Source organism: Sander lucioperca, chromosome 8 (assembly GCF_008315115.2).
Source record: "Sander lucioperca isolate FBNREF2018 chromosome 8, SLUC_FBN_1.2, whole genome shotgun sequence".
Taxonomy (NCBI): domain Eukaryota; kingdom Metazoa; phylum Chordata; class Actinopteri; order Perciformes; family Percidae; genus Sander; species Sander lucioperca.
This window is the reverse complement of record NC_050180.1, coordinates 3192262-3256167: the sequence shown is the minus strand read 5'-3', so window position 1 is coordinate 3256167 and position 63906 is coordinate 3192262. Positions and strand designations below refer to the sequence as shown.

Below are 63906 nucleotides of genomic sequence, written 5' to 3'. Positions count from 1 at the left end.
TACACAGCTGCCATACAACGTGTGTAAAGTAGATATCCATTTACCAAATGGAAAGGCAGCGATTGGCAGAACAGGGAGCAAAGTGACATTACTCTGATCCAATGGAAATCAAATTTGTCAGATTGACAATACTCTACTCCAATAGATTGGGGGGGGCAATCATACAGTGGGGAGAACAAGTATTTGATACACTGCCGATTTTGCAGGTTTTCCTGTCTGTAATTTTTATCATAGGTACTCTTCAACTGTGAGTGACGGAATCTAAACAAAAATCCGGAAAATCACATTGTATGATTTTTAAGTAATTAATTTGCATTTTATTGCATGACATAAGTATTTGATAGGCTACATCAGAAAAGCAGAACTTCATATTTGGTACAGAAACCTTTGTTTGCAATTACAGAGATCATACGTTTCCTGTAGATCTTGACCAGATTTGCTCACACTGCAGCAGGGATTTTGGTCCACTCCTCCATACAGACCTTCTCCAGATCCTTCAGGTTATGGGGCTGTCGCTGGGCAATACGGACTTTAGCTCCCTCCAAAGATTTTCTATTGGGTTCAGGTCTGGAGACTGGCTAGGCCACTCCAGGACCTTGAGATGCTTCTTACGGAGCCACTCCTTAGTTGCCCTGGCTGTGTGTTTCGGGTCGTTGTCATGCTGGAAGACCCAACCACGACCCATCTTCAATGCTCTTACTGAGGGAAGGAGGTTGTTGGCCAAGATCTCGCGATACATGGCCCCATCCATCCTCCCCTCAATACGGTGCAGTCGTCCTGTCCCCTTTGCAGAAAAGCATCCCCAAAGAATGATGTTTCCACCTCCATGCTTCACGGTTGGGATGGTGTTCTTGGGGTTGTACTCATCCTTCTTCTTCCTCCAAACACGGTGAGTGGAGTTTAGACCAAAAAGCTCTATTTTTGTCTCATCAGACCACATGACCTTCTCCCATTCCTCCTCTGGATCATCCAGATGGTCATTGGCAAACTTCAGACGGGCCTGGACATGCGCTGGCTTGAGCAGGGGGACCTTGCGTGCGCTGCAGGATTTTAATCCATGACGGCGTAGTGTGTTACTAATGGTTTTCTTTGAGACTGTGGTCCCAGCTCTCTTCAGGTCATTGCTGCCGTATAGTTCTGGGCTGATCCCTCACCTTCCTCATGATCATTGATGCCCCACGAGGTGAGATCTTGCATGGAGCCCCAGACTGAGGGAGATTGACCGTCATCTCGAACTTCTTCCATTTTCTAATAATTGCGCCAAAAGTTGTTGCCTTCTCACCAAGCTGCTTGCCTATTGTCCTGTAGCCCATCCCAGCCTTGTGCAGGTCTACAATTTTATGCCTGATGTACACAGTTTTAGTTTTAGTGTTTGCGCCATTCTCTGTAAATTCTAGACTGTTGTGGTGAAGCACCCTGGAGATCAGCAGTGTTTGAGATACTCAAACCACCCTGTCTGGCATTCCACGGTCATTGTCCCACATTTCTGGTCTGAACAAAACTCAACATCTTAATAATAATGTAGTTTATTCATATAACACACTAACAATCAAAGACACTTTACAGAGTATTTAAAAATAATTATGTGAGATCTCCACTTTTGAGCAAAATTGAAATTTTGTTGGTCAAACACTTTTTTTTTCTGTAACAATTTGTGCCTTGTCGCATCAATCTAGGGTGCAAATGTCTTTATTTATGTAAAGAAAGTTATAATTTATATATTATATATTTATAACATTTTTGTTATAAATAGACATCCCCCTGTAAATTACGCTTATGGTTGTGGGAAAGGGAGGTTCTGGAGGACAGGGGTGATGTGGTCACGGGAGCGTGAATGGGTGAGCAGACAAGCAGCAGAGTTCTGGATGTACTGGAGTTTATTTCGGTCTTATGATGATGTACCATAAAGAATGATATCGCAGTAGACAAGTCTGGATGTATTGAAGGCATGGATTGAGGTTTCGGCAGCAGAGAAGGTGAGTGATGGGTGGAGACGGGCAATGTTTTTGAGGTGGTACATGGGCAGGAACCCAGACAAAACAAACTGTCACGTCCTTATTGTACAGTCTGTATAATAAATTATGCATTTCCAAAAATTAGATCTTGTCTACGTGATTTCACTGTTTTGATGCTTGTAAATGCTGCCAAACTTTCCGAAGCAATTAGTGCGTTACTTTTGTTGTTTTCTTCCAACCATTTCAATGCTACTATAATAGTTAGAAGCTCAACTGTATGAACTGATAAATGATATGTGGCTCTCTTCTTAATAAATATCTTATATTGTGGAATGAAAACTGCAGCTCCAGTACGTCCAATCTGAGGCTCTTTTGAACCATCTGTAAATTTCAACAACTTATCTGCTAAGTGCTACTTAATATAATGCTGCACTATATTCCCAGCAGATCTCTGCTCTGACTTCTTTCTTAATTTCAGTTGGATATTTAAATCTACTAATGGTATCACAATCTGGGAGGAATAGGACTGTACAGGACATACAGGACTGTTGGACTGTATTTTATATTACCTAAACCTAGATTTTCGGCTTTTACATTTCCCATCCACACAAAACTATGAAAATTGGACTTGTTATACTCCCAACAATCCTGCAAAATGGCCTTTGTAGGGTGATCTCTACCATGACCTTGTAAATTGACCCAATACGCCAGTCACTTATGTGATAGCTCCTCGACTCTTCGGTCCTCGGCTGAACTGGAAGTTGTTCTGTCCCTCCTTGGTAAAGCTCTTATTTTGGCCCCGAGGACCAAGGAGCGAGCATCGAGGAGGGATCATCGAGGAGATATAGGCAAGGATACATGAGAGCAGCCTTCCCGGAAGCCTAGCAGCTGAAGGAGTTGCCAACTCCGCTCAAACAGCCCAACACATATTCACGTGACGCTTCAGAGGAAAGGACGTCTCATCCCTCTAAAACACATTTGCTCATTGCCTCTCTCGTGTCTCTCCCGTGCCTCCTTGGTGGGAGGGACTAAGACGTGAAGATGGGAGGCAAGTGGAGCAGTCAAGGAGGCAATTTAAGCGACATGAGAAGCACCTCTTGTTATTTGTTGTGTTTTTCCTGTACTCATCTTGTATATTTTGCTTGGTTTACTTCCTGTATTATTTTGTCATATGTACCGGTTTAGCTTTGTTTCCTGTTTGAGTCTGATTTGTCCCTGTGGTGTTATTTGAGTGTTTTTGTTATTGACATTGTGGAGGTGTGTTTCTCACCTGTGCCTCCTGTTTTCAGGTCACTAATTAGAACAACTCAGCTCACCTGTGCCCGGTGTGCTGAGGTTTGCAGTATCCTCTGTCTGTCTCTCTCTGCTCTGGCTGTCTTCACTGGCACGCCAAGGTTTGGTTATGTTGTCCTAGGTTTGCATTTTGCTAAGTTTTCACTTTATAAGTGATAATTTGGTCTAATTTGGTTCAATTTGATTTAATAAAGTATTGTTTATACATTTAACATGGTGTTGTCTCCCTCCTTGTCATGGCCTGGCTCAGGTGAGAATTTAACACCATGTTAAATGTTTAAACAATACTTTATTAAATCAAATTGAACCACATTAACTATATACAAAATGTGATGTTGACATCAGTGGAGTCAGTGACATAGGGTGTGCATGGGTGGCAGAGGTGAGAGTGTGCTGGAGTTGTAAAGTGTGAACTTAGCAAAAGGCAAACCTATGACAACATAATCAAATCAAACCTTGGTGTGCCAGTGGAGACAGCCAGAGCAGAGAGAGGGAGAGACATAAGGCTAACCCTCAGCACACCGGCTGACCTGAGTTGTTCTAATTAGTGACCTAAAAACAGGAGGCACAGGTTAGAAAAACAACTCCACAATGTCAATAACATAAACACTCAAATAACACCACAGGGACATCACATCCCTATTATGTTTGACCTGTTCACTCCCTCCCTGCTCATTCAATTCAATTCAATTTTATTTATAGTATCAATTCATAACAAGATTTATCTCAAGACACTTTACAGACAGAGCAGGTCTAGACCACACTCTATAATTTACAAAGACCCAACAATTCCAGTAATTCCCCCAAGAGCAAGCATTCAGTGCGACAGTGGCGAGAAAAAACTCCCTCTCATGAAGAAACCTGGGACAGACCCAGGCCCTTGGTAGGTGGTGTCTGAAGGTGCCAGTTGGGGGTGTGATGAACAATGGCAATAATAGTCACAAAGATAATGGAACAGTGACTAGAAATAGTAGTTGTAGTAGTTTATGGCATAGCAGGGCACTGCAGGGTGTCACAGGACATAGCAGGGTATAGCAGGGCGTCACAGGACGAAGCAGAGCACTGCAGGGCGTAGTAGGACACAGCAGGAGGCAGCAGGAGGTAGCAGGGCACTGCAGAGTGTAGCAGGTGTAACAGGGCATAGCAGGGTATAGCAGGGCGTTACAGGACGTAGCAGGGTATAGCAGGGTATAGCAGGGCGTCACAGGACGTAGCAGAGCACTGCAGGGCATAGCAGGACGTAGCAGGACGTAGTAGGATGCAGCAGGAGGTAGCAGGGCACAGCAGAGCGTAGCAGGTGTAACAGGGCATAGCAAGGCGCGCAGCTGGACCACGGCGACAAGCTGCAACCATGATTTAGGGGCCACCCTAATTGAAGGAAACATGCTGAAAAGAAAACATATGGACTCCGGGGAATAAGCTCCCCAGAGCTAAGTTAGTAACAAGCATTTCTGGAACATGGAAGCACACAGATGGAAAGAGAGAGGAGAGAGAAGCTCAGTGTGTCAAAGGAAGTCCCCCAGCAGTCTAAAACTATAACAGCAGAATTAAGAGAGACAGGTTAAGGAGAGGAGCCTGGTCGGGCTAGTCTCCCCAACCGGATTGGGCTGTACTGGCCTGTCTCCCTCTACTTTGATTATATCATTGATTATATGGTAGATTAGTCTAATGACTATGAAGAGAAGCAGAGAAGAGAAGGGGTGCCATGTCTGAAGCTATACACCCTCCCCCGCCGGTCTGGGCGAACGCTGCAAATCCTCACTCCCTAACTATAAGCTTTAACGAAGAGGAGAGTTTCGTTGGCCCCTGTATTTAATGTCATCTGTTCTGTTCGGTCCTTAGATATGATAGCTCCTCGGTCCTCGGCTGAACCAGAAGTTGTTCTGTCCCTCCTCAGTGAAGGCCGTCTCAAAGCTCTTATTTCTGCATCGAGGAGGGATCATCGAGGAGATATAGGCGAGGATACATGAGAGCAGCCTTCCTGGAAGCCGTGCAGCTGAAGGAGTTGCTAACTCTGCCCATACAGCTGATGTATTCATGTGACGCTTCAGAGGAAAGGACGTCTCATCCCTCTAAAACACATTTGCTCGTTGCCTCTCTCCTCCTATGATTTCCTCGCATCTCTCCCGGGCCTCCTCGGTGGGAGGGACTAAGACGCGAGGAAGGGAGGCAAGTGGAGGAGTCGAGGAGGCAATTTAAGCGACATGATCTACTGTTCGTCTCCAGCCCGGTCCGCCAAACTGCCCCAGGTTCTCACCCTGTGGTCCAAATCAAACTGCACGTAAACCTTCAACATGAAACTACCTCGCGCCAAATTCTTAAGATTATACGCAGTCGAGGGAGATCCTTGTCCTCCAGCCTTCCTTAAGTACAGGGGGCGGGGCCACCCACTAATGATCAAATCAGAAGCCCCTAAGAAGAGCAGAGAGGGAGAAGAAAAACAAGAGGGGAGCCCGTAACACTGTGTCTGTGATTAAAATTACAGACTTCTCTGGGTTTGAACATAGTTAGAAACATTTGGGATAATGTGAGTACACAACTTAATAAAATGTATAACATAGGTATAGTCATTTTTAGACATTTAAATGCTGAAATTTTACATATTATACCTTTAAGGTCACTGAATTCGAGTCACAATTTGCTCCACATTTTTTTGTGAGACTTATGGCATTTGTGACATTCCGAAAAAACGAAAATTAGCTCCTGCTGTGCTGGATGACATTCCTCAGTTGAAGTTGAATTTAAAGTTGAAGGGTCAGGAGCTGAATGGGTTAAAACCCTGGAAGCCCTGGGATCCTCCATGTTAGTGCTGATGACGATGACGACCCTGCTGGATTTTTCGGATTCATGGGGTCCTACCCTGGTCGTATCTGGTTCTCATTTCTAGAAAAAACACGTCAGAACACAACTTAAAATATACTCATACGTAGCTTTTGAATTAGAAATCAATTTCCTCCAGGAATTAGTGTGTTGTGTGTGTATATAGATTGTTACACATTACCATTATGTTATAAGAGTAAAAATAATCTTCCGACATTTTAGATCAGCTGATGATCAATACTTCTATACAATAAATCAAAAGTTTAGTTTACGCTATGACGTTGCAGTTGGTTCAATGCCGGTAGAGTTTATAAAAGGTTTGCTGAGATTTAAATCGTTGGAGCTTGTTTGCTGCTGATGCAGCTTGAGAATCAGCGATACTTAATAAGACAACTTTTGTGAAAGTCTCCAAGGACATTGTCTATTTGGCTCATAAGGTTTGACCTTATTTCATCTGGGCTCCTAAACAGACAACTGAATCTGATCCACCACTTGGATCTGCGTTTGCAAATTCCCAGAGGAACTAACATGTCAACCGTAATGTTTAGGTGCAAGATGTGAATAGAACCCACAAAAAATGTTCAAGTTTTTACTGGCTAATCAAACACTAACATAGTGGGTGACCTAGTGGTAGAGCGTGTGCCCATATATAGAGACTCAGTCCATGACACAGAGTTTGCGGGTTCAATTCTGACCTGCAGCACTTTCCTGCATGTCATTCCCCCTCTCTCCCCTTTCATGTACAAGCTGTTACAATAAAGGCCTGAATGCCAAAAAAAAATCTTTAAAAAACCCCACTAATTTTGTATAGTCAAATTAGGAAACTAGTTGTTTATTAGATATGTGTCAATAGCTAGTTACAGGCTGTTGGGACAACAAAACTGATGCCCTGTAAAATAATAAAGGTCTCAGGCTGCTCGAAACAGCACGTAGTGAGCTGTTCCCAGCAGCCCCTCTGAGCCCTGGTATTTACTGGATGACTGGCAACCACTACAACTTCCCACTGACTCTCCAGACCACAAAACCTTTTACCTGGGTCAGTGAGAACCTCTTTGGCCAGAGCGATCTCAATGAACTTCTTCTCAGCCTTCTTCTTTTTATATGGATCCTGGAACATGTCAGGATGCAACTGTTGTGCCAGTCTCCTGTAGGCTTTCATAATGTCATTTTTCTGGGCAGTTCTGTGACAATGGGGAGCACATTATCAGCACATTTATTAAAAGATAAAAAAAAATTGCACTTATAATGTTGCACTTACACATGGCACCTTGTACTTTGGCTTATTTGAAGTCAATGTACTTCTTCTATGTAATTCTGGATGTTCTGAGTTCTGAGAGTTCTGTATTTATTTCAGAATGTCCCCATTTTTTATCCCCAAATCATACTTCAAGTTAATTGATTTTATCATTATGCCATTCATTTGTGGATATAAAGCACACAGGATATATCCAACCTTCAGAAAATGAGGGAACATGGTGCTTTTTACATTATTACTGGGCCACCAATGTTAAGAGTCATGGTATACTAACAATATGCACGTGATGAATCTGTAAAGGAATAGTTACAATAAAAGATCCTAACATAAAGAGACACTTTGCTTCATTTGGTCAGCTACAATCAAAGTTTTCATAACTCAATACTTCAGTTCAATACTACAGCTGAGAAGTATGTTCACTGAGCGTACACTTGCTCCCCACTTTTAGACCTGTCAAAAACATTAAAACTTTTTTGGACGCCTGGTTAGCTCTCCAGGTAGAGTGTGCGCCCATATTAAGAGGCTTAGTCCTCGATGCAGCGGCCGCAGGTTCAACTCCGACCTGCAGCCCTTTGCTGCATGTCATTCCCCCTCTCTCTCCCCTTTTATGTCTAAGCTGTCCTGCTGGAAATAAAGGCCTAAAAAAACACTTTTGGTGTCTTCTATTTCAATGGTATTCAAGTGTTTTAAACGTCACTTTAACTCTGGACCCTGAAACTGCTCTACTTGGGCATTCCACAACAATGCCCCCAATCTTGGTTTATGACATGGTTATTGCCAGAGAGAACTATTCTAAAATTATGGAAATCAGGTTAAGAGAATTCGTGGTCATCTTACAAGAGACTGAGATATGAATTGTCCGGCAACCCTGAGAGGTTCTTCAGCAGATAGAAACATGCAATGGTACAGAACAGAAGCAGTAGAACTAACCCGAGTGCCACACACCCGTTACCTTCTTTCCAGTAGTGAAGGGTCCTGAAATACTTGACTGTGAATATTGCCCTGACTCAGGTTTTTTGTCTTTCTTGTCACATTGTTACTATATGTGCCACTGATTTAAATGTTCTGTCTGTTTCACTTTTGTTATTTATTTTCATTTTATGTATTTAGTTACCCCTTTTGGTTTTTGTAGAGAGGGGGAGCATGACCATGTCCACCAAAATAAAATGTCTTTTCTATATAAGCTGGACCTAATAATACTTGTCCCAGTGTAAAGGGTTACCACATCAACTCCCAATGAAAAAAAAAACATTACTTTTTATTACCAAGTGTGTTTTTATTGCCTTAAAATGAAATCTTAAATGAAAATCTATCTTGTCAATAGGGCTTTTAAACACACACATCTTTAAAAGGGGATCAAAGCTGTGGATCCAATGCAGTAAAAAAATTCTTCCCAACTTCCCTGTAAATATCCCTGTCTGGAAAAAACCTATATGAATGGAAAGAAATATCCCAAATTCCAGTGATCTGTGCCCACCTTTTCACTCCCAGGATCTCATAATAATCCCTCTTCTGAGACTCTTTGAGAAGTCGTTGAGCTCTTTTCAGACCTTCTTTAATCCGAGGGTCATTCTCGCTGTGTTTTGCAGCAGTCTCATAGTCCTTAATAGCTGGAAGAAAAACAAGGGGGACAGAATCAGTGTAGAGGCCAAAGTACAATTCATAGTAATGTGAATAAGACTTAATGTTAAAAGGGTAAGTAATTTCATTTGGAAGTTCATGTAATGGTTAAACTGTTAACTTGAGAGCTGTGGAAGCGAACGGTTGTCTTACCTGTTAACTGCTAACTTCTAGCTATTTCTATTAAGAATTTCTTTTGATCTCATTAGCAACTATAATAAGTGTATTAGTCAGCTCACATTCGCTCTTGTAAATCGGAAACCAAGGAATAAAAACCGGAGATTTTCATCTTTTATTTCAACAACGTTGCGGAAGTGGATTTATTGGACTGTGTTGCTGGGTTTTCAATGGACATTGCAAATGGGATTAGCTGCTTGCAATAATGTTAGATAGTTACAGCGTAAGCCATTGCATATCTCAAGATTTCAAACCTCTACAATCAGTATTGCTTACTAATCCAAAGCAGCTAGTATGAAGTGAAGTAAAGTATTTATTTTGTCCTTCAGAGGACAGTTCATGCTTTCGCGGCGAAATTTTTGCAGCGAAAAAAGTTTATTTCCCCCTCAAAAATAGGTAATTGAGCACTATAGTGGTTATGATCATATCAGTGACTATGTAACTACATGGAAACGGGCCAAATGATGCCTGTTTCTTGTAAAGTAACAGCGTTACAGAAGGCTAGCTGTAGTCTGGCGCTGAAGTCCCGTGGGATTTCAGTTGTAGCAGGAAAAGGTCAACAGCAGTGTGCAGATGGAAGCGTGGTGTGAGAAGAGTGAAGAGCGGAGGTGTTCACAAGGGAAGAAGCTTGGAGTAACCTATGGAGCTAGAGCTAGCCTTCAGTAACGCTATTACTGTACAAGAAACAGGCATCATTTGTCCCGTTTCCATGTAGTTACATAGTCACTGATGTGATCATAACCACTACAGTGCTCAATTACATATTTTTGAGGGGGAAATAAACTTTTTTCGCCGCAAAAATTTATAGAAGGAAATAGAAGGATGCCGGTCGGCCCTGCTAGCCTGGCTAAGGCAACTAACACACAGTTCGCCACTGCAGAGACTACTATTCACCAACGCCAGATGGATCGCACACAAAATGGATATATATGCTACAAATACATCTTGTTGTCGTGTAAGGGCCCTGTTCATGTTGCACAGACATTTTAATTGCATTTTGTGTCTGTTAAGAGGCACAAAGGCACTCTTTATGATATGCCCCCAAAACTGCCGTTTTAGCTAAGTGGGAGCTCTCGGCATTAGCTGCAGCAGCTCCAGTTAGCTAGCACCGATTCGGCTCGTTGTTTTTTGCTATCGACAGTACTCACATACTTATAGCGATCAAGAGTAACGTAAAAAATTGCCCGGAGTTCTCCTTTAACACAGGAGAACTGTGGTTGTGTGAGCATCCCATAAAAAAGAAAACCATCCACAACTACAACAATGAGTGTAAATATATTGTTCTTAAAATCTTTCTAACTTAAGTGGATGGTGGAGTAACAACAATGACAGTGGAGACCGATATCGTTGGGATCACTTTCAGAGCGATTTGATGAACGATAGAAGCACTGACAGCCAATCAAAATCCAGTTTACAACATGGCATGGCAGATGACACTGCAAAAAGATTACACAGGACTTGATAAAGTACTTGATTTTCACGACGGTAGTAGAACATCAGGTGACATGTAGTCTATATCGACGACGTTTCACTTCCGGGATTTTTCAGGTGCCGTTGGATGTCCCTGATTTCGGCCAGATGTCCGTTACCTTCCGCCTTCCTTCCCGAGGCTATTTAGCAGAGGCACCATGGCTCCGTCCGACGCTTAGCGCCGCCCAAGAAGATTGAGATTGGTTTAAAGAAATGCCAATTAACCAGAGCACGTTTTTCTCCCATCCCAGAATGCTATGTTGACTAGCCAGACCTTCTTAGGAGAGCTGCCAGACTAGGTGACATGTAAAATGGCCGGGACACAAAGAATTCTGGACGATTTCACCATCAGCAATCACTGGACTTTCCACAGCTTACAGACTATACTTACTCCTAAAACACTGGGCTCCACACCTAATTGTAATTACACTGTATGGGATAAATGCACAGATGACTTGGACATAGTAGTTATATGCTTTAATTAAGATATGGACATCCTGCTGTATTTATCTATATTCAGTCTTTATTGAGCTTTTGTAAATTTAAAGTGGATTTAGTGATGAGCAGAAAGATTGTTAAATGAGGCACAATTTAACTGGATGTGAGCATGAATCCCTTTTCTGACTGTATGCTGCTTGACAGCATTTTATTTGGATTTTTACATTAAAATCACTTCTGGGGCGACCTCTAGCTTACCTAGTAGAGTGTGCGCCCCATGTAGGCTGAGTCCTTTGCAGCGGCCCAGGATAGAATCTGACCTGCGGCCCTTTGCTGCGTGTCATCCCCTCTCTCTCTCCCTCTCCCCCTTTCCTGTATATCCACTGTTACTATCTAATAAAGGGAAAAGCCCCCAAAAAATAATTAAAAAAAATAAATCACTTCTGAAGGCACCCAAATTACAAGAAATAAAATGATCAGAAGGTAAGAGTCTTAATGATGTGTCATTGACATTTTAACTTCGTCTCCCTGTGTACTTCTTGTGGTGTTACAAGGCCCCCTTGTGTTAGACTCCTGCTATGACACCAGTGTACAATGTACTGTAGTACAGTAGGAGTATTACAACATACACTCAGCTGCCAGTTCATTCAGGTACACCTAGCTAAAACCTTCATGAAGGTAGGATTTCTTACAGGACTGTTGTATTTCTACTGAATTCATTTCAGTTAGGTGTACCTAATAAACTGAAAACTAAGTGACCATTTCAGTAACTTAATTTAAACAGCTGTGTTTTTTATAACCAAAATGTCACTAATACATACAGGTAAATTTGTGTGAGAAGAGTAGAGCTATTTAGAAATAGAGAATCATTATTGGTGTTAATAAATCTATATACTTTGTTTCCAAACAACTGCCATTTCCACAACACCTGTGTCGAAATTCTTCACCAAACACATGCCCATAGATTTTCTCTATAAACTGAAATGAATACGTTCCCAGTAAAGATTGGTAGACTGTACAGCATTCAGTGTGATGGCGGTTCTGTGTGTAAATCTAACGGACTGACTCTATTAAAGAGCCCCTATTATACTCCTTTTCAGTGTCAAATTTGTACTCTTGGGGTCTCCTAGATTAGGTTTACATGCTTTGATGTTCAAATCATACTGCTCAATGCTGCAGCTCCTCCACCTGAAACAGTAGAGGGCGTTTGAGATGAGCTGCGCCTTGCCTGTAAAGTGGAAGAGAGCAGGCGGTGGCAGCAGTGGGCAATAACAAAAATCTGTGGTCTAGTCAGACAGTTTCCAGCCGTTTCCAGCTGAACAGTTTCCCGTCATGCCCTGGATCCACCTGGGTCTTGCCACCATTGGGAAACTGCGGCACCTGCCTCTCAAAACTGCGGCCGCCAGAGCAAGTTGGGATCAAGTTGGACAAAAATCTAACCAGCATGCATTGGGCGGCGATCGCCGGTGATCGATTCTGTGCAGGCCTGGCTCATCTCAAACGAGCCTTTTCTGTCTGAGCTCAAGGCCCACCTTCCTGAAAAGCCCAGTCTGCTCTGATTGGTCAGCTGGCACACTCTGTTGTGATTGGTCAACCAAATTCAAACAAGCCAGTGGGCAGGCTGTGCTTGCTCAGACAGCACCTATAGGCAGCACATATGAAAGACTGGGCTGGCTTTCTCAATCAATGACATCACTAATTGAGGAATTTCAAACAGGAATGTGGGCGAGGCATTTCAGGCAGTGCCTTCTGTGGAAGAACTAAATGGAAAACTAACTGGAAAAAACTAAATAACACACTACACACTGCTCTTTGGATGCTTTTATATAGACCTTAGTGGTCCCCTGATACTGTATCTGAAGTCTCTTTTATATAGACCTTAGTGGTCCCCTGATACTGTATCTGAAGTCTCTTTTATATAGACCTTAGTGGTCCCCTGATACTGTATCTGAAGTCTCTTTTATATAGACCTTAGTGGTCCCCTAATACTGTATCTGAAGTCTCTTTTATATAGACCTTAGTGGTCCCCTAATACTGTATCTGAAGTCTCTTTTATATAGACCTTAGTGGTCCCCTAATACTGTATCTGAAGTCTCTTTTATATAGACCTTAGTGGTCCCCTAATACTGTATCTGAAGTCTCTTTTATATAGACCTTAGTGGTCCCCTAATACTGTATCTGAAGTCTTTTTATATAGACCTTAGTGGTCCCCTAATACTGTATCTGAAGTCTCTTTTATATAGACCTTAGTGGTCCCCTAATACTGTATCTGAAGTCTTTTTATATAGACCTTAGTGGTCCCCTAATACTGTATCTGAAGTCTCTTTTATATAGGCCTTAGTGGTCCCCTAATACTGTATCTGAAGTCTCTTTTATATAGGCCTTAGTGGTCCCCTAATACTGTATCTGAAGTCTCTTTTATATAGACCTTAGTGGTCCCCTAATACTGTATCTGAAGTCTCTTTTAGGCCTTAGTGGTCCCCTAATACTGTATCTGAAGTCTCTTTTATATAGACCTTAGTGGTCCCCTAATACTGTATCTGAAGTCTCTTTTATATAGGCCTTAGTGGTCCCCTAATACTGTATCTGAAGTCTCTTATATAGGCCTTAGTGGTCCCCTAATACTGTATCTGAAGTCTCTTTTATATAGGCCTTAGTGGTCCCCTGATACTATATATGAAGTCTCTTTTATATAGACCTTTGTGGTCCCCTGATACTGTATCTGAAGTCTCTTTTATATAGGCCTTAGTGGTCCCCTAATACTATATATGAAGTCTCTTTTATATAGACCTTTGTGGTCCCCTGATACTGTATCTGAAGTCTCTTTTATATAGGCCTTAGTGGTCCCCTAATACTGTATCTGAAGTCTCTTTTATATAGACCTTAGTGGTTCCCTAATACTGTATCTGAAGTCTCTTTCCTGAAATTCAGCCTTGGTGCAGAATTACAGCCACTAGAGCCAGTCCCACAATCAGCTTTCCTTAGTATGTGCCATTTCTGTGTCTGTAGCTTTAAATGCTATTGAGGAGGAAAGATGGGGGGGGGGAGGTAACCTTTCCCCTTATGACGTCATAAAGGGAAGATTCCAGATCGGCCCATCTGAGCTTTCATTTTCTCAAAGGCAGAGCAGGATACCCAGGGCTCGGTTTACATCTATCACCATTTCTAGCCACTGGGGGTCCATAGGCAGGCTGGGGGAACTCATATTAATGTTAAAAAACCTCATAAAATGAAATTTTCATGCCATGGGACCTTTAAATTAATAGATCCGAACTACATACAACTACATCTGACAGTCTTACCTTCCTCATACTCTTCCTCTTGGACATATGCCTCAGCTCTGTCCTTCAGCACGCTAACGTTCTCCGGGTCTGCTTGGAGGACTTCGCCACACACTGAGACAGCTCTGCCGGCCTGCTGGCCCTGCTCGTGACACAAGGAAATCATGTTGGATAGATGTATTGTTGAAGACACAGAGTGAGTTAATGCGTCTTGTGGGAGCAGTAAAGGGTCTTACCTGTACCAATGCATGGCACATGCGCTCCTTGGCGAGGAGAGAGAAATGGCGCACGTTGGGCTCGATCTTCATCACTGCCTCGTATTTTCTCACTGCGTCTGTATACCTAAAAGAGCAGGAGGCAGGTGGGGGTTTGAACAACGCTGTGACACTGGCAGACTGCAACATGGATCACTGCACCCACAAACATCGAGCGCTCTGTGATTCGCTGTTTACTCTTGGGAATATGATATCTAATGCATGTCAAATATAATGTCACATCCATTCACTTTAAGATGGGATTTGCATGCCTCTTTGTGAGATCAGAAAGTTGGGAGTGCTTGAGGTCATTCTGCAGCTGATGCAATCCCTGGTATTCAGAGGATGTTATTTTATATTGTCAAGGATTTACATTATCACTCACACACACACACACACACACACACACACACACACACACCTCTGCTCTCGGATGAGTTCCTCTGCAGACTGGATGTGATTTTTGAGCTTCTTGGCCTGCTGGTAATGGCTGTAACAGTGTTTGTGATCAGGATCAAGCTTCAGGCACTCGCGCACCTCACTGCAGATCAGACAAAAGGAGGAACAGGCTAATATTTTCCCTGATGGACGTGCTAAATTTCCATACTTTAAAATAACACAACTGATTTACAGTAAACTATGTGGTCATATTTGAAGCTATAGTTTGCATTGTTGTTAGACAAATATCCCATAATGTATCGTTTCTGTGGGTTTCATTGCTCCCTGGTGCCAATGTAGTGTTTCTGTGTTTAACATGTGTCCTTTAGATTAGTTTGGCCTTTATTGCTTGCCACATTACGTTGAGTATTTATTACAGTGTTAATTACTGACTTTGTTAGCTACATATGCAAGCAATAATGAGCTGAATACCAAGTAACGGTATGTGCCAGCTATTAAAAATCTTAAAATTATCATTTTTATGTGACTTTAAAGGGCAATATGAGACAACTTACAGAGGTACAAAATGGCAAGCTAGGGACTGTTTGTGCATGCAGTCCACTGCAAATATTTATAATATTGAAGTGGAAATGTCCAAGTCATGACTGAAATATATATTGGCACTTTGAGGTGTCATCACCACAAAATGAACATTAAGTTTTGAGAAAATCTCATATTGCATTGTATTGTGAGATAGCTTATGTTAATTTGTCCACCTCCTCATGACATAAAAACAAATGCAAGAAATATACAGTATCTATCCATCTATCTATCTACGTATCTACTGTATCTATCTATCTAATTTTGATGTAATCTACTGGAGATATGATTATGCCAATATGTTGAATCCCCTTAGTCAGTGTGCAATTTGCCAGGGGGGATGCGTGGGATTTCCCCCTTTCTGGTCTACATATCCCAGCCTCTGCTGAATTATTTGTATCCCCGGTGGGGACAAAATGTATCCCCTCCCTCAAAGTGATCAATGCTACTTAACCAATAGACCATATATTATGTACTTAAAATAGAAGTAGTTTAAACTGAGTAAAGCGCTGTAACGTGAACAGTCTATAGTGCCATAGAAAGATAAAATCCGAGCAGCAGTTGCTGGTTGTATTTAGCTGCTACAGAGCTCCGGGACACCGGCTACCAGCGGAAATTGTTTAGCCGCCAATAGGTGACTGCGAGTCACCCAACTTTTTTATTCATGAAAAGAGCAAAATTTCAAAGTGGCTTGTTTGGTGCATATTTATCCATGTAGCTCTCAGTCTCGGCCCCCTAGCAGATGGTCTGACCGCATATGCGGAGTTTGCTGGGGGGGCAGGAGGAGCACTGCCCCCCTGGTGGCTCAAACAGGTAATTGCATTGTTTAAAAAATGAGTGGAATAATTACATCTGGCATGACCATGACATGATAAATGATAAATAACACAAAACAACTAAATGGTGATAGGTAATACATCTGATTTCATATACTGCTTTAGTAAAAAAAATATTACCTGGCTGACGATGGGAGCAGCAGGACGCAAAAAAACTAAAGTTACTGTTGCACTAGTCTGGACATCTTACCGTGCCAACGTTGCAATAAAGGTTTCCTAAATGCCATGTATATACATGTGATGTCAGCTTACTAATTGATTGCGGGTTTTATGTAGATTTGGACTTTTATACGTTTATTCCACTTTGTTTAAACGGCGAAGTGGAGAGGCCTCGTTCACCTGTGTGTCATTGGATCACGGCAAAATACAGATCTTTTTTCTCAACGTGTCTTAACGTTTTATGGTGAGTTTGGAGAGGCATCTCAACAGACTGTAGGTCCAACACTGATTGTTCACCGTTACATTTTAGTTGAATTTAAGTGTCGGGGCATTCCGCCACCGTCTGTGTTCCAAAACAGCCGTGCCGCGATTGGATTTCATAAGGGCGAATAACAATGTAACTTAAAAACTTTAAAAATAAACATATGTGTTTTGGAATATAATGGTCAGCTTCGGCAGCTATGTGCTAAAATATACAATGACGATAGTGACAAGTCCATAGCAACCAGTGTTGAATTGGTTATATCCCAGCGTCCTTTGCTGAATGGTCTCAATGTTTTATTGTTTTATTTCATATGAATACTAGTTTACTAGAGGAGTAACTTAGTATATGAAGTAATGCAGTAATGCAGGAAGTGTGCATTTAGTTTCCATGCTTATTGTGTTTCCACAACAATATTAGTGAGTAAATCTACTGAAATGGCCACCACACCATAACAGAGGAGTGGGATGTGTTGTGCTGTAAAAATCAAATGGTATCTGTACTTCTTTGCTAAGTGCAAACTTGCACGCAAGGGGAGGGTCATGTCTCTTTTTCAAATCATTTTGGAGGGTCATAGGAAAATTATTATTGAGGAGGGGAGGGTCAAGTCTTTTTAGGTTAGAGGCCACAAAACTCCTCCAGTGGCCCCTTAATTAAATAAAGAACAGTGCCTTAGACACCAAAAGTTAAGTTTAGGAAAAAGAAGGTGCTTGGATTAAAAAATTCCAGAGGAACTAATGAGCGTTTCCTAGGTGAAGATTTTCACAGCGAAGTGAACTGCGCTTTTCTCCGGCGTGAAAGCGTTGTATTTTTCATTGAATATTGAAATGCATAGTTAAGTGTTAGTCTTCCTGGAGATTCATGGTATTTCAAGGGGGATTTAATTAATGTTTTGTTGCACATGATCAAAAAACATCCTCCTCTTTTTCTTCACAAATCGCACCCTGACCTTAGTAATTAGGAAGTTATCTTACAGTGACACTTTGTTACAGTAAATCCTGGTACTTGTCCCAGTGTCTGATACGTATACAGTGTGGTAGCAGTCTGCAAGTTGGTCTTACATGAGGGACATCTCATGGTCTCCAAGATTATAATAGATGGTGGCGAGTTGGTAGAAAGCCTGGGTATTGTCACTCTTTAACTTGGATGCAGCTTTGAGGTCCCCAATGGCCTTCCCCATCTCTTCCATTTGAATAAAACACTCTGCTCGAATCTCACGAGAGGTCGCATCCCAAACGCAAGTCTGTAACAGACGGACAATATGTCTTACACAGCGATGGTATTCAGATCCTTTACTTAAGTAAAATTACTAATACCACACTGAAAAATACTCTGTTACAAGTAAAAGTCCTGCATGAAAAATGTTACTTTAGTAAAAATATGTTAATATCATCAAGAAAATGTCCTTAAAGTATTAAAAGAAAAAGTAAAAGTGTGTAATGGTCTAATCATTTCAGTTGGATTTGTAGGCCTATATATTGTTGGGTAGTTTATATATTATAATAAAACATCAGATTGTATGGTCTTACAAACTGCAGTACTAGTAAGTTTAGAAATGCTCTTCAGACTCAGCAGTAAAGTTAACATGGTCAATGTCGTGCTTGCAAGACAATCAGGCACCACCTGCAAGGTAGGTATCTTACCTCAATGACAGTGTTGAGCTGGGCAGCAGCTGTCTCATAATCCCTTCTCCAGAAGCTGACGCGTGCCTGAGCCACCAGCCGCACAATCTCATCCGACTTTGTCAGCAGACTCTGGGCTTCCCTCATCTCTTCGGCGCTAGGGTTGGACTTCAGCTGGAACATTGCAAGGCAACACAATACACTGCATGCTAATGGTCATGATTAAAGTGTCACTAGAAAAAAAGTTAGAGTGACTTAAATTGTTTTTAGTCCTTTACCAACACATATATATGAGCCCTTATACAATATTTTTGAAGAGGTACTTGTGTTGCCTTCAAGCATTGCCTTACAGAGCATTTGCAGTGCTCACCATTCCCTAAACCCATTAAATTATAATCATCCGCATCATAGATGTCATCATATTCACAAGAGCAATCTCAGCTAATAACACATGCTTTATAAATAGACCTAGGTGTACTGAAAGTGTTTCCTACTAGCTCAGCTTAGGAAAAAAGAATAATAATGAATACATGTGACGCATTAACCTTGGGCAACATTTACACAATTATTATATAATTTCTATTACATACAAACTCCCAAAAAGTGACGAACAGTACAAGACAATACAAGACTGACCACTGAGCTTCAAACTACATATAATAAAGCTAATCAAAAGGTGACTGGTTTCTTTGTGTTCAATACAAATAAATGTAAAGGCAAGGAATTAATGATCAAAACAGGCTTATGAGGCTGCAGGCCCACCACATGTCCTTGGCACAATATGACAGTTAAGTCCATTCAGCTCATCAATAACACAACCTCTCATGTTGTCGACCTCATAATATAACTGGACAGTATGATGAAATAAATTATACAAATAAAGTGTGCACATTGCATAGAAAAATTCATATCAATAAAGCTGTTCGTAAGTTAAACTATTGCCCTTCTTTCAAATGATATTGAAAAAACACTAAGCCTAGTTTTCTTTGCTTCAGAGATTTCCTCTCTGGAGGCGAGCCTGTATGGAGAGAACAGTGCAGACTTATCAACATAGCTGACATAGTCTTCGTATTGCCAGACCTATCTCCACAGCGCTGCAGCTGACTTCACTGACTGGTTTCCCAGCATAGTTGTGCCTTGGGTTCATATACAAGTTGCACATATATTGCATAGCCTATACAAATACACCAGTTTCTTCCAATGATTTGTGTCCAGTAGATGTGTTCCTCATACAGTTCTATATATAGTTATATAGTTCAATAAAGCTGTTCATAAGTTAAACTATTGCCCTTCTTTCAAATTATATTGAAAAAACACTAAGCCTAGTTTTCATGCTAGAGTTTACTTTCTCTACAACACCAGGCTACAGATCAACACTCACAGCTCCTGGTGATCTCTGCTTATTGGACAAAATAGGGTCTTGTTGATGTGAAGTTTAAACTGGATGTTACTTACTAGGGATAGACCGATTATCGGCCCTGGCCGATTCTCGGGGCGTTTTTTAGCAGTTTGCAGATTATCTGTATCAGCGTTTTATTTGCCTGATAACCAATAAAGTTAATGAATTAAAAAGTGGTCTACTTTGGCTCGGCTACAGCTCTGTGTCTGTCCCTCGGCTTCAGTTTCACTCACCACTGAGTCTGACTTAATGTCCCCCCCAACAACACTACCTGACTCTATTTTACTGGGTATTATGTTGAAAGATTCTAATTTTGAGATAGATCAGATAGATTCTTTAATTGCTTAAAGCATTTAAACAAAGTTTTGTGTTGGAGTTATGAGTTATCAGTTATCGGTTTCATTAACTTATCGAAAAACCAGTGTTGATCCCTAATACTTACCAGCTTCTTCAAGTCCCTCTTTGCTTCATCAAGTCTCCCCTGCTTCAGATGGAGATTTCCTCTCTGGAGGCGAGCCTGTATGGAGAGAACAGTGCAGACTTATCAACATAGCTGACATAGTCTTCGTATTGCCAGACCTATCTCCACAGCGCTGCAGCTGACTTCACTGACTGGTTTCCCAGCATAGTTGTGCCTTGGGTTCATATACAAGTTGCACATATATTGCATAGCCTATACAAATACACCAGTTTCTTCCAATGATTTGTGTCCAGTAGATGTGTTCCTCATACAGTTCTGTCAGACCAACAATATAAGTCTGCAGTATGACAAACTGTGTGCAACTATGTGAAAATAAAAGTTTCAGACCAACTGATGTAAAAACAGAAACTCACAGATGTGAAGTCCGGTTTGAGTTCAATAGCTCTGCTCAAATCTGGCAGTGCAGACTTTGACTTCCTCATTGCTAGAAAGACTATAGCTCTCCTGTAGTAGGCCATGTAGTTTTTGGGACCCTGTTCTGACATAAGGATACAGTTAACATAACTAAACAAGTTTTGGGTTAAATTTCCTTCTGTAAAAATATATATTTAAAATGTGGCATGCTTATGTCACTTACCCACAGCAGCATGGAAATGAGAGAGGGCATCGGCTAGCTGGCCAGCATCGAGTAGTTTCTTCCCCATCAGCATATGACTGTCTACACTCCCATACCTGTGACATTTCACTCCTGAAAAACATGCACAATACTGATATCCTGCACCACAATACCAAGCATATTAGCACAGACTAGTTACTACAGTAATGTTAATGTTCCTAATGTATCCACGTTAAGTATTGACAAATGATAGGCGGCAGCATGAAACGTTAGCATTATCAAGTCTGTAATGTTAATTATGAGAGAGATGACAAGCTAGCTGTCACATATAAGCATGTTAACATTACACCTGTAGGCTCAAACTAACTGGTTACTTTAACTAATAAGCTTAAATCGGTTTGCTTCAATATAAGTTAACATAACTGATTAACGTAAGCCAACAGCTTACGTTAAATGGCATGCCGTTTAGGAAATTATTTTATATATATCTGTGTGAAGTTTGAATTTATGGAACGATACTTAAATATATGGAATGGAACGTGAGAATATTAAATGAAAGTCTGAATATATAGAATGAAAGTCTAAGGAATGAAAGTCTGAAAATATGTAAGCAAGTCTGAATATATGGAATAAAGTTTGAATATATAGAATTAAAGTCTAAGGAATGAAAGTCTGAAAATATGGAATGAAGTCTGAATATAGAATAAAGTCTGAACACATGAAAGTCTGAATATAGCCTATGGCATGACAGTCTGAATAAATTGAATGAATTATAAATTCAACTTGAGAATATTAAAGGAAGTCATCAGGGCTCTGGCCCATCTTGTTTTCGATGTGATTAATACGGTGGCTCTGAAGGGCAAATCACGACAGCAAATAGGAAAACACGACAGCAAATATGAAAACACGACGGCAGATATGAAAACACGACGGCAAATAGGAAAACACGACGGCAAATAGGAAAACACGACGGCAAATAGGAAAACACGACGGCAAATATAAAAACACGACAGCAAATAGGAAAACACGACGGCAAATATGAAAACACGACGGCAAATAGGAAAACACGACGGCAAATAGAAAAACACGACAGCAAATAGGAAAACACGACAGCAAATAGGAAAACACGACGGCAAAATATGAAAACACAACAGCAAATAGGAAAACACGACGGCAAATAGAAAAACACGACGGCAAATAGGAAAACACGACGGCAAATAGGAAAACACTTCAATAAATCACAAAACACAACGGCATTAACTTCTACTGGAAAAGGTAGGGCCTATCTAGCAGTGGACGGACCCTCCTGATTGGACAGACGCACTGTCTGTCTTTCGCGCTCCCAAATCACCCACAATCCTATGCGCGCGGCTTTGCCGGCTCGTTAAAAAAACAACAACAATGGCGGACCTAAGTGGGAGTTGGAGCGGCATCGCTAATGGTACAATTAACATTTAAATGTAAGTATATTTAGTGTTTGCCGTACATTTGTTATCACCGTTAATGTGTTACATCAATGTCAAGCGTTACGCATTAATGCTGGTACAAATTGCTATTATAATTAGGTAGATACACCCCGAGCTAACGTTAAGCTAACTGAACCTATCATTTAACATTAGGCTGTTAGCTAGCTAGCTGTGTTGCTGTCTTTTATGCCATTTGTGTTCGTAAAGTTTAATGTCCGGTGGCATTTTCATCTCTTTTTGTAAGCCGTTACTGTATATGCGTAATGTTAGCAGAGATTTAGAAATTGGTGTGTTTATCAGTTGTAGCTGCAGGATTGGAGGTAAAGCTGCACCTTGTTATCTTCACTAGCAACGTTAAATGAAAGCTAAAATGTATGAGTAGTTTCCCATGTAACAAGTATAACATTCCGTTATAGCATTTAAAATTCCCGTTTCAGCCACTGTGTGGCAGTGTTTATCACAAAACGAGCCATTCTGCATCAGTGCCATAGACTGTATGATCAGTGCAGATCACAGCTTTATGTTAATGTACTGTGTGTGTGTGTGTGTGTGTGTGTGTGTGTGTGTGTGTGTGTGTGTGTGTGTTTTTATATATATATATATATATATATATATATATATATATATTTTTTTTTTTTTTTTTTTTTCTTTTCTTTATACAGTTGTATACACTTTATACACTTGTTTTTGTTGAATCTGTCTGAATGAAAGCCAACAATCTTGTAAATTATATTTAAGAAGTCAGAAATTCTCATGACCTGTAGAATACCACACTGTGAGGTATAAGTGTAATATATTGTTGTTGTTTTTATGTCCATATCTACTGTGGAATTATGGACATGATCCAGCTCAAAAATATACATTTTGACATATTTTGACAATTCGATTGCAACATTTGCTAACTTTGCACTGCCCCCTAACGGCCAAATATGGTTGTCCGTTGAATTTCTCACCTGATTCACATACTACAGATCATAATGTTTCCAATGATGCCCAATATGTCCATATCTACTGTGGAATTATGGAGAAAATCCAGCTCAAAAATAGACATCTTGACATATTTTGACAATTCGATTGCAACATTTGCTAACTTTGCACTGCCCCCTAACGGCCAAATATGGTTGTCCGTTGGATTTCTCACCTGATTCACATACTACAGATCATAATGTTTCCAATGATGCCCAATATGTCCATATCTACTGTGGAATTATGGAGAAAATCCAGCTCAAAAATAGACATCTTGACATATTTTGACAATTCGATTGCAACAGATGCTGACTTTGCACTGCCCCCTAACGGCCAAATATCCGTGTCCGTTGGATTTCTCACCTGATTCACATACTACAGATCATAATGTTTCCAATGATGCCCAATATGTCCATATCTACTGTGGAATTATGGAGAAAATCCAGCTCAAAAATAGACATCTTGACATATTTTGACAATTCGATTGCAACAGATGCTGACTTTGCACTGCCCCCTAACGGCCAAATATCCGTGTCCGTTGGATTTCTCACCTGATTCACATACTACAGATCATAATGTTTCCAATGATGCCCAATATGTCCATATCTACTGTGGAATTATGGAGAAAATCCAGCTCAAAAATAGACATCTTGACATATTTTGACAATTCGATTGCAACATTTGCTAACTTTGCACTGCCCCCTAACGGCCAAATATGGTTGTCCGTTGAATTTCTCACCTGATTCACATACTACAGATCATAATGTTTCCAATGATGCCCAATATGTCCATATCTACTGTGGAATTATGGAGAAAATCCAGCTCAAAAATAGACATCTTGACATATTTTGACAATTCGATTGCAACAGATGCTGACTTTGCACTGCCCCCTAACGGCCAAATATCCGTGTCCGTTGGATTTCTCACCTGATTCACATACTACAGATCATAATGTTTCCAATGATGCCCAATATGTCCATATCTACTGTGGAATTATGGAGAAAATCCAGCTCAAAAATAGACATCTTGACATATTTTGACAATTCGATTGCAACATTTGCTAACTTTGCACTGCCCCCTAACGGCCAAATATGGTTGTCCGTTGAATTTCTCACCTGATTCACATACTACAGATCATAATGTTTCCAATGATGCCCAATATGTCCATATCTACTGTGGAATTATGGAGAAAATCCAGCTCAAAAATAGACATCTTGACATATTTTGACAATTCGATTGCAACAGATGCTGACTTTGCACTGCCCCCTAACGGCCAAATATCCGTGTCCGTTGGATTTCTCACCTGATTCACATACTACAGATCATAATGTTTCCAATGATGCCCAATATGTCCATATCTACTGTGGAAATATGGAAACTGAGAAGGGTTGGGCACAACCAAGTCTCACCCAGAGTTGGGGGGGGTTTGTGTGAAAAAATGTTTTATTTGCTTGCCAATTACATTGAATCAAGAAAGCCAACCACTTATAATGTTTTATAAAAGTTAATATTTTACATTGATCATTATAAAAAAATTTCTGGTTTAAACTGGCCACTTTTGATTATTGTTAAATGTGGACAACGCCCATCCCCCAAATGATACATTTGCGCATACTTGTGGACCAACTCAACTCTGACAGATTGGTGAGGGGAGTGATAGTGGTCATGTACTATTGATTTATTTATTATTATTATTATTATTATTATTATTATTATTATTATTATTATTATTATTATTATTACTGTTGTGAAATTAGTGTTCTTAAACGAGTAATGTATGGTCTTTCAACAATTTCAAGTGAATAATATAACAATTTACTGAAAATATTGTTAATGCTTGTGTCATGTGGTGCCCCCCCTCTGGTTGTGCCCCTTGGGCACTGGCCCAAGTGCCCTTATGGATAATCCGGGCATGGTAACGCAGATGCCATGCACAGGCTACGCATCCAATAGGCCATTGTACGTCTATAGGCCATTAAGGAGTGTAATATACACTATTTTAATATGTCATCCCAGATAGTGATGCATATTTCAAGCAATAATGTCTGCGAAAAGTCACAGGTAAGCAAAAGACATTGATTAATCTGAGACTGTATTGTAGGCTGGTCACAGGCGTGGTAACATTTATTTTCTAGCTAGGCATTTTTGGTCGGAAATATTAACAAAAACTGTCTTCGGCACAAAACTACTTATTTAATGCATTTTTCTTAATTTGCTTATCAGCATTATACCATGGGTGTACATGAGCATTCTTTTATATTTTTAACCCAATATGTGGCAGTAACTTTCACTGTGAATATTTAGCTAATATTTGAACAATTATGTTATTAGCCTACAATGTTCATTTTTGTTAAGACGTGTTAAAATTAAGTGTTTGAACCTGTATAATAATATCAGGGTCAACTTTTGTGGAATACAATTAGTCCCGCACACTGACCATTACGCAAGCAATAATTTATTTAGAAAAATACAACGTTGAAGGTCTGAGACCGAAACGTTGTATTTTTCTAAATAAATTATTGCTTGCGTAATGGTCAGTGTGCGGGACTCTTCTCTAAGCCTTTGATCTGCCACTTTTGATCATATCCTACGCACCTGCCCGACAAAAGAGATGTGCAAAAAAGCTTTCTTACGTGGAATACAATTAAAAATAAATAACATATACCGGGCATATATCTGAATAATTCTCTGACACAGCATGGCAAGGGAATAACAGAAGAGTCAGACGTCGGGCTGATCAAGAGTTAGAAGAAGAAAACTAACTAAAATTAGGCGGAAGGCCTAAATACAAATAGACTAACATACTCCAAGGGGGTCCCTGTCTATTTAGAGACAGACTGCAGAAGGAAATAAGATAGTTTAAGAACAAGTTCTTGACTACTGAAAGGTTTTTGTCTGCAGGGCTGTACCGGGTTTTTACAAGGTTTGCCGAAAAAAGAACCGAGCCTTGTGGTGACGATCACATTGTAAGAAAAAAGTATACTAGCTTCTGTTATTATGAGAAATGAAAGCTCAAAGCCGTGCGAAGCATCTGGGCCCATTGTGGGTGAGATGGTTGGAAAAATATGGACCGGACTGCTTGAGATGTTTGTCATATTGGTAAAAATGGAACACTAAGTACAAACAAAGACTGAAGTTGCATTGTTGACACTGTATAATAATCTATATAAGCATATAAAGAGAAATTCCTATTTTATCTGCTTTTATATATTTAACTGTTTTAATTGCTCTTTAATGTTTCATTTCTTATACTGCACTGTAACTTTTATTCTTGTATTTTATCTGTTTTAAATTTTTTATTCTGTTTTCATGTAAAGCACTTTGAATTGCCCTGTTGCTGAAATGTGCTATACAAATAAAGCTGCCTTGCCTTGCCTTATATTTCATACTGACTTTAATCACAGGATAAAGTGACAGTGAGGCTTAGGTGGTGATTAATAGCAGGATGAAATGTTGGTGACATGTCCAAACAGTGCTTTTACTAAAAGGACAACTAGCATAGCATTAAGGGGGTTATTAAGAGTTAAAAGGGTCAGCAGTTTAGATGCATACACATTTCTTAAAGATCTTACCTCTATGCATTCTTGGTGTTAAACACATTAATCAGTAATGCATCTGTAATATAGAGTATTAGCCTGTTAGAATTTTGAACTGCTGTAGTCATGTAATCATATCCCTTTTTTTTAAATACATAACTGTAAAATAGGTGTTGACAGAACAAGATTGACCATAATTGTTAGATAATTGTCTTTATAATTTTTTTTTTAAATAGTCATAATCTGACTTTGTCTTCATCTTGCAGATTCAAAGTCTTTGGAAGGGTAAGTCTACAAATTATGTTAATGATATGTATTTTTTTTTAAATACACTTCTAAAAAAATAAGGTAATATTAACAAATTTTCACAATTGCTAAACCACATTTTTTGCAACCTTACACCGCTTTCTCTGTTCACAAATTACATTCATTGAAGTTATTGCAAAATCAAGCCTTTGCCTCTTTACTGTTCTGATCCAATGTATGATTGAAGTGTTACCTTAATTTCTTTGAGCGGTGTATAAATTGATGTTGGGGTCTGATTTTACTTAACATTTGCATATTTTTTCTAAATGTATTCATCAATTTTATAATATTTATTGTTAATCTAAACAGGAACTGTGCATAAACACAGGAAAATGATTGTTATGATGATTACATTACAGGGACGTTTCCAATGTATCACGGGGGAGGATGTTAGAGTGGCTGCATTGACAATGCAGTCACAAGGCCAAAAAATGACAACGCATACATGGTTGGAAAATACTATATGGGGAGGAATGTGTGCTCTGTTCAAAATAACTAACTCTTACAACCACAGAAGGAGGCTAAGGAAAATATATAATGAAGTTCTTGAGGTGAGACATTCTGCTCTGCCACTACATCTACATATTCCCACCTTTGTCAGTAGAAGTTACATTTGACGCAAGATGGCCTTCATCATAAAAACAAAAAATATTATAAGTTCTAAATTTAACTGTAAATGGATGTTATGCACAGAAGGCTCTTTAGTAAGCTCATTTGTTTCCGGTGCAGCCAGGTGTGTTATAGTCACAGTTATTGATTATGTAATGTAACAGGTCTACATGGACCCTGTTGGGTGTTGCACTTAGTAAATCAGCAGGTATGTATAATGATTTATGCGTGTGTCCACATTTTTATTATTGTGAAAACAAGATATTCAGTGTTGGGGTCAACATGTAAGAAGCAGAATATAACAGAAGATGTTGTTACAACACAGCTAACACAAATAAATGAGCTGGCTCAAGAGCCTTCAGTGCATATGGTTCATTCCGGCCATAACAATGTATTTAACTGGTGTCACCTTTACAGACACAATGGTAATGGTGTTATGGTGTGGTGTTAGTCTAGAGTTATTGCATGTAATTGTTGAAATGTGGAAAATGCATGATTATGGTGGGTATGGATTGTGATTATGGCTGTGGTTATATTACTTCAAATACAAATTGTTGCCTCAGACGAGAAGAAACAAATGTGGTGTGTTTGAACTGTCCTTCCAAAGCCAAAGATGGTTATACATTCCAGTGACTTTGTAATTTAAGTACCGTAGTTGGGCCTTCACATGATATCTTTTTGTACATATTAAACTATTTATAACCTGTTAAACAATCTCTGACACACTTCAGGAACAGGAGGCACGACGAGTACCCACTGAAGAAAATAATTCTGACATAGAGCTGGATGAGTCTGAGGATGTTGAACAAATACCACCTGAGACACAGTCACCTGATTTAGAGGTGGGGATCTTTAGTTGTGTTTTGTGAGATGTTGTAAACACTGCCTTCTGCCAATACATTTACTGATGTTCACAATTTAACAATATTCCTCCATAGACCTCACATCAACAAGATGTAGAGGAAGAGTGCCTACCAAAAGCTGTCATCACAGACATGGTACACGTCATCGTCACAGACGAAGAAGACAATGAACAACTAAATACACAGTCAGCTGATTTAGAGGTGGGTGTCGTTAGTTTGCGAGATGTAAACACTGCTTTCTGTTTTTGATTAACCATGTAGCTTCAAAATTTGATTCAACCTTTTCTTTACAGATATCTTGTCAGTGCCAAAGTTGTCAAAGTTACATATTGTTGTCTTGCTACTCATAAAGTGCCTGTTGACTGTTTTATAGTGTTGTTTGACGGCCTAATATTATGAATTAATTTGTATGAAATGTCCAGGAGGAGCCTATATTGTATTGACAGCACTGAAATCACCGCTCCTCTTTCTTCTAAGATACTTAAACCTGCCTCCTAAACCCTACGTCACACAGTCCAGTGTTATGAATTATCTGTCCTCCTCCCCTTACTCCTCCATTTAACCTGAGACTTTCTAATGAGGAGACACAGCACTCAGAAATAGAAATGCATGGGGTTTAGTTAATAATGCCAATATGGCACAGTTATGCCCAAAAACGATGCCCAATCATTGCCCAAAATGTATAGGAATATGGCTGCCGAACGGAGGGACGTGCCTAAAATGAGTTTGATTTAACTACTGATGTTCCCTTTATCCACAGGGGGATGCCAGTGGACATCACTCTCTAGTTAGCTCTGCTTTAAGCATTTCAGGACCAAGGCCAGCTACCAGGGGTTATAAAGACTTTTTTAACCCCTGGTAGCTGCTTATGCATGCAAAGGAAACAAGCAGTTCAATTTAATAATGAAGACAACTAGTTCAACGTGTTTACCCTACTACTTTCTTTGATCCTGACAGTGCTAACAGTGGGCAGTTAAGTTAATTACAGTTAATTCAAGTGTTGTGAAGTCGGAATTTAAGCATATACTACACTCCACAGTAAAGTTGACTAAAAACAGGTATAAAAATAATCTGTTGCTGATTTCTTGTAATCTCAAAGTGGGCAACGTGTTTATCTTAAAAATATTTATTTCTTTATGAGATTTTCCTTTTTCTCATAATAAATTTGCGTACCTTTAACATTGTAACATTCATGCTGAGATTAGAATCAATTACCCCCCCAAAAAAATGTATACCTGTTTTAGTCAACTTCACCAAAGGTGCCTATGATTCCGGAGGATAGAGTATATATAGTCAATGCTTGAATTCCTATTTCACAACACTGGAATCAACTGTAAATAAGCTAACTGCCAACTGTTAGCACTGTCATGATCAAATAAAGTAGTAGGGTACAACACGTTGAACTAGTTGGCTTCATTGTTAAATTGAACCGCTTGTTGCATGCTATAAAGGCATGACTAATACCTATAGTAGCAACTGTGCGATAACTCATAAAAGCCTTTGAGGTGTCCCGATATATATGTAATTAATGGAAATTTCTTTGCCTCAAACATAAATTCAGTATATTGGGACACTTCAAAGGCCATTAGCCCTTATATCACATGTGCTCTCTTCCTTTTTCCATGATTCAGGAAACACTGCCACTGAATACGGCCCCACAGCAGCAAGAGAAACTTTACTGCTTATGCCGAACATGACCCCTATGTAGAATGCAAGAAATGCAAAGACTGGTTTCATCCATTTTGTGTTGGAGCACGGACTCATGAAGATCTGGAGTGGATTTCTCCTTGGTTTTGTCCAAATTGTTCTACTCAACCCCCAAAAAAGCCTAAGAAAGCAGCTCGTCGACTATTTAGTAAACAAGACAGTACATCTTCCAGTAAACAAGAAAGCGTAGAAGACAAGGAGGTTTGTGACAGGGATGAGAGGATAGAAGACACAGATAGCAACACATCTAACCCTGAAGTCTCTAGAGGTTCAGACTCTAGTGACGAGTGCTATCCGCAATGTCACCAAATCTCTTTTTCACGAGCTGAGTGGGAGGACATAAAACCTGTAGATACGGAAAAAGGAACAAGTGGACATCTTGGAGGCACATGGTGTGACATCTTTGCCCAAAAAATTTCAAACATTTCAGACTGCGTTTTAGTTTTCAAAAGGAATCGAACAAAAACACAAGATTCCAGAAAGAGAACAGGTCCATTTTGGCATGGGAAGGCACATTGCAAGTTTACCAATTGTAGGACCTTCAAAATGATAATTCTTGATGATCCTGGGACTCACAATGACGAGATTATGGTTGAAATTCATGTCTCAGGTACAGAAAACCACCAAACAGCATTGTCCCATCGTAGGCACACAAGAAAAACAGAAAGGGAAAAAATAAGAAAAGAACTGGGGGAATTCACCCCAACCCACATCCACACCAAAAAAATGGTGAGTGCCAAAAAGGAAAAACTCCTTTCAGGAAATTTTGATCAGGTGCCATCCATTCCTGTACTCCAAAAGATATCCAGCGAGAAAAACCTTCAGGACAGATATCATAAAAACCTATTTTTGGACATATCTCTTGTGCAACAAGCACAGGACTCAAGGTCCGAAAGTACAGCTTTAAGACACCACTATGTGCAGTTTATAGGGATGTCACCTTTTACTGTTCACATGTACTCCCTGCCTCAGCTCAAAGCTTTGAAGGAAAAAATTGACAAAAAGCAGCTTTGCTTATATCTTGATGCGACAGGCACAGTAGTAGCCAAACCTCCTAAAGCCAAAAATGTACTCTATTATGCTCTGTGCATGCCCCTGGAGTCGCCAAGGCCTACTGTAGTTCCCCTTGCAGAAATGATCACCTCGGACCAAACTTCTGTGAACATACAGAACTGGTTAAATTGCCTGTGCCGAGATTACACCTCTATATACAAGAAAGAGTTCACGCCCACAAAAGTGGAAACAGATTTCAGCTGGGCCATCATCCACGCAACACTGGCATCCCTGTCAAAGTGTACAATACACCAATACTTACAGAGATGCATGGAGGTGTGCCAGAACACAGAGCCTTGTACATTTACAACTGTGCACATATGTGCTGCACATATGATCAAGATTGTGGCAGACAAGGCATCAAAAGTGAAGTGCAGTAAAAGTACAAGGTCTCTATTCCTACATGCATTTGCCTTGGTACAAAATGCAAGCAATCTAAAGGAAATACAGATGATCCTTCATATGATTTCTAATGTATTCTCCCTACACTCCATGACTTCTGCCTGTTCAAGTATTAATGAACTACAACAGGCAATACAAAAACAAGGCTTCGATAATGAAGTGAAGGCTGCCCTGGACACAGCCGGAGTGGATCAAGAAATAGGTAAAGATGAAGGGAAAACTCCGAAAGGCATTGTACGGAACTCTCCCTTCACACGGCTATTCAAAGAGGTCTTAACCCTGCAAGAAGATGACAAAGGTGAGATGGACCGTGGACTGCCAACTAACCCACATTTTTGCCCAGATCTTGTGAAGATATTGAAGCCATATGTAGGGACATTACCACTTTGGAGTGGTGTCATGTTGGAGCATTTGGGTCAAACAAGGGACACGAATGCATATGTGGAGAATTGGTTCAGAACCACCAAAACTGTCGTGTTAAGGGACAAACTGCATCGGCGTCCAGGACAGTTCATCCAGATCATGGAAGAATTTGTTTTGGGCCGCCTAAAAGGGTCAGAAATCTATTCTGCCCGCCAGGCGTTTGTGGGAAATGATGAGGTGATGGATGATCCGACAGACCAGCCACTTACTCAACAAGAAAAATGGCAGAAAAGGGGAAAAAAAATGAAAAGCAAGTATTACAATCCTCCCAACTTGCTGAAAAATATGGGGAAGACAAATTCCTGCCCGCCTTGGGCTGGTGAAGGCTCACTGGAAAACAAGTGCATCACAATGACCAACACATGCACAATCGACAATTTGTTGTTCATATTACATCTGGTGTTGTCGAAACATCCGCATGTTTTGAGGCAGGTGGAAGATGCATCCACTGATGAATGGCTTCAGGCGTTGCTGCAGGTACACCAAGAGTTCTTGGGAAGGAGGTGGGGCCAGGGGAAAGTCACTTGGCTCATGAACCTGCAGCAATTCAACAACTCAAATGTCTGGGACTGTTTTGGAACAGAACATCATTTTGTTGTATCTCGCCTGAGCACCTTACAACTGATGAGGGAGATTACAACATGTGCCGAACAGCACTGCGCATTTCCAAGACTTCACAGGAATAACACAGTCATTGAAGTTGTGTGGGTATATTTATCAATATCTCAAACTGTAATATATGCATTTATTTGCTAATTTTACAAACTGGGTGTAATAAATTGTCTTTCAATACTTCCAGGTGCAACAACTTCGCTGGATTGCAGGAAAGCCTGGATGAGTGGTTTCATCCTCCTCCAAGGAACTGCAAACTGATAAAGTAAGACATGTGAAAAACATTTGTTATCATGTTCACCACATACTGCTTCACAAGACATGTGACAAACATTTATTTGATCATGTTCCCCAATTTCTGTAATTTATCATGCTCACTGATCATTCTGCAGCATCAAAGGATTACCATGCCAAGGACAAAGAAACATAGTTCGGCAGGATTTCACAATTGGTAGACCTACACTGCTAGTGCTGAGGTTTCTGTCTGTACAAACTACCAGAAGGAACAAGCAAATTTGGCCTAATTAATTGCCAGAAGAAGTCAATATCCTAGGTGAAGGGTGGGTTTTGTGTTCCTCTGTAGATAGTTCATTTGAAATAACATGGAATACAATGTAACTCATGATACATGTCCCCTCCCCAGGTACATACCTATTGGTATGACTTACCACCAAAACAGGTCTGCCCATTTTGTGAGCTTCCACCGTGTTGGCAATCAGGGATGGCATTACTATGACGGAATGAAAGAGACATCCAAAGCAGGTGGTGGAGTTGTTAAAGTCAATGATGCAGAAGTGAGGAGACTCATGTTACAAAGCTGGATTGCAGGACACTTGGTCCTTGTAACAGTAAGCATCGTCTAGACCTTCCTTTGTTCCCCCTTTGTGTACACACACATACCAAAAAAAATGTTAAAAAGTTTAAAAAAATCTCTCATGACATGGCTTCACATGCTTCACAGAAAAATAAATAAAAGTGATGGTGCGATCGTCACATGGAAGTCTGAAGATGAGGTAAGAAATTAACTAAACGGTAAAAAATAAATATACATCTTTGACCAGAATAATAATGTTAAATTGAATTAGAAAAATGTTATGTTAACAGAACTGTGTTAACAGACTATTGAGATAATAAGGGTGGTATTTAGGGCTGTCAGCATTAACGCGTTAATCGCAATGCGATTAAGGGCCGCCGTGATGTAATTAATTTTTTTTTATCGCATTAATCGCAGAAATTCAGAGAAATTAAAAGAAATTAATCATTTGACAGCCCTATTTAGGAGTTACTACACACTATATTGACTGGTAAAGATAGGGATTTTTAGATTTTTAGTTAGGTACTTGGAGGAATTGTGCAATAATGACAGATTCACACATTTTTCTTTTGTTTTCAGTAAATAAATAATTACAAATCTTAAAATCAAGTTCATAAAGTCACTTTCTTTGCATTCATTTGATTCCCAATCAAGATCCACTGGTAAAAAATGCTTTCCATTGTTAATATGTACTTAAAAACTGTTCTGAAATGCTAAATAATAGAATTATAATCATGTGATAAAACATGCGATTAATCACGATTAACTATAGAACTTCAGCGATTAATCGTGATTAAAAAAAATGTACCGTTTGACAGCCCTAGTGGTATTCCTACAATGGAATGAAGGAGTCCAAAACAGGGAGTGGAGTTGATCAAGTAAATGATGCACAAGTGATAATGCTTATTTTATTATGAATGTGTGTTCAATACGCCTGCCTCAGCGGGAGGAAAGGACATTTCGACATGGAGAAATCACCGCCAAACTTGCAAACTAAGTATTTTAATGTGTGAGTGTTTGTGATGTGGTGAATATGTTGAGGTTTGTGTTATTCTTGTTTCCAGTGTACAGCGACTAAGACGAGTGTGAAGGTGTTCCTGTTTGTTGGGTTAAAAAATGATCTCGGATGATGTTGAGGAGGTGTGCAGGAAAATGTGGGGAGATCAGCATCCTGAACCAGGAGGACAAGACAGCCTTTACTGCAGAGACAGAAGCTGCAGGGGCGTGGCTGGCAATACCCACCTGGATTGGCCTGAGGAGGAGTGACTTCACCCGTGGGCATGGTCCAGTGTGTACCTCCCCATAAGCTCAGCAGGAGATACAGCACAGAACTGCTCTGTGCTTCAGTATCCAGGGAACTGGAGACCTGACACATGCACATACACGCATACATACTTACTCTACTCTCTGGGTGAGAATCTCACACACACACAGACACACACACACACACACACACACACACACACACACACACACACACACACACACACACACACACACACACACACACACACACACACACACACACACACACACACACACACACACACACACACTCTCTCTTCCTCTGCTATGTGGTGAGAACTGCTTATCTCTCACACACACGGATCTCGGTCTATCTACATATCGACATTTATAGCCATAAAGCTCTCTGATGTGATGTACACTCTGTTAGAAATGTGTATTTATGTATATTACAAATGTCACTGATGTACACTCTATTAGAAATGCCACGAGTGTCTTCATGCCTTTTCATGTTGTGTAGTTTCTCAAGGTTTCATGTTGGTTCTCATCTCTTCATGTCATGTCTAGTCTCTCAAGGGTTCATTCATATAATTTTGTAAGCAGTTAATCCTAACTTTAAAGAGACTAATTTATCAGAATTTAACAGTCTACTCCATCTGAAATGTAAGGAAAATATTTTATCTGAAATTGACAGAGACTAGTTCATGTTAATGTAACGGAGACTACCGAATCGGAATTTAACATGGACTAGTTTATCAGAATTGAACTGAGTGTACTTTGAACTATACATAGACTAGTCAATCTGCAATTTACAGGTACTAGGTAATATGAACTGTAGAGAGTCAAGACAATGAGAACGTTAAAGGGACATTTTTTTATTATGAATGTGTGTGTTCTACAATAAACACACCCTGGTTACTTGAAAGAAAATGCTCTTCATGTAGAAAATGATTCAGGTATTACACTTCATGAGAAACTGTTTACATGTACCACTTGGCTCTCGTACAAGCAACCTGCTTATAGATATGGACATATTGGGCATCATTGGAAACATTATGATCTGTAGTATGTGAATCAGGTGAGAAATCCAACGGACACGGATATTTGGCCGTTAGGGGGCAGTGCAAAGTCAGCATCTGTTGCAATCGAATTGTCAAAATATGTCAAGATGTCTATTTTTGAGCTGGATTTTCTCCATAATTCCACAGTAGATATGGACATATTGGGCATCATTGGAAACATTATGATCTGTAGTATGTGAATCAGGTGAGAAATTCAACGGACAACCATATTTGGCCGTTAGGGGGCAGTGCAAAGTTAGCAAATGTTGCAATCGAATTGTCAAAATATGTCAAGATGTCTATTTTTGAGCTGGATTTTCTCCATAATTCCACAGTAGATATGGACATATTGGGCATCATTGGAAACATTATGATCTGTAGTATGTGAATCAGGTGAGAAATCCAACGGACACGGATATTTGGCCGTTAGGGGGCAGTGCAAAGTCAGCATCTGTTGCAATCGAATTGTCAAAATATGTCAAGATGTCTATTTTTGAGCTGGATTTTCTCCATAATTCCACAGTAGATATGGACATATTGGGCATCATTGGAAACATTATGATCTGTAGTATGTGAATCAGGTGAGAAATCCAACGGACAACCATATTTGGCCGTTAGGGGGCAGTGCAAAGTCAGCATCTGTTGCAATCGAATTGTCAAAATATGTCAAGATGTCTATTTTTGAGCTGGATTTTCTCCATAATTCCACAGTAGATATGGACATATTGGGCATCATTGGAAACATTATGATCTGTAGTATGTGAATCAGGTGAGAAATTCAACGGACAACCATATTTGGCCGTTAGGGGGCAGTGCAAAGTCAGCATCTGTTGCAATCGAATTGTCAAAATATGTCAAGATGTCTATTTTTGAGCTGGATTTTCTCCATAATTCCACAGTAGATATGGACATATTGGGCATCATTGGAAACATTATGATCTGTAGTATGTGAATCAGGTGAGAAATCCAACGGACAACCATATTTGGCCGTTAGGGGGCAGTGCAAAGTCAGCATCTGTTGCAATCGAATTGTCAAAATATGTCAAGATGTCTATTTTTGAGCTGGATTTTCTCCATAATTCCACAGTAGATATGGACATATTGGGCATCATTGGAAACATTATGATCTGTAGTATGTGAATCAGGTGAGAAATCCAACGGACACGGATATTTGGCCGTTAGGGGGCAGTGCAAAGTCAGCATCTGTTGCAATCGAATTGTCAAAATATGTCAAGATGTCTATTTTTGAGCTGGATTTTCTCCATAATTCCACAGTAGATATGGACATATTGGGCATCATTGGAAACATTATGATCTGTAGTATGTGAATCAGGTGAGAAATCCAACGGACAACCATATTTGGCCGTTAGGGGGCAGTGCAAAGTCAGCATCTGTTGCAATCGAATTGTCAAAATATGTCAAGATGTCTATTTTTGAGCTGGATTTTCTCCATAATTCCACAGTAGATATGGACATATTGGGCATCATTGGAAACATTATGATCTGTAGTATGTGAATCAGGTGAGAAATTCAACGGACAACCATATTTGGCCGTTAGGGGGCAGTGCAAAGTCAGCATCTGTTGCAATCGAATTGTCAAAATATGTCAAGATGTCTATTTTTGAGCTGGATTTTCTCCATAATTCCACAGTAGATATGGACATATTGGGCATCATTGGAAACATTATGATCTGTAGTATGTGAATCAGGTGAGAAATCCAACGGACAACCATATTTGGCCGTTAGGGGGCAGTGCAAAGTCAGCATCTGTTGCAATCGAATTGTCAAAATATGTCAAGATGTCTATTTTTGAGCTGGATTTTCTCCATAATTCCACAGTAGATATGGACATATTGGGCATCATTGGAAACATTATGATCTGTAGTATGTGAATCAGGTGAGAAATTCAACGGACACGGATATTTGGCCGTTAGGGGGCAGTGCAAAGTTAGCAAATGTTGCAATCGAATTGTCAAAATATGTCAAAATGTATATTTTTGAGCTGGATCATGTCCATAATTCCACAGTAGATATGGACATAAAAACAACAACAATATATTACACTTATACCTCACAGTGTGGTATTCTACAGGTCATGAGAATTTCTGACTTCTTAAATATAATTTACAAGATTGTTGGCTTTCATTCAGACAGATTCAACAAAAACAAGTGTATAAAGTGTATACAACTGTATAAAGAAAAGAAAAGAAAAAAAAAAAAAATATATATATATATATATACACACACACACACACACACACACACACACACACACACACACACACACACACACACACACACACACACACACACACAGTACATTAACATAAAGCTGTGATCTGCACTGATCATACAGTCTATGGCACTGATGCAGAATGGCTCGTTTTGTGATAAACACTGCCACACAGTGGCTGAAACGGGAACTTTTTAAGGTGGAATCGAAACTTAAAGAGAACCGGAGCGAATGTGGAGCCAAGTTCAGCGTCGTTGTGCAAACTATATAGTACAGTATTTGGAGCAGAAGTTGTCATTAAACAGCATCCCTGGTCATTAACTAGATGGGTTACTTTCCATCCAATGCTGTAGAGACATCTGCGATTACATACCACATCATACCAGATACATAGTTGTTCCAGGCGGCAAATGATAATTACGTAGCCTAACGTTACTTGCTATCGTTAGCTTTCCAAGCAAAGTAATGTATAGTCAGGTTCTTACCTTCATATCTCATGTCCATCAAAACAAGAACATATGGGATGTAAGTCAGGAGAGCTGGATACCGAACTTTGATCATTTTAGGCACCGACCAAATTGCCTCCATAGCATCGAGTATTGAAAACGAAAAGTGGCTCCAATACAAAATTCCAATAGGAGTAAAACCTATATGAGCAAATCACATCAGGGTCAGTGAACCAATAAGCATGTGTAACGGATGTGTACTCTCTCTCTCTTGCGTTGTGTTGTGTTACAGACGAATCCGTTGCTCTTCGTTGGCTATCACAGCCGTTTATTCTGGTAAACAGCAGAATAGTGTCTCACAATCACATTCGTCACCATAAAGAGCTCCAGTTAGCATGAAACAGGCTACAGCAGACTGGTGATAAGTGTTACACATAATATTAACAAAATACCAGTGTGGAATCACAAAAATAGACAACTGTACCTGGTAAACAGCAGAATAGTGTCTCACAATCACATTCGTCACCATAAAGAGCTCCAGTTAGCTAAAATGAAAACAGAAACCATCAGTTTACTGTTGCTACGGTTGTATCATAAAAGTTAGGTTATCAAGCTAGGCTAACCAGATTAGCAAGCTAGCACAACGTGGCAAGCTTTTTTATTTAAGCTAAAACAAAAGAAACAAAACAAAACTGGCCTCTAATATAAAATTTGAGACCTCCCGTGTGGATATACTACATGCACATCTTATACTACATTACATTATCACAACAAACACATTTACCTAACTATAACAGTGGAGCTCAATGTATGCGACTTACCATGAAACAGGCTACAGCAGACTGGTGATAAGTGTGTAGGAATTTACCCTAAAGTCTGCAGAATAGCACCAATAGATGGCGCTCATGTTACATAAAAAGCCTGTCTCATATGGGAACTACTAGCCAAATGAAAAGTTACCTTTTAATGGCAAGTGGAATTATTAACTCCGCTACACATGCAGCATGCTTTAATAATGCTGATGATTGGCTGTCTACACGTCAGAGAAGCTCTGTCTTATGAGAGTGTGTCTCACATAGGGTTAAAGGAGCTGAAAAAAAAGATTTGTAAGGTTGTCATATTTTTTTAAACAGGTTTTATAAAAATGGTATCAAAAAATAGTATCATTCAGGAACAGGTATCAAAGTCACAGCACTGGTATGGTATCAGTACCAGTACTGAACATTTTTGAATAATACCCAGCCCTACTTAACAGTTTTCAATACTGAGTGCTACACATTACAGTTGGTACTCACACAGAGGGCGACATGTTCCTTTATTACGAACACACACACACACACACACACACACACACACACACACACACACACACACACACACACTTTGACTTAACCCCACACACACACACTGCCCTGCTGCTGTAAACACACAGAGCACCAAATGTGGGTTAATTCCCCAACAAATGCTCTACTTCTCCGGTGTGAGTTAGGTTTGCTAAAAACCACAGTTCCCAGTTGTTTTAGGAAATGACTGAGCCTTTTCTTTAAATTAAACTATATATTTGTTAGCTGTTTTTAAAGATGTACAGTATGTCTTAACCACTGGACTGGGCTGAATGTCTTAGGAAATTGGAAAATGAGGCATAGACACAACCAAAATCAACACATTGTTTCATGGGAGTTGTTGACAATAAGAAAATTCAAGAATTGTTCCAGCTCCTTCATTTAAAGGGAGTTACAAGTAAAAGCTTCTTTGAAATGCATTTTCTTTCATATTGTTGATAAAGTACAGAGATTAGGTCTGAAAGCTTTCCAGTTCCACTGGAATATTAAAATCTGTCAAAGTGAACAGAGTAGACTGATAATTAACAATCTTCAGTTCAACTTGACGCTAAATCAGGAAATAATTGCCCTTTGGCCGATCCCATTGTGCAGGAATTGATCAATAGATTGGACAGATATGAGGGATTGTGTTGCTTTTGTATCTTTATTTTTTTTGAATGGTGGAAATGAACTGATCCCTTGAGGAAAAGAAGAAAAAAAACATGACACAACATGAAAAGAAAAGTGTAGAGCCCAGTTTGACAGCAGAGGGCGACATGAGTTCAATTCAGGGGACTTCCTGATAGCTCTATCCACTGTTGACACTGGCAGTCATGCTGCAATGGAACCAACGTCCTCTGTGCTTTATGTCAGTACTGTGCAGTAAAGTGAATTTGTTTGTGCCAATATGGACCTTGGACTTCTGATACACTGTAATTGGCCCTTGGCTTTAAGTCAAGGCAAGTCAAATCTATTTTAATATATAGCACCCTTAATACAATATACATACTATATCAATGTGCTTCACACTAAATCATTATGAACAAAATAAAATAAGACATGAATAAATATTTTAGACAGAGAGAGAGAGAGAGAGAGACAGAGAGAGAGAGAGTCACAGGCCTGATAGAACACATAGGTCTTCACTTTGCTTTTTTTGGTTCTTGAAGGACCCCACAGCAAATGTTAAAATTGCCAGTTTTAAAGTTGTCAGGAGATACAGAGAATGTCCTGCCTGTTAGACAGGAAGAGAGCCAGTCAATGACACGGCTGGAAAGGCCAAGTTGACGGTGTCAAAGACAGGTCAGAGCTAGTAATACTGAGATGGAAGGTTTGTATGTAACACTGTTGATCTTTAGATCATACTATTCTTAGAGCTGTTTCAGTGCTGTGGTTAGTCCTGAAGCCAGATTGATACACATCAGACAGATTGTGGAGTGACAGGTAACTATGCAGCTGTTTGTAGACAACCTTTTCAAGTATTTTACTAAGAAAAAGGATATAAGAGATCGGTCTGTTGCTTGTCACGAATCGGTTGTTCTTATCGGAAAAGGTGTAGTTATAGCACGCTTGAGGTACGAGGGGAAAACTACTGGTTGTAAAGAAGTATTTACAATATTAACTATGTCATGTGACAGACAGTGGAATACACAATTGAAATTATCCAAATTCAAAATACTGAAAAGAGTCGTCTCCCCCGGCCCCTCCTCCCCAGAAGCGAAGTTCACGGTAGTTACCAGGTTGAGAACGCTAAACCCAACGTCACACAATGTCAATGTTAGCTTGATGCTAGTCTTGCATTGCCAGACATTACTCCACAGAGGAGTTGGTAGATGCTGCTATGTTGACGGTTATAAAAGCCCGTACTCTTGCGGAGCTCTGTACCCGACTGACAGTCAACTTTTATTGACTAACCGCAACAACGACGACCGCTAAAAAGACTGCAACCTTGCGGAGCTTTGTTCCCGACCTCACGGTCGTCTGTACCCAGGGCACAGTCACCAGCTAGGCCCGCTGAACAGAAGCGGGGGAACAATTTCAGCAGATTGTTGGTACTACTACTTCCAGACCAGATATACGGTGTATGTCTATACACTGTACAGTCAGTACATTACACATTATGGTTGCATGCCAGTGAGAAAGTGGGAATCATCTTACTGTCCAACATATTACCTTGAAGCTGGTGATGGTAACGTTAGCCACAATAACATAACATAATGTAGTGCTGGAGCACAGAAAACCTTCAGAGCTGACAATTCCACCTCCTGTTGAGGGGCAGGAGGAACCGTTTATACCCTTAATGTGTTAATAAGTGTGTCGTGTGACCAACTCTGATTCTCCCTGAACAGGAACAATTAACAGGAGGCATCTATTCTACAAAAATACGTTTGGTTTTATTCCAAAGAAGTTTAGAAAATCCCAATTAATATAGCAGGGGTAGATTAGTAAAATAATAAATTCGATGGCAGATACATTTGGTCTTACTCTCCTCAAAGTAGGAAGGTCGAGTCAGCGCGCACACACCACCCTGGGAGGAGACTGTGGGAGACAGAAAGAGGAGACAGAAGGCCCAGCACCGACAAGGACATGCACTACACACTAATTTCTACACGATTCACTACGGCATATCATGCACAATTCACTCCAATATATCATGCACGATTCACTCCAAAATATCATGCAAGTCACTACAAAATATACAGTGTCGAGGCTACGTACACATCACAACAGTGTCACCCGGTTCTGTCTCACCCCAAGGAGGCAGTGTGTCGACACAGACCCAGCCTCGTACAGGTTCAGGCTGTGGATATACAGAGAGAGGAGAGCAACCTGTGTCTGGAACTCAGCATGTGTGTGTATGAGAATCCACAGTACACACACAGTAAAGTCGCTCATTTTGACACCAAGGTTTGGTAGAAGAGGTGATTTATTTCATTTGAATGATTGTCCATTAACAAGGGTGCTGTAGATGCAATAGTTGGTAGATGTGAGGCCAGGGACACACTGACATCACTGCTTCGTCCACACTCACGTCACCAGTACACTGCTAAACAATATGCTTATATACAATATATATTATATACAAGTTACAACAAAAAGGCAAGACATGAGGCAATGCAGATTGAAAATTGCAATAAAGGATGACTGGATCAATGAAATGAAATCATAAGTTGACTAGATAGCTTTCTACACGCTCTGTAAGACTTGGAAGGTTGTTGCATTTAAGTGATTGTGCACTCCTGCTGTGCACTGTCTTTCAAATATGTTACTTCATTGAACATCCTGCCTTGAATTCATTTGTTTTGTTGACATTTTTCCTATCACATTCTACAGTTTGAACACTTGCTGTCTCAAAATGTCACCCATACTTCTCAACATTGCAGAATCAGGAAAAGGCAGTTTGTTGTGATAAAGCAGATAAAAGTGATGGAAGTTGTTTATTTAACTGTACAAGTACACAGAGCACAGACAGCCCTCGCTCTGCTGTATCTATTCACAAGATATGTTTGCTAAGCTGTGGCCATTCAGGGAAAGCTCTGGCTGAATGTAGAAGTGTAGAAGTGTGTAGATGAAGTTGTGTTACAAGTTTCCCCCTCAAAACATAAAAAAACCCCCAAAAAAACATGAAAGATGAGTGTGAGGTGGATATAATATAGCTCCAATGACAAATGAGGAAAATATATTTGATACAAATAAAATATGTCATAAGAACAAATAAAACTACAATGGCACGCATATTCTATAAGAATCATAAATGGCTTCAAATGCTTGTTAAAATGAAAACAAGATTCCCTCAGAGACATTAAGTCTGACTGATTAGATGAGAAATAGAAAAACAGAAATGAATGAATTCCTAACTCCATTTTTTTGTTTGACACACCGAAACGCACCACGAACTTCATAACTATGTTTACAGGTTGGAAAATGTTTCATTTCATGTGAAGAAATTCCACGAGTAGCTGCGTTGGATGAATTGTTGGACATCAACAGCGATCCCTGTTTACGGTGAACTAGCCTGTTTAAAGGTGAGGCTGGAACAGGCTACAGCAGGAACCACCACGAGGAGTTTTGAAAGGACTTCTAAGAAATCGTCTGTGGGGGTCTGCTCTTGTTCTTGGTGATAGTTTTAAACTACCACTTGGCACTTTATGACACTCTGTGTCCTATTCCTTCTTTGTGTTAATGCCCTTAGTGCGTCTCAATGAGATTACCTGTATACAAAAAGTTAAATAAAAATAAAGTGGATTTCTCCAGTTCTTCTAATCAGCACATACGTTTGAGCAAAATGTTAAACAACAGAACAATGAATGAATCACAATGTCAGTAGGTCTTACCTGGCACTGCCAGACTAATAGCTATAGTGTCTGGAACCACTCAGTTCATTTCAAATTTCCACAGGGCGTTACCAACGCCGCGGTATAAAAATAAATAAAACTTGTGTGCAAATTAATTAATGTAATGTGGAACTACTGTTACATACGCATTTCTTAGGGACACTGAATGCACCTTGACCAACCTTGCACAATCATTACCAGTCAAACAGTTGTAAATTTTTACTCCCCAACTTGCACATTAAGTTTATCTATATATCGAAACAGTTGTACATTTCATTTCCAAATTGTATATATTTTTAAATATTGCTAGTGTATTATTCTATTATTATTTCATGTATATTTTTTCCTATTATTTAATGTTTACTCTGTACGTGTGCTGTGTGTCTGAAATTTTGCTGCTGCAACAATGTTATTTCCCATTTTTTTTGGGATCAATAAAAAATCTATCTATCTATCTATCCATCTATCTATCTATCTATCTATCTATCTAGCCCCGCTTTAGCTCTGAAGCTCCCAAGCTCCGCCTACATATCGAGTCGGTCCCTTCTTATATACTGTCTATGGTCGGTCCAGTGAGTCCACACGAAGCAAACTAGTCCCTTCCATATACAACCAAACACGGATGTACTGTAGCTGGATCCCTTCTTGCCTCGACCACAAATGGCTTCCAGGCCCATTTGCTTCGCTGTTTGCTTCGCTATTAGCTCCGCTTTTAGCTCTGCCGTTAGCTCCGCTGTTTGCTGCTAGCTCCGCTGTTAGCGTGTGAAGCTAACGCCACAATTCACCAACTGCTCTGTGTAACCGAAGCTGCTCTTTTAACACCCCTGCTCTGTGCATTCACATACGAGAGCAGCGCTTGTCTCCCATATCACACTACTAGCTGATTGTCTTATTTTGTTTACAAGTTCCAGATGGAGTCTGGAGATGATGTGGGGTAGCCTACTTATTGTTTACTGTTTACATCTTACTTTATACACTTCAGGCTGTTACAGCTAGCTCAGGGGACAGACTGTAGGACACTAGGTGGTACAGCCTGAGACAGCTAGCTCAGGAGACAGACTGGATGACACTAGGTGGTACAGCCTGAGACAGCTAGCTCAGGGGACAGACTGTAGGACACTAGGTGGTACAGCCTGAGACAGCTAGCTCAGGGGACAGACTGTAGGACACTAGGTGGTACAGCCTGAGACAGCTAGCTCAGGTGAGAGACTGGATGACACTAGGTGGTACAGCCTGAGACATGCACAATAAAAAAAATTGCCTTCTGCATTTTTGTTATGCTTTTCCCTCCATTGTACCGAACCAAACCGAACCGTGATGTCTGAACTGAGGTATGAACCGAACCGTGACTTCAGTGTACCGTTCCACCCCTAATGAGCAGCACTGCCTAGTTTGACAGTTTGATCAGAGTTTGGCGAGCCTGGTGCAGTATACCAGTTATGTTCAGTAACTATGTTCGGTAACTACTAACATGATGCTCCTCTGCCAGTCATTGTCTTAAACCCGCCCCATATGAGTTAAACGGTTGTGACTGGTCCGCCGGGGTTCTGGATGCAAAATTACGAATCCCACTATGGCCACGCCAAGACCCGCCCTACGAAGCAGCTCGATTGGTTGGGGTTAAGTGGTTAAGGTTAGGATAGCCGATTGGTCAGGGGATAGGACCTGAACAAATGGAGTTACGTTACCTTGCGTAAGCATGGTCGCCTGGCCAATAAATGCTATTGAAGGGCGGGTCTTGGCGTGGCCATAGTGGGATTCATAATATTGTGTTCTGAATGGCTGGAAATTTGTCTGAATGTGAAACACAAGCTGGCAGAATCAGATCCATCTGGTTTACAGGCCAGGTCTTACCCTTAACTGGCAATGACCAGCACTGCCAGTGGGCGCTGCACATTTTCCACAAACCTCTACCCCTATCCTTCCTCATCCTCGCGTCATGCTCTTCTCAACAAAAGTCTTTTTCGCGTGCGTGCCTTGCCTTCATACACACATGTCAACAACGCCCTCGTCGGTGATCAGAAGTCGAGTCTTGAGCCCTGGAGCCATGTCCTTCATCTTCACCTGCTCCAAGTCAAGGAAACCCTGCCCGGAGTCTTCGTCCCCCGAGGACGACTGAATGCTGTCGGGCTGCCTCAGGCCCGAGCTGCACCCTGTGGAGTACACTCCTGAGTCTCCGCTGCCGCCGCTGCCCTGGCGACTGTGTCTGCCACTGGAGACATAAAGGGGAAGGTACAGTCATTCTATCACTTGCTGGCAAAAATATACAATGCAACACACGTAATTATATGTGAACACTGAGGTGAAAGACAGAAATCCATTTAAATATAAAACCCCTTGAAAATGTTGGGGGTTTCCCACAGGATTGTGTGAGACTGTGTTGGGTGGACCTCGGAGCCTCTAGGGGGCTCGGGGGCTCGCTCCCCCAGAAGAAAAAATTGTCCATTTCAAAGTTAAATGCATCATCGTTGTCTTGATGCACTTTGAGAGCAACATTAAATGGCTAGATCTATGAAGAACTGTGTGCTCTTGTAAACTGTTGAATCATAAACACATTGCTTGTATAGATAAGAATGGTGATGACACGGCAAAAAGTCACACCCACAAAGCATGGTCAACAAGACGGAGTTTAAAGTGCCCATATTATGAAAAAATCACTTTTTCTGGGATTTGGGGTGTTCTTTTGTGTCTCTGGTGCTTCCACACACATACAAACTTTGAAAAAAATCCATCCATGCTGTTTAGAGTGAGATACAGTTTCTGAATGTGTCCTGCCTTCAGTCTCTGGGTGAGCTGTTCAAAATCGGCACGGCTTGTGACATCACAAGCCGAAACGAGCAGGCTAACTGCAACCATTAGCTCGTAGCGTTAGCATGCTAACGCTAATGCTAATGCTAGCATGCTAACTCTAGCATGCTACCGCGTTCTCAATAGCAAAGCACTGCTACAACACACACAAGTTCACCATAATCTACAAAAGAACTACTTCCATGTGCGCCCTCATTTAGAAGTCTCCCAGCTAATCCTGCCTTGTAACTGACCGAAGTTGTAGAAACAGCCTTTCTTTTACTGTCTGTCGGTACACGATCCGTTCTGCCTGCACGATCCGTTCTGCACATGCGCAAAATGTTCGCGCATGCGCGGTTGTACGAGGATTTACGACACTGCACGATCTGTTCCACGCTTCCGGTCGACAGCCAAGCTAACGTTAGTTTAGCTAACAGCTAATTCGGCTAACCGCTAGCTGATTGTAGCGGTCTGCCGTTAGCCTCCACAGGCAAGCTAACGTTAGTTTAGCTAACAGCTAATTCGGCTAACTGCTAGCTGAGACAGCATGTAATAACTTTAAAAGACCCTCAAAATAAAACTTGAAAATAAACGTTGACATATATAACAAACACCTAACATATATAACAGCTGTTACGTCAGTTCTACTTTACTTGTGCTCATTTAAAATACAATCACTCAATACTTGTCTTTATTGTTATTACTGTGAAGTCTTAATTTAGCTGTAGCCTGCTTTTCCCATTACGTTTGAGTTAACGTTATTTTAGACTGAATCTAGCTGTCAGCTAGCGGTTAGCCGAATTAGCTGTTAGCTAAACTAACGTTAGCTTCCTGGTGGAGGCTAGCCATAGGCTAGCGTGGAACAGATCGTGCAGGTCGTATCCTCGGTAAAACAGTATTATCTTGCGCATGTGCAGAACGGATCGTGCAGGCAGAACGGATCGTGTGCCGACACTGTCTATGGAGCTAGCTAGCTGACATGATCTACATCTGAGCTACTGGGCATGTGCAGTGCAATCAAAGATGGTACAGAAGAAGAAGAAGAAAAGAGGTCTCACTCTGTAGCTAAAACAGAGACCAGGTGAAAAGAGGATCTGCAGCAGTGAGAGAGAGCGGTGCAGTACAACAAAAATATGGTGTTTTTTGAAAATTAAACCATGTAAACCTATTCTGGTACAACCTTAAAATACAATATGAACCTGAAAATGAGCATAATATGGCTGCTTTAAAGCAGTTCAAAAGTCTTGTGAGTCTGTTGTCTGAAGTTTGCTGGTGTTGGCTTGAAACAAATCAATGCTTACAGGACTTTGTGTTTCTATAAATGTTACCAACGGTGCCTTGCACTGAAAGTGCGAAGGAACCTATTGTTTTTCGTCAGATTATTAGGGGTCCAAGCCCGATGGGGCATGGGAACCACGTATGCGGTTCACATCTCCAGTGGCGCTGTGGAACCCTATTGTTTTTCTTCCATTATTCTTCTCCGTCTAAAACTCCGACTGCAGCCTAAACCGTACATGGTGGGGGGTTGCCGTTTTCAGGACTGGTCTGAAACTCAGGTGCAAAAATTGACCCACTTCCACCACTAGGTGGCGCTATAGCAGAAAAAACATGTTTGGCCCTATAACTCCCACCGTACATTTAAAAACCATATATCCACGTGTTCCCTGGATCCAACTGAATCACGTGATATAGGCCACGCCCATTTCCGCCTAGACTTTTATGTGTGAAAAATCGCGATTTATCAAAAACCTAATTTTTCGATCTCCTCCTAGACCGTGCGACCGATCTGCACGAAACTTGGACCGTAGCATCTCCAGACCGACCTGGCAACAAGTTAATAAAATAGGGGACTTTTATAGGATAAAAATTGCGCATATTACGCACAAATTTGTGTAGCTCAACTATTAAAACACCAACTTTGCCATATCTCAGCCAAAATAAATGCTATCAACGCCAAACTTTAGATTTTTCTTTGGCATGACCCACGCGTTTTACGAAAATTGGTCACTAGGGGGCGCTACAAGTACAAAAAGTTTATATCTCATGAACGGCTCATCCGATTTTTACAAAATTTGATGGGTACCATCTAGGGACACTCCTGAGGCCATCTCTAGAGTGGGGTACTGAGGGGTCAAAGTGGGCGTGGCCTATGGGACCCAAGTCTAGATTCATCACTTACAGCAATGTGAACAACTTTAAATTTACTGGGTAGATAGACAATGGGTCATGGACCACACCTACCAAAAATTACACATGTGGACCACTAGGTGGTGCTATAATTTTTTTTGCCTTTAACTCCCACATTACACATGCCACAAGCCTTACATCCACGTGTTCCTTGAATCAATCTGAATCACATGATATAGGCCATGCCCATTTCCGCTCAAAAGTGTTTTTGCGATATCGCGCAATGCGCAAAACCAACTTTTTCAAACTCGTCCTAGGCCGTGCGACGGATCAGCACGAAACCTGGTACGTAGCATCTACAGACGGACTTGACCAAAAGTTACTCAAGGAATTTTGCTACGTTAAAGTATGCGCATTTGACGACCAAACAAATTTTCCTAGCTAGCTACCACACACATATCATATCATATCTCGGCCAAATTAAATGTTATCAGCAAGGAACTTGAGATCATTGTTCAACATCCCACTACGATGCTCTGTACCAAATGTGGCGAAGATCGGCCTTTAGGGGGCGCTAAAAGCAACGTTTATTTGTTTTGGCCAATAACTCAATGCATTTAAATGGGAGATTTGCAATTGCAGTATCTCTGCCACAGTAAATGCAATCAACACGAAACTTCGAAGGTTCGTTCAGCATGCCGCTTTGAGGCTGTGGACCAAATTTGGCGAAGATCGGCCATTAGGGGGTGCTATAATCAACGTAGACAAGTTTTGGCCCTTTTACTCAATGTTATTGGGATATTTGCAATGGAAACTTTTTCAATCCAAAATCAACACCATTCATAGGCGCCGATGAAAATACTGAGCACCCACGTGTGCCAGACTGCTAGTAGGCTTCATTCATTTACAATTAAACATTGCAGTTGGTGCCAAGTGGAGATCTTTCGTAGTGTGATTGGTTATGTCGGTGGCATTGATTCTTAATTTCCCACGAAGCTGATCGCGGTAACGTGTCAGTTGAACTTTTCATCTCCAATCCTATCCGTATATCATTGTTAAAGGTAGTCTGTATATGCATGGAGGTGAACTGTTGACCGCTACGTTTGCAACGGCAACGTACCGCAGACGTCGCGGCTCGCACCTCTGGATATTTACCGACATTTGCCTCGCCGCCGCCCGGCCTCAGGTTCTGCTTTCGCGCGCTCCCCGGGGCGTCGGGGGCGACTGCCATGGGTGGCTTGGGCCCCGTCATAACTGCTTGCAGTTCTAGTTATTATTATTTTTACCAATTCCTCGTCGCATTTTTGAGGGGGTTAGCGTGCACGAAAACTCACAAAAATGTGCACACGTCACAACTGGTAAAAATTGCAAAGTTCTGTAGTGATTGGGCTCAGGCGTTGCCAGGGGGCTCCATAGCGACCCCTAATGTGCGCCTTAAATTGGACAAAAGTAATAAGTTAATATACCAACTTTTGAAGGAACATAGGTCTCATCTTCAAGTCCATGGTGCTATTTCTAGAAAAAATTACAAAATTCTATAATTTCCGAAATATTGGTTTTCGTGTAAAAATCTTCATTTTACGAACACGTTTGAGAACTTTAGGATGCACGAAAACTCTCAAGATTTTGCAGCCATGTGCACAATAGTAAACTCTTTCATCTGAATTCACATTTAGGCTTGGGAGTAATATGGTTGCTCTATAGCGCCCCTAATTGGTTTTAGCACTTGGGCACATTTTTGACTGCCTCAATATATACGAAAACTCACAAAAATTGGCGCCCACATAAACACCTGGGAGCTTTGCGAAACTGTACAGCGATTTGGCCCAAACCTGTAAGTGGGCTCCATAGCGCCCCCAAATGCCTGGAAGGCCTTAACTTGGACATAGTTGCTCGGATCTTCACCAGATTTAATACCCATATTGCTCTAATCGTTGCGGACATATTTCCCATTTACCTTTATTAGCTCCGCCCAACCGTGATTTCAATCTTCTTGAATCTTTGCAGGTAGTATCTGTTGACCCTCATGACGAAAAGTTATCCAGAGAATTTTGATAGTTGAAAGAATGCGCAAGTTACAGCAACTTCCTGTCTAACGTCTTAAGAGTCACCTGCATTTTCAAGCTTTTTGGTCTAAACGTCATACCCCCATACCTCATATGCTCATTGGCTACAAATGTAGACGGGTCTTAGGGCATTTAAATCTAACTGGTCCGAGCAAATGTCGATCATTTCCACGTGGGCCCAAACGCGTCAGAGGAGACTTCAGCTTTCTTATTGGTGTATCACAGCCAAACCTGCACCGATTGGCTTATACCAGGTATCCATGGAAACCTTAGAACTCAGGGAATAGAGTGACGCCCACATCAAGTTGCTAGGACCCTCAGGAGAGAAGCGAGCAGCTTTAGAAGTGCGGAAATGATTTTCCGTTGTGATTCGGCCAGAAACGTCAAGAATTGTGAGGCGAATAGCTCGTTTTGGATATAATGGCTTGGATATTCCATTTCCTTGGACTCTTGGGGATTTAAGAAAAAAAAGTTTTGGGCAAAAAATCCACGCAGTGGCTAAAGGGACAAGGAAACAGGTAATTCAATTCAATTCAATTCAATTCAATTTTATTTATAGTATCAAATCATAACAAGAGTTATCTCGAGACACTTTACAGATAGAGTAGGTCTAGACCACACTCTATAAAGCCCCAACAATTCCAATAGTTCCCCCAAGAGCAAGCATTAGCAGTGGCTATTGCGACAGTGGCGAGGAAAAACTCCCTTTTAGGAAGAAACCTCGGCAGACCCAGACTCTTGGTGGGCGGTGTCTGACGGTTGGGGTTATGACGGTACAGGATGTAGCGTGGCACAGCAGAGCATGGGTGGACGCGGTGGACGCAGCAGGACGTAGTCGGGCATTGCAGGGAATCGCAGAGCGTAGCAGGGTGTAGCAGGTCCATAGCCACAGCTGCACCCAAGACCCAGGTCTTGGTGTCGCCCTAATCCGAGGCGATGTTCTGGGTGAAGAAGAAACATAAGGACTCCGGGGAGTAAACTCCCCAGAGCTAGGTGAGTAACAAGCACTTCTGAGACATGATGTGCATAAAAGGAAACAAAAGAAAAGAGCGTGTCATAAGAAGGAACTTCCTCGGCAGTCTAGAATTATAACAGCATAACTAGGAGAGGCACTATATTATTGATTATACGATAGGTAAATCTGATGACTGTAAAGAGAAGCAGAGAAAAGCAGGGGTGCTGTGTCTGCAGCTATACACCCTGCCCCGCCGGTCTAGGCGTTCACTGCAACTCCTCACTCCCTAACTATAAGCTTTATCAAAGAGGAGAGTTTTCAGTTTAGTCTTAAATGTAGCGACGGTGTCTGCCCCCCGAACCCAGATTGGGAGCTGGTTCCACAGGAGAGGAGCCTGATAGCTGAAGGCTCTGCCTCCCATTCTACTTTTAGAGACTCTAGGAACCACAAGTAACTCTGCATTCTGGGAGCGTAGTGCTCTAGTGGGACAATAAGGTACTAAGAGGTCCTCAAGATATGAAGGAGCTTGACCATTTAGAGCTTTATAGGTCAGAAGAAGGATTTTAAATTCAATCCTGGATTTTACAGGAAGCCAATGGAGAGAAGCTAATACAGGAGAAATATGATCTCTTTTCTTAGTTCTTGTCAGAACACGCGCTGCAGCATTCTGGATCAGCTGGAGAGTCCTAACGGACTTATTTGAGCATCCTGATAATAAGGAATTACAGTAGTCCAGCCTGGAAGTAACGAATGCATGGACTAGTTTTTCTGCATCGTTTTGAGACAGGATGTTCCTAATTTTAGCAATGTTACGAAGGTGAAAAAAGGCTGTTCTAGAGGTGTGTTTTAGATGGGCGTTAAAGGATAGATCCTGATCAAAAATAACTCCTAGATTTCTGACAGTAGTACTTGAGGCCAGGGCAATGCCATCCAGAGTAATTATATCTTCGGCTAATGAGGTTCGTAGGGGTTTGGAGCCCAGGACAATAACTTCGGTTTTGTTTGAGTTTAACATCAGGAAATTGTAGGCCATCCATGATTTTATATCTTTAATGCAAGCTTGAAGTTTAGCTAGCTGGCTGGTTTCGTCTGGCTTGATTGACAGATATAATTGGGTGTCATCCGCATAACAGTGAAAGTTAATTGAGTGTTTCCTAATAATATTGCCTAGAGGAAGCATATATAAGGAGAATAGAATTGGTCCAAGCACTGAGCCTTGAGGAACGCCATGGTTAATTTTAGCGTAATTGGAGGGTTTATTGTTAACATTAACAAATTGCGATCGATCAGAGAAGTAGGACTTAAACCAGTTTAGTGCGATTCCTTTAATGCCAACTAAATGTTCCAATCTCTGTAAGAGGATGGTATGGTCAATAGTATCGAATGCAGCACTAAGATCTAATAAGACAAGTACGGAGACAAGTCCTTTGTCTGATGCAGTTAGAAGATCGTTAGTGATTTTCACCAGTGCTGTCTCTGTGCTATGATGCTTTCTAAATCCTGACTGAAAGTCCTCAAATAAGCTATTGCTATGTAGAAAATCACATAACTGGTTAGCGACTACTTTCTCAAGGATCTTGGAGAGAAAGGGAAGGTTAGATATAGGTCTATAGTTGGCTAAGACCTCAGGATCGAGGGTGGGTTTTTTCAGTAGAGGTTTTATCACAGCTACTTTAAATGACTGCGGTACATAACCTGTCAATAAAGACATATTTATCATATCTAGCAATGAAGTGTTAACCACGGGTAACGCTTCTTTAAGTAGCTTCGTTGGGATGGGGTCCAAGAGACAGGTAGATGGCTTAGCTGAAGAGACCTTTAGCATTAATTGTTGAGGGTTTATAGGATAAAAGCAATCTAAGTATATGTCAGGTCTAGTCGTTCTTTCTAGCAGTCTGTCAGTTAAAGGTGACCCATTAGAGGTTGGGGGAAAGAGGTGATGAATAGTATCTCTAATTGTTATAATTTTATCGTTAAAGAAACTCATGAAGTCGTCACTACTCAGAGCTATAGGAATAGATGGCTCAGTAGAGCTGTGGCTATCTGTCAGCCTGGCTACAGTGCTGAAAAGAAACCTTGGGTTGTTCTTATTTTCTTCTATTAGTGATGAATAGTAGTCTGATCTGGCCTTTCTTAGGGTCTTCCTATAGGTTTTCAGACTGTTTTGCCAGTCTAAACGAGATTCTTCCAGTTTGGTGGAACGCCATTTACTTTCAAGTTTGCGCGAGATTTGCTTTAATTTACGAGTTTGGGAGTTATACCAAGGTGCTAGTTTCCTTTGCTTCATCATCTTCTTTTTAAGGGGAGCAACAGAGTCTAAAGTCGTCCGTAGGCAGGCCGTAGCATCGTCTACGAAATGATCAATTTGAGAGGGACTAAAGTTTACATAAAGATCCTCTGTTATATTACGGCACGTTAATGAGTTTAGTGCTGTTGGAATATCTTCCTTAAATTTAGCTATAGCACTGTCAGATAGGCTTCTAGCGTAGAAGCTTTTATCTAATTTCGTATAATCGGGTAGTAAGAATTCGAAAGTTATTAAGAAGTGGTCTGATAATAAAGGATTTTGCGGGAATACTATTACGTCTTCAATTTTGATGCCATATGCCAGCACAAGGTCGAGGGTGTGGTTAAAACAGTGCGTGGCCTCATGCACCCTCTGACTGAAACCAATTGAATCTAGTAGTGAGTTGAAAGCAGTACTAAGGCTATTGCTGTCAACGTCCACATGGATATTAAAATCACCTACAATAAGTACTTTGTCTGATTTTAGGACTACACATGATAAAAACTCTGAGAATTCCGATAAAAATTCACAATATGGACCTGGTGCTCGGTAGACAACAACAAATATAATTGGCTGTACTGTTTTCCATGTTGGATGCTGAAGGTTAAGAACGAGATTTTCAAAAGAGTTATAATTTAGTTTAGGTTTAGGATTAATTAACAGGTTAGAGTCAAATATGGCTGCAACTCCCCCTCCTCGGCCTGAGCCTCTAGGAATTTGAGTATTAATATGAGTGGGAGGAGTGGCTTCATTTAGACTGACATAATCTTCATGGCCCAGCCAGGTTTCAGTTAGACAGAATAGATCAATTTGATTATCGGATATCAATTCGTTTACTAGTATTGCTTTAGAAGACAGAGATCTGATATTTAGTAGACCGCATCTAATTTTCCTATCCTGTTCTATCATTGCAGTGGTAGTTGTAATTCCAATTAGGTTGTTAAGTATTGCCCCTTTTTTGGTTACCTGTGGCTGACGTGAACTGGATGCTAAATTGACTATGTTTGCAGTCAACTCCTTATTACTTAGGGGATTCAACACTTTGTATGGTCTATTGTTGATTATAACTGGAATAGTACTAGTATTACATTTTACCCTGCAGAAAACATTTTCAGATTCATTCACTTGTAAAGTGCCATTAGGATCAATACCTGGGGGGCATGAATCTGTGATATTTTCAACAGAATGTCAATACTTAACTTTCAGTGTGGTCGTTATGTTGTCAGATAGCAGCCTGGCTCCATGTCGGTTTGGGTGGAGACCATCATGTTTCAGCAGGCTGGGCCTCTCCCAGAACAAGTTGAAGTTGTCGACATAGGGAATGCCCAGGGAAGCGCAGTGGGGTTTCAGCCAGGTGTGGAGCCCGAACAGTCTGGACCATCTTTCAGCACCCTTTCTGTAGGTAGGTAGAGGCCCAGAAATGACGATCCGTTTTCCTGTGCCCATCAGGGTGGTGATGAGAGTGGTGAAGTCTTTTCGAAGTGCTGTCGACCGTCTCTCTCTGATGTCGTTTGTGCCCACATGCACAATGATGTTGTCGACCTTAGCGTGGCAGGCGAGGATGCTGGGAAGTTTGTGCTGGATGTCACGGACCTTGGCACCAGGGAAGCAGTAGACCTTGGACGGACCGCTAGGTGTAGGGGGAATGTAGAGGTCCCTGACCATGGAGCTTCCGATGACCAGCGTGGAAGTTGTTGGGTCTGAAGGGGGGGCGCGCCGACTGTGTGGATGGGCCAGGATGAGCGCCGTGGGGACGTGGCAGAGAAGGGTTTCCGCAGAGCAGAGGGAACTCCTCATCGTTCATCAGAATGGTGTAGCGATTTTCTAGTCGTATAGGTTGGGCTGGGCCTGAGCGTTGTCCTGACCGCCTGCTGTGGTGCTTGCTTATACGCCATGGCTCAGGCTGGTGTGGAGTGGAGCTGGTCAGCAGAGCTGACTTGGTTCTCGGCAGAAGCCGAGGAGAGACGACAGGGACAGAGGTTGTATTAGTGCGTGGTGGGGTGAGAGTAGTGCAGGGCAGAGTGGAATCAAAACATCCGACATTAGTGTGTGTGTGAGGGGAACTTCCAATGATAATGGTGTCAAGGAACTGTTCATTCACCTTGATCTGGTGGAGAGTCGCTATTCTGGCTTCAAGTTCCACTATCTTCTGGCTGAACAGGAGGCACGAGTCGCAGCCAGGTGTACAGCTGAGGGGGGGCATCGTGTAGCTTGCTAGTTTAGCTAGTAGCAACGTTGACAGAGGCCCTCTCCAAAACCGATCCCTCTTCTTCTTCACTTGCAGTTCACAAGTCAACACTTGCGGATGCTCCTGCTTGTGTTAGCAAGCTGTGGATACTCCGTTACTACTGCCAAAATATAGAAAAGAATTCCAAGGAGGCAAACATCCTAAGGGGTCCACGTCACCTCCCCGCTAGCAGACAGGCTAACTAGCCGTTAGCACAACAAATAGCTAGACGTTGGTTAACGGAGCGGAGGAGAGTTTTACAAACAACGGAGAAACTGCGGCCAGACAGGTCCGGTTAATATACAGCTAGACGATGCAAAGAGTGACTGTATTTCACTGTAGAGGACTTAACTTGCAGGACGTTAAGCGTTAAGCAGTCTGCAGCTGCCGTTGTCTACAACAGGAAACAGGAAGTCAACCGGAAGTCATACGTACCTGAAGGTAAGGATGCACTACACCCGGGCTGCGCTGTTTACGCTGTATTGTTGTATTTATTATAACTTTGTAGCAGTTGTGTAACTGCTGTAAATCATCTTATGCTTTGTGTGTGGGCTTAATGGAATCCTGAGACTCTAAGCTTTAAATTGGTGTGTCGCATGGCTGTATATTTTGAAGATTTAATGCTTTAAAGTTATAAAAACGTTTATAAATGGAGATTACAGCGACGCCACAGCCGCAAGCTGTGCCGTAGACGGCACAGTGACACTTAAGAAGCTAAACAGGCGCTGTTTTAATTTGTTTTAATTAATCAGCAAAATATTGATATGGGAAACCTACTCTAACGTGTGTCCGATTGGCATGAAAACTGGCATATAGACCCGGAGGACCCTCGTGACAAAAAGTTATCAAAAGAATTTTAATAGCTAAAACAATGCGCAAGTTACAGAGGACCAACTTCCTGTTGGTGGGTGTCGAAACAGGAACGGTTGTATCTTGCACACGACTATTCCGATGGACACAAAACTTAAGACAGTTGTTCCTCATGTGCCAATGAGGCTTTGTGCCAAATATGGCGTCAATCGCCACTTTAGATGGCGCTGTTTTCATTTTTTTAATTAATTAGCAAATTCGCTGTGAGCGAAACCTACTTTTTTTTAACTCCTCCTAGAGCGTGAGTCCCATCTGCACAGAAATGTAGACGTAGACTCGGTGGACCCTCATGACAAAAAGTTATCAAAAGAATTTTGATAACTAACACAATGCGCAAGTTACAGAGGACCTACTTCCTGTAGGGGGCTGTCGAAACAGGAAGTTGCGTATCTTATCAAGATTTATTCCGATTGCCACCAAACATGACAGTTGTTCCGCATAGGGGCTTGAGCATCCATGCCAAATTTAGAGTGAATCGGCCTTTAGATGGCGCTGTTAGAATTTTTTTTATTAATTAGCCACATCGCGATATATGGGAAACATACTTTGTCTAACTCCTCCTGGGCCGTGAGTCCAATCTGCATGAAAACTTGGATATATACTCGGTGGACCCTTGTGACTAAAAGTTATCAAAAGAATTTTGATAGCTAAAACAATGCGCAAGTTATGGAGGAACAACTTCCTGTAGGTGGCTGTTAAAACATGAACGGTTGTATCTTGGCAAAAGTTATTCCGATTTACATGAAACTTAGAATGTGGGGTCTACACGTGATGTTGCGTCTGCCAGTACCCCCGACTGCAAGAAGGCGAGGGCCCGTTCATCGCTGCTTGCAGCTTTAATTAGGGCCCGAGCACGAAAGTGCAAGGCCCCAACGGTGCCTTGCACTGAAAATGCGAAGGAACCTATTGTTTTTCGTCAGATTATTAGGGCCCGAGCAGTGAAACTGCAAGGACCCTATTGTTTTTGGTCAGATTATTATTATTTTTATCAATTCCTCGTCGCATTTTTGAGGGGGTTAGAATGCACAAAAACTTGCACACATGTCACAACTGGTGAAGATTGCAAAGATTCAAAATATAACTCATATCCACCACTAGGTGGCGCTATTGCAGAAAAAACGCTTTTGGCCCTATAACTCCCAAACCGTACATCGCACATTCAAAAACCATATAATTTGATGTTCCCTGGATCCATCTGAATCTCCTGATATAGGCCACGCTCATTTCCGCCTAGACTTTTATGCGTGAAAAATCGCGATTTATCGAAAACCTACTTTGCCGAACTCCTCCTAGACCGTGCGACCGATCTGCACAAACAAATTTGTGTAGCTAAGTATGAAAACTAGGGCTGTCAAAATAACGCGTTAATTTCGATTAATTAATCTGAGAAAAAATAACGCGTTAAAAAAAAATAACGCTGATTAATCCATTCCATATTGACGTTTGACCCGGAGCCAGCACGAGAATGCGCTGCCTGGATCATTAACTGGAACATTTACTTGTAAAAATCTTCTTCTTGCCAACCCTGGCTACCGAAATCTGGTGCCACTGATATGTCTGCACTTCTCTCTGATGCTCTGAAGACGATACAGGCAACACAAACACCGCTGCACGGGACGCTAGTTAACACTATACTCGACAGCAGCTAACGTTAGCCTACCGCTAGCTAGTTAACACTATACTCAACAGCAGCTAACGTTAGCCTACCGCTAGCTAGTAGCTGGATTAAACACGGTTACAATGCTGACAGCTAACGCTGAACGGTGTAAAGTGTGACTGTGTTTTACTGTAGAGGACTGTGACTCAACAGCGGGATGTAACAATCTGCAGCTGCCGAGCTGCCGTCAGAAAAACAACACATTTTACAAAAATTGGCCACTAGGGGGCGCTACAAGTACATAAAGTTTATATCTCATGAACGGCTCATCCGATTTTTACAAAATTTGATGGGTACCATCTAGGGCCACTCCTGAGGCCAACCCCACAGTGGGATACTGATTGATCAAAGTGGGCGTGGCCTATGGGACCCACATTTGGATTCACCACTTACACTAATGTGAACAACTTTAAATTTACAGGGTAGATGTACAATGGGTCTTGGACCTCACCTACCAAAAAATACACTAGGTGGTGCTATAATGACGTAAAACGTGTTTTTGCCTATAACTCCCACATTACACATCACACATTAGAAAGCCTTACATCCAAGTGTTCTTTGAATTAAGCTGAATCACATGATATAGGCCGTGCCCATTTCTGCTAAGAAGTTTTTTTTCGCAATATCGCGCAATGGGCAAAACCAACTTTTTTGAACTTGTTCTAGGCCATGTGACCAATCTGCACAAAACCTGGTAAATAGCATGTCCAGATGGACCTGACCAAAAGTTATCAAAAGAATATTGCTACGTTAAAGTACGCGCATTTGACGACCACACATTTTCGTAGCTAGCTACCACACACATATCATATCTCGGCCAAATTAAATGTTATCAGCAAAGAACTTGAGATCATTGTTCAACATCCCACTACAATGCTCTGTACCAAATCTTCCAAAGATCGTTCATTAGGAGGGCGCTATAATCAACGTTTATTTGTTTTGGCCAATAACTCAATGCATTTAAATGGGAAATTTGCGATTGCAATATCTCTGCCAGAGTAAAGGCTATCAACACGAAACTTGTGATGCTTGTTCGGCATGCCGCTCTGAGGCTCTCTACCAAATTTGGTAAAGATCGGCCAATAGGGGGTGCTATAGTCAACGTAGACCAGTTTGGGCCATTTTACCCCTTCTGAGGTCAAGCATTAACGACGCCAAACGTCACTTCTGATTCATAACTTAATAACTTTATAATTATAACTAGTAGAAACACAGTCTTTTGGAGCTAAAAGCGAACAGTCACCGCGTTCTGCTGATGTCTTTGTTGTCTTCCTAGCCCTTACAGAAGGTTTTGTATCCAGCCTAGAAGTCCAGAGTTTTTTGGGGTCTTTGTGCCATTAACCCATACTGTTACATCCAAGATTGATACACTGTGTGTAAGAAATGTAAATAGTTTGTCCTTTATATGAGTTATAATGTTCAATATGTTTATTTTTGCACTGGATGACTCCAAATATATAGAACTGTTTTAGACAACACAAATGTTTGTGTGGCATTGCTGCGTGTGATATCAATATATATCTGTGAGATTCATGTTCCGTTCTATTTATTTATTTGTCTTTATGGTCCTACAACCTTTTTTAACATTCAAGTTACCTCACTGCAGCTCAAATATTCTAATAGCCCAGTTTTCCCTGAAAAAAAAATGATGTTCATAGATTGACTGTGGACAATAGGGTTTGATGTTTTTTATAGAAAATAAAACCAGATGGACCAGAGGTTGTCAAAAATCCTTTAGGGCTCTGGGATATTTGCAATGGCAGACCTTGCGGCTCACACCTCTTAATATTTCCTGACGTTTGCCTCCCCACTGTCCCCACTGTTCGCACGCTCCCCAGGTCGTCGGGGCGATTGGCGCCTGGCGCCGGGAGGCTTGGACCCCATCATAACTGCTTGCAGTTCTAGTTAGGGCCAGAGCACGAAAGTGCGAAGGAACCTATTGTTTGTCTAAAAGTATTCCAATTTACATGAAACTTAGAATGTGTGGTCTACATGTGATAATGCGTCCGCTGGTAACCCGAGGGGCAAGGGGCGAGGGCCCGTCATCGCTGCTTGCAGCTTTAATTAGGGCCCGAGCGCCGACAGCGGCGAAGGCCCTATTGAAACTGAAGGAATTATTATTATTATTCTTTTCCCGGCAAATGAATTGGCTTTTTGAGGGGCTTAACATATTCAAAAACTCACCAAATTTGGCGGTCGCATCAAGTCTGGTGAAAATTTACGTATTTTAAAATGGCTCGCTAGCGCCCCCTACAAAGTTAAAAAAATTGAGCCCCTGCAGTGCGTTTAACGTAGACTCACGAAACTTGGTACACATATGTATCATGTCAAGATGTACAAAAAACGTCATTGAAGCCATACCCTAAGCCCAACAGGAAGTCCGCCATTTTGATTTCAAAGTTCGAAATTAGTGCGATTTTGGCCATTTCCACATGTCGTACTTTAACGAACTCCTCCTAGAGATTTCATCCGATCAACTTCAAATTCGGTCTGTGCCATCTTAAGACATTAAAGATGAAAAGTTGTTAAAAGAAAAACTTTTCGTCATAGGGCGTGGCTGTGGCGGGGCGGCCATTTTGTGCGTTTCGCCGCCGAAACAGGAAGTGGGTGTAACTCGAGTGTACATTGTCCAATTGGCTCGAAACTTTTCAGGATTCATAAGAGTCCAACCCTGAGGACAAAGGCCGATATTTACTTAAAGTCATAGCGCCCCCTAGTGGCAACAGGAAGTAGGCCTAAAAGTCAAGGTGCTATACTTTAACGAACTCCTCGTAGACATTTCATCCGATGTACTTCAAAATTGGTCTCTATCATCCCAACACCTTAAAGATGAAAAGTTATTAAAAGAAAAACTTTTCGTCTGACGGTGTGGGCGTGGCGTGGCGGCCATTTTGAGTGTTGAGCGATGAACAAATAAATTGTTGTAACTTGAGTGTACGTTGTCGTATCTGCCCGAAAATTCTCAAGATTGACAAGGGTCCAGGCCTGAGGACACCTACAGGCCATATTTGACTTTTGGTCATAGCGCCCCCCGCTGGCAACAGGAAATGCGCCTTATATGACAAACATCATCCGATTTACATGAAACTTAGAATGTGTGGTCTACATGTGATAATGAGCCGGCCCCTATAATGTAACCACGCCCACTTACTCAGGCCACGCCCCCTTTCATAACATTTGTACCGTTTAAGGTAGAGTCTTGTGTGAGGTGTCATTGAACTCAGCAGAGAGTTGCTTCTTCATTGATGATGATTTGGTCCGCCCCCTATGCTTAAGCCACGCCCCCTTTCATGAATGCTGATCCATCTAAGGTAGGGTCTTGTGTGAGGTGTCATTGAACTCAGCAGAGAGTTTCTTCTTCATTGGTGATGTTTGGCCCGCCCCCTATGCTTAAGCCACACCCCCTTTCATAACATTTGAACGATTTAAGGTTGACCATTGTGTGAGTATCAATGAAATCAGCAGAGAGTTCCTTCTTCATTGGTGATGGTTTGGCCCGCCCCCTATGCTTAAGCCACGCCCCCTTTCATAACATTTGAACGATTTAAGGTTGACCATTGTGTGAGGTATCAGTGAACTCAGCAGAGAGTTGCTTCTTCATTGGTGATGGTTAGGCCCGCCCCCTATGTTTAAGCCACGCCCCCTTTCATAAATGCTGACCCATCTAAGGTAGAGTCTTGTGTGAGGTATCATTGAACTCAGCAGGGAGGTCCCTTTTCATTGGTGACGATTTGCGGTGTCTGAGTGCCGCGCAAATGACGGTCGCAAGGAGCGGCGACCGACGGTAGCCCGTCCATTGCTGCTTGCAGCTTTAATTTAAGTTTGTATCTAGTCTAAATTGTCCTTAAATGAAATTCAGTCACTGTCAGGATTTGTTTCCAGCAACCCATCATCAAAGAGTAAAAGTAATTTCTCTCACAATGTAGAGGGATTTCCTAATTCATAAGGGACACATGTAACATGTTTTAAACTTCCTGTGAATAAAATACATATACTGTATGTATTTTATACTTTGTGTTAACACCTTATTTTGAAAAGCGGACGTAGTCCCATGCGTGTCCTGGGCCGTTTCAATGCATTTACGGTAAAGGTCAGAATACAGAGGCACTCCAATTTTAGCGGCGGTATTTGGACATGGGACATGAGAGTGATGGCTAACTTGATGCAGAAACATCACACGCTGCCTCTGGACCACCCGAGAAGCTCAGAGGACAGGATAAGACCTAGGTTGGCTGATCGCCGTCTCTTGCATCTCTGTGGTCAAACCCCTCACCACCAGAGACAGACACAAGTGGAGCGGAGCCAAGTCTCAGCAAGTAGAGCGCATGTAGTGCGCAGCAATATTTGTAAACTTATTTAAATGAAATTATTGGTTTACTTTTTACTTTACTGGCTGCTTGTATTTCCTGGCCCCGCGTAACGTTTTACCTTTAATGTTCTTATGAGAAGAATATTTTGGCTATGAGACTGTGGCGAACACGTGACACGTGAGCTGATGTAGCATCAGAGGTGAACCCACCTGCTGTCTGACGGGGGCACCGGCAGGGCCTCAGGGGGAGGGATGTGGATTTCCAGGACCGGTGGTTTTGGACAGACGGTCAACTTATCACACAACAGCTCCGAGTCGGAATCCGGGGTGAGGAGGCGAGGAATGTCAGACTCAGATGAGTCACAAA

General features: G+C 41.2%; 2 protein-coding genes across 2 annotated transcripts in view; both read right to left on the bottom strand.

Moving 5' to 3' along the window:
- Positions 1-5256: 5256 nt before the first annotated feature.
- On the bottom strand, positions 5257-39572 carry LOC116043181 (dnaJ homolog subfamily C member 3-like). The gene is made up of 13 exons (XM_031289683.2): positions 39420-39572; positions 38638-39143; positions 20878-20988; positions 20654-20778; positions 20262-20336; positions 18442-18594; positions 17860-18041; positions 14985-15104; positions 14546-14651; positions 14331-14451; positions 8801-8933; positions 7101-7249; positions 5257-6131 (listed from the first exon to the last, which is right to left on the bottom strand). Exons 2-13 carry the CDS (start codon positions 38738-38740, stop codon positions 6094-6096), a joined length of 1416 nt encoding a protein of 471 aa, XP_031145543.1. The 5' UTR covers positions 38741-39143; positions 39420-39572; the 3' UTR covers positions 5257-6093.
- A 6657-nt stretch (positions 39573-46229) lies between these two features.
- Positions 46230-63906, bottom strand: part of LOC116043185 (interferon alpha/beta receptor 1b-like) — a 31379-nt gene continuing 13702 nt past the window's right edge. Inside the window, exons 7-8 of the mRNA XM_031289691.2 lie at positions 63750-63906; positions 46230-46466 (exon numbers count right to left, since the gene is read on the bottom strand). The exon at positions 63750-63906 is cut by the window's right edge and continues 4 nt beyond it. Of these exons, the coding sequence (XP_031145551.1) occupies positions 46238-46466; positions 63750-63906 (386 nt within the window). The 3' untranslated portion in view covers positions 46230-46237. The remainder of the gene's footprint in view (positions 46467-63749) is intronic.

Bases quoted from the DNA above. Each gene is read 5' to 3' on its own strand.
- LOC116043181 (XM_031289683.2), bottom strand. From the start codon at position 38,740: ATGGAGGCAATTTGGTCGGTGCCTAAAATGATCAAAGTTCGGTATCCA. The intron at 15,105-17,859 runs GTAAGACCAACT...TCTGATCTGCAG, and splicing joins GACCATGAGATGTCCCTCAT to TGAGGTGCGCGAGTGCCTGA. The intron at 8,934-14,330 runs GTAAGACTGTCA...TTTTTCTTCCAG, and splicing joins AGAGGAAGAGTATGAGGAAG to CTATTAAGGACTATGAGACT.